The sequence below is a fragment of the Lepus europaeus genome, chromosome 23 (genome assembly GCF_033115175.1).
Source record: "Lepus europaeus isolate LE1 chromosome 23, mLepTim1.pri, whole genome shotgun sequence".
Lineage (NCBI taxonomy): Eukaryota > Metazoa > Chordata > Mammalia > Lagomorpha > Leporidae > Lepus > Lepus europaeus.
The window spans coordinates 29821398-29893486 of NC_084849.1; positions in this window are offsets into that span (position 1 = coordinate 29821398).

Consider the following 72089-nt stretch of genomic DNA (forward strand, 5'->3'; position numbering starts at 1 on the left):
GATATGGTGTAAAGATCAATTTCTGAACAATGAATTGCCAGTATATTGGAGACATTTATTTAGAGGGAATCCATAAAAATAAAATAAACTGATAAATGAATTTAATGTTGCAGGAAAGATCAATGTTTTAAAAATCTATTAGCTTACTTTGGCCTTATTCTGATAGGGTCATAGTAAAAGTGGAAGTTCTCTCCTCCCTTCAGAGAAAGGTACCTCCTTCTTTGATGGCCCCATTCTTTCCACTGGGACCTCACTCACAGAGATCTTTCACTTAGGTCTTCTTCTTTTCTTTCTTTTCCATGGTATCTTGGCTTTCCATGCCTACAATACTCTCATGGGCTCTTCAGCCAGATCCGAATGAATGCCTTAAGGGCTGATTCTGAGGCCAGAGTGTTGTTTAGGACATCTGCCATTCTATGAGTCTGCTGTGTATCCTGCTTCCCATGTTGGATCCTTCTCTCCCTTTTTGATCCTATCAGTTAGTATTAGCAGACACTAGTCTTGTTTGTGTGATCCCTTTGACTCTTAGACCTATCAGAGCCATCAATTGTGAACTGAAATTGATTACTTGGACTAGTGAGATGGCATTGGTACATGCCACCCTGATGGGATTGTATTGGAATCCCCTGGCACATTTCTAACTCCACCATTTGGGGCACGTCCAATTGAGCATGTCCCAAATTGTACATCTCCTCCCTCTCTTTTTCCACTCTTAAGTTTAACAGGGATCACTTTTCAGTTAAAATTTAAACACCTAAGAATAATTGTGTGTTAATTACAGAGTTCAACCACTAGTACTAGAACAACAACTACAACAACAACAGAAAATACTAAAAAGGATAAAGTATTACATTGTACATCTAGAGTCAGGACAAGAGCTGATCAGGTCATTGTTTCTTACAGTGTCCATTTCACTTAACAGATTTCCCCTTTGTATGAATCTATCGGAATAAGACCAAAGTCAGTGAACTCTAAAGGCTTCCATAGCCCTGGCAACTCATGACTAGAGCCTAGGGAGATTACTGACGCCATGAACAGGAGTGTCAAATTGTTAAGTCAGCAACAGGAGTCACTGTGTACTTACATCCCCTGTGGGATCTGTCCTTAATGTGTTGTCTAATGTGCAGTGGTGCTATAACTAGTACTGAAACAGTATTTTTACACTTTGTGTTTCTGTGTGGGTACAAACTGATGAGATCTTTACTAATTATATACTGAATCAATCTTCTGCCTATAAAGATAATTGGAAATGAAAAAAAAACCTGGTGTTAAATTGGAAATGGCATAGAAAATTAATTAATTTAAAAAAATATTATGTAGGATCTCTGTCTTTAATGAGCTGTACACTGTTATTTAATGCTATAACTAGTACTTCAACAGTATTTTTTTTCATTTTGTGTTGCTATATGGGGGCAAACTGTTGAAATCTTTACCTAATATATACTAAACTGATCTTCTGTATATAAAGAGAATTGAAAATGAATCTTGATGTGAATGGAAGGGGAGAGGGAGCAGGGAAGGGGAGGGTTGCGGTTGGGAGGGAAGTTATGGGAGGGGGGAATCCATTGTAACCCTAAGCTGTACTTTGGAAATTTGTATTCATTAAATAAAAGTTTAATAAATGAAAAAAAAGTAAAAAAAAATTATTAGCTTACTAAGTACCAGCAAGAAATAAATATAAATAAATAGAAAGAGGTTAAGAGTCAGAGTGGAAAACAAATATTGACAGAAGAAAAGAAAACATTAAATTATATCTATATATTATTCAAATCAATATTAAATAGTAATACAAATGACCCAACAGTAAAGTGAGCAGAAATACAAGGAAAACGAAAGCGCCAGAAGTGGATAAGCAGAACTGTAACTCACTGAAATAGGTTACCGCCAGCTCCAGGCAGGAACCGCAGGGAGAAGGACGGGGACAGAGGTCAAGGCCAGCGGGTAGCAGGAGTTCGGAGGTGAGAGGCCCTCAGCCTGGGGAGGCAGAGCCCAGGGGCGGCTATTTCAGACCTGAACCCGGATCTGTCTCTCGCTGTTCCCATCCAGGACAACTTGACGTTAGGGGTCCATGCTGTGGGGCATGCTGACTGGCTCCATGCTTTGTGATGTTATGTGCGCTCAAGGCCAGCAAACTGTCCAATCAGGCATGGTGCTGTCCATGCTGTGTCAGCACACGGGGCCTTGACGTCACAATCGTCTCACCGTTTGGCCTGCAGAGTGAAGTTCTGGGAGACAGCTCTGCCGCTGCAAGGCTCCCAAGCGAAGTCGGCCTCTGCAGCCCTCCATCTTACTCACCGGGGACGCTGGGCACCTAGGAAGCTGAAAACCGCGACACGGTGAGTGTGTGGGCCTGGTTGTGCCCAGAGGGGAATACAGAGCCGAGGGCCGGGAGAATGCGGGCCTCCGGCATCTGTGGCTCCATATTGGCGCTGGCATAGGGCTTCCCCTCAGTTCCCTCAGACCCGTGGTTTGGGGCCTTTACTGGCACCCAGGACCCCCGAGGTCCTGCCCCTTCCCTGCTTGGCGGAGACTTTTCGGTCCCAGAGCCATAGCGGGCCAGCTGTGTGGCAGCAGCTCCGTGACTCCCCCATTGTGCAGTGGGGACTGGGTGGTCACTAGGGAGAATGCGGACTCTGTATGTGATTCATGCGGGACTGGCACTGTCGGTTCCTCCTTCCCTCCCCACAGGGACCTGGTTCCCCCGAGTTTTCTCAATATGTGGCCTGCAGGGTATTTTCCAGGGCACTGACCTCCTCACACAGCTGTTTCTAGGATGTCTCACTCCGTTTTATGTTTCCAGTATCACAGTAACATAGACTGAGTACGTTAGAAACGGAAGTTGTATTTGGCTTGGGGTTTTTACCCAGGTTTTAGGCAGAAAGAGCCTCTAATTTGGCACTTGGGCATCATCTTAGCACTTACACTTTCTCCTTACAGGGTGCCATCTCTAATGGCTCTTTCAGAATAGAAATTTTGGCTACTCAAATTTATGTGTGTTTTAAAAATGATTTCTCTTCCATGAAAGCCTTCCATATCCCGGAGATATGTCTAGTTTACTAAGTTATTTTGAATTTATATTTTAATATAGGAGCCTGTTTTGTTTTGCTTGTTTTAACTTTTTCAAGATTGTCAGAGTGTGATTGACACAATTTGTGTGTCTTCAAGGTATGAAAACTGATGTTTTGCTATGTGAGGGACGTCAAAAACTTATGGACAATTCACATTACCTTTTGATTACATTTTTCATAAACTTTCTGGAATCCTCTTGTACATATACATTATGAAATGATTAGAACAATATAACACATCCATCACATTACATCCCTATGTTATTAAATAATGTGTAAGATATTAGCAAGTTGGAGTATATGATGTCATAATCATCTAGTTACCGTGTTGAATATTAAGGTCTTGAGGTGCTCATCTGTCTCATAGCTGCAAATGTGTGTTCAGCTAACATTTTCCCATGTCCTTCACTCTCAACCCCTGACAACCACCATTCTGTTCTGTGATTAAGTGCTACTTTCTTAGATTACACATATGAGTGAGATTGTATGGCATTTATCTTTCTGTGCCTTATTTCAAATAGCCTAATGTTCACATTCATATTTTTGGATCCACATTGTGAAGAAAATGAAAGAATTTCCTTTTTAAGGTTGGCTGTGATTCCTGTGTGTGTGTGTGTGTGTGTTTATCACATTTTCTTTATTCATCTGTTGACAATGGAGTTGTTTTCATATCTTGTTCTTGTAGATAATGCTGCCATTAATGTTGAGATACAAGTGTCTACTTGAGATACTGATTTGATTTCCTTTGGATGTATACACAGTAGTGAGATTGCTTTGTCATTAGTTCTATTAGTTTAATTTTGATTGAAGACCTACATAATGTTTTCTGTTTACTCTCATGAACAATTTTTATATTCCTTTTTTCCACCCTGGTCTAATGTTATCTTTTTACTTTTGGATAATAATGACTTTAACGTGTATGAGATGATAACCATTGTGGTCTCGATTACCATTGTAGTCTTCATTAGTAGTTTTTGAGCCCCTTTTCAGTTACCTGTTGGCTACTTGTATATATTCAATGGAAAACTGATCAATCCTTTGTGCAATTTTTGTTACAGTATTTGCTTTTGAGTTGTCTGTGTTCAAGCTCAGGTTTTCCAATATTTTCTTCATTCCTTACTTTATCTGTTCTGTTTTTCCTATCATATGCAGAGTATTTCTTAGATTTTTTGCAGTCTTTGCTCTTGTCACCTGTGCTTTTAGTGTCATATCTAAACAATCATTGTTGAGACTAATATCAATGCATTTGCTTCTTTATATTCTCAGAACTTTTATGTAAGCCTTCAATTTATTTTGAGTTGACTTTCATGCCTGGTGTAATATAAAGATATCTTTCAGTTTTTGGCATGTGGATGTCCAATTTGCCTCTGCTAAGATGTGGTCACTGAACTGTGAATAGCCACTTGGTAACAATGGTGTCATTTGCTGGACTCAACACCCCTGATGATGTGCCTCTAAGTGGCAGGATCCAGGCAGACACAGTCATAGTCCAGTTTTTCCCTAATCTGCCTTGTCTCCCAGACCCACTTTTCTGTGCTCTGCTGCTCTTCCCTGTCTGCATGAATAGACCTCAGAAGTGAGCATGCACAGAGAGAGACATGTGAAGCAATGTGCAATGTTGTGGAGAAGCAGAAACTATGTAGTAAAGGGGCTGGGCCCAGAACTCTTTCTCTTTTCTCTGAAAGCCTTTGATATATAGAGGCACTTCAAAAATTCACTGAGGGATTGACATTTGGCATGTGTTACAACCCTGCACATCCTATATTGGTGTGCCTAGGTTACAGTCACAACTCTCAATTCCAGCTTTCTGCTAATATGCACTTTTGCAGAGAGTGATGGCTGAAGTATGTGGGTCCCTGCAACCCACATGAGAAACTCATATCATCTGGGAAGTAGAGCTGATGGGGTCCTCCATGCAGACTGGATGGGCATAAGATGTTCCTTTGCTGCAATGTGTGATCTGGATGTGATCTGGAAAATAACACTCTGTCATGAACTTCCTTAGGTCAAACAATGATGCACAATTGAGAAAAGGAGATTCTGAGGTATTTAGGCATTTTTTTTCAATTAGTCTATGCAGCTGCCATCCCCACAGGGAAGGGACCCAACTGGAATGGTCTCAGTCTGACCACATGGATGCAAGAGGGTTATTTAAATTTTGAAAATTAATTTTATTCACTTTAAAGGCATAGAGATCATTCACCCACTGTTCTCTCTCCAGATATTCACAATAACTGGGATTCAGCCAGGTTGTGATGTGAAAATATCAGGTTTTATGAAGTGAAAAATCCCAGACCTCAGTGTGGGTGGCACAGACCCAAGTATTTGAGTTATTATCTGCTGCTTCCTAGGGTGCACTTTAGTAGGAAGCTGGATTGGAAGTGGAGTGGGAACCCACTGTTGGTGGGAATGCAAACTGGTTAAGCCACTATGGAAGTCAGTCTGGAGATTCCTCAGAAACCTGAATATAACCCTACCATACAACCCAGCCATCCCACTCCTTGGAATTTACACAAAGGACATTAAATTGGCAAACAAAAAAGCCATCTGCACATTAATGTTTATTGCAGCTCGGTTTACAATAGCTAAGACCTGGAATCAACCCAAATGCCCATCAACAGTAGACTGGATAAAGAAATTATGGGACAAGTACTCTATAGAATACTATACAGCAGTCAAAAAAAATGAAACCCGTTCATTTGAAACAAGATGGCGGAATCTGGAAAACACATTGCTGAGTAAAATAAGCCAGTCCTAAAGGGACAAATATCATATATTATCCCTGATTGGCGACAACTAACTGAGCACCAAAGGGGAAACCTGTTGAAGTGAAATGGACACTACGAGAAACAGTGACCTGATCAGCTCTTGTGCTGATGTACAATGTAATACTTCATCCATTTTAGTATTTTTTTCTCTGTTTTGTTCTAATACTATTGTTTGAACTCTGTAATTAACACACAATTATTCTTAGGTGTTTAAATTTTAACTGAAAAGTGATCCCTGTTAAATCTAAGAGTGGGAAAAAGAGATGGAAGAGATGTACAATTTGGGACATGCTCAATTAGACATGACCCAAATGGTGGAGTTAGAAATGTGCCAGGGGATTACAATACAATCCCATCAGGGTGGCATGTACCAATGCCATCTCACTAGTCCAAGTGATCAATTTTAGTTCACAATTGATCACACTGATAGGTCTAAGAGTCAAAGGGATCACACAAACAAGACTAGTTTTTGCTAATATTAACTGATAAAATCAAAAAGAGAGAAAGATCCATCATGAGAAGCGAGATACACAGCAGACTCGTTGAATGGCAGATGTCCTAAACAACACTCTGGCCTCAGAATCAGCCCTTAAGGCATTCATTCGGATCTGGCTGAAGAGCCCATGAGAGTATTGTAGGTATGGAAAGCCAAGACACTGGCAAAACAAAAAAGAAAAAAAAGAAGAAGACCTAAGTGAAAGATCTCTGTGAGTGAGGTCCCAGTGGAAAGAATGGGGCCATCAAAGAAGGAGGTACCTTTCTCTGAAGGGAGGAGAGAATTTCCACTTTGACTATGACCCTGTTGGAATAAAATCGAAGTCGGCGAACTGAAAAGGCCTCCATAGCCTTGGCAACTCAAGACTAGAGCCTAGGGAGATTACTGATGCCATAAACAAGAGTGTCAAATTGTTAAGTCAACAACAGGAGTCACTGTGTACTTCTCATGTGGGATCTGTCCTTAAATTATGGTCCAATGTGAAGTAATGCTATAACTAGTACTGAAACAGTATTTTACACTTTGTGTTTCTGTGTGGGTGCAAACTGATGAAATCTTTACTTAATATATACTAAATCAATCTTCTGTATATAAAGATAATTGAAAATGGATCTTGATGTGAATGGAATGGGAGAGGGAGCGGGAGATGGGAGGGGTGTGAGTGGGAGGGAAATTATGGGGGGGAAGCCATTGTAATCCATAAACTGTATGTTGGAAATTTATTTTTACTAAATAAAAAATTTTAAAAAAGGAAGTGGAGTGGGACTGAAACCCACATCCCCTAATGTAGGATATGGGTCTCGAAAGAGCCATCTTACATGCTGTTCCCCAGTGCTCACACCTCTATTATTTTAAGAGGACTCCTACAACAGTCCAAACCTACTCTTCTAGCCCTGATTGTTATAGTCCCTGAAGTTAAGCTGTGCAGACCCTCAACACCCTAGAAAATACCCAGGTACATCCACAGAATGGAGTGTTCACTGAAGCAGCTTCCTGCTGTGCTTGTCACTCAGAACTGTGCAGCTAGAGGTGTGCCCTTACATCTCTTCATCCACTTTCCACAAGCTGGTACCACATCTGGCCATCCACATCAAAGTGATCACTATTAGATGCTGTGTTGAAGGGGGATCCCAAGTTGTCTCATTTCAGATAAACTTCATGTGTTCTTTCAGACACTTCTTGGCACTCCCAGTCAGTCTCCATAGCAGGTCATTTGGCACAGTAGTTTATGCACCCCACAGGCACCTGTGTAGGTGACAGTCATCTGTTTACTGGGCTTATAGCCTAGATAATTGTGGCCTGTTGGGCACTGGATTGGGTATTACTTCATCAGTGCAATGAACCAGCCCTGCTGGGTCATTGACAAAAAGGAGGACAAGTCCTTAGTATACCTGTGTGGTCAACATATTAAGACAGGACTCTTCCTTTTACCATGAACCCTGCTATTATTCCTCCCCACTTCTCACTTACCATTTCTGATCCTTAGTTGGCATGGACAGTCTGGAATATCTCTTCTCCACCAAGCCTAGTGCTTTGTACAGATGGGGTATGCTGACGAGGAACCTGCACATTTCCTCAAGCACCTCTGCAGCATTAACACTCAAGCAGCTATAGTAGAAGTTGCTTCAGTTAATCACCACATATTGGAAGCCTGTGTTCTGAAATTTGTATCTGTAACTTATTACAGGTGGAAGCTTAACATCCTACCTCACAACCATAATTCCAACCAACCTATTTTTACAGGTTAAACAAAGAAATCATTTTCAGACTGCATTAATTTGCAAGAATGTGATAAAATAATTCTAGTGGCATTAGGGTTAGATGTTTAATATGTTGGTAAATTTGCCTAGAGAGAGTGTGTGCCTTCTAATTTTGTATTAGAAAGGAAGGCAAGTTAGGGGTGGAAACCATAGCATTATGTAGTGAGTAGAAGATAACTTTTCTGTTTGGTTCACCCCTTTAAACAGCCTGACATGGAATAGAAACTGTTCAAATGTTTGTTGAATGAATAGAAATATCCAAGGAACCTGGAAGTTATGAGAAAAAACCAAAAACCTATATTTTTTTCCGTGATTTACTGTATACCCAGCTTTGTCTTCATGCTGTGGGTGCCAGTGCTGTGTCTAAGAATACTGATAGCAGCAATTTATTGTGCTTCCTGTGAGCCAAGCAATCTGCACACATTTTTCATTCTCTCTGCTACTCTGGGTGTTGGACATTGTGTTTTTTTTATCTATAAGGAAACTGAGGCCAAAAGAGGCCAAGCAGCTGGACAACAGCAGTAGGGTATACCCTTAATTCCTGTACTATAAGGCTTGCTTGACTCATAAAGCATGCTTTCTTGTGGGAAGTAAACATAACTAGGAAAATCACAAATTAGCATGCTAGGGGCTAATTGTATAGTATGCCTCATTTGCTACATATTTGTGTGCTAGCAGCATTTCATGAAGTGTGGGGTTTTGTCATGGTTAAGTCTGTATGCTCTGGAGTTAGATGCCTGGATTGGAGTCATTCTTGTGTGTGTAAACCTGGACATGTAGACAATAGACATATATTTAAACATTTATTAAAACTTCTTATAAAGTGTGGATGATAAAGGTACCTGCTCCTTGTTGTGAGGGTTATATAACTTATGTAAAATAATTCAGTGTGTGATAGGCATTGCATCTCAGCAGGTTTAACTGCAGCTTGGAATGCTCACATCCCATATTGGAGTGCTGGTTTGAGTGCTAACAACCACCATTCAGCTAGCTATTGATGTACTTGGGAAAGCAGTAGAGGATGCTCCAAGGGCTTGAGTCCTGCCACACATGTGGGAGGCTTGGATGGAGTTCGTAGTGCTTGATTTTGGCCTGATTCAGTCTTAAAAAGTGGGCATTTGATAGTTTATCCAGTGGATGGATGGTCTCTCCCTCGATTCTCCATCCTCACACTCTCCCCCATCTCTCTTTACCTCCTTCTTTATCTTTTACTTGGCCTTTTAAATAAATAAAAATAAAATGATTCAGTGTCTGACAAACTGTGGTTCTCATACAATGTAAGGGTTACAGAGCCACTGATTTGTATCAGTTTTATTCATCTATCCACATCTCAAATAGTGCTTTAAAAATAAACAGTAAATGTTTAATGATATATTTTAATATGTAAATATCTAGGTCCAGTCGCATTAGAAAGATCCTCATTCTATTTTCACATGTAATGCAAGATTGGGATGGACTGAATATGGGGCAGCATAAACCCAGAGGCAGAAGGGAACCAGAAGGAATGGAGAAACTTTTGCAAAATGAATCATTAAAGTATTCTGGCTAAATAGCTCATTTACATGTTTTCTCACTAGTTTTAGGATGAGTATACTCTGTATGTTTGTCTTGGTGATCACAATATAAAGTGACACAAGTGTTGTGGCAATAGGACTCCATTTTAATGTTGATCTTACAAATCTATTTTACAGTTTCTTTTTTTATCATTTATTTAATGAATATAAATTTCCAAAGACAAGCTTATAGATTACAATGCCTCCCCCCCATAAATTCCCTCCCACCTGCAACCCTCCCCTTTCTCACTCCCTCTCCCCTTCCATTCACATCAAGATTCATTTTCAATGTTCTTTATATACAGAAGATCAGTTTAGTATATATTAAGTAAAGATTTCAACAGTTTGCCCCCACATAGCAACACAAAGTGAAAAATACTGTTGGAGTACTAATTATAGCATTAAATCACAATGTATAGCACATTAAGGACAGAGATCCTACATGATATTTTTGTAAAAAAATTGATTAATTTTTTATGTAATTTCCAATTTAACACCAAGTTTTTTTTTTCATTTTCAATTATCTTTATATACAGAAGATCGATTCAGTATACTAAGTAAAGATTTCAAGAGTTTGCACCCATACAGAAACACAAAGTGTAAAAATACTGTTTCAGTATTAGCTATATCATTACTTCACATTGGACAACCCATTAAGGACAGATCCCACATGGAACGTAAGTACACAGTGACTCTTGATGTTGATTTAACAATTTAACACTCTTGTTTATGGCGTCCGTAATCTCCCTAGGCTCTAGTCATGAATTGCCAAGGCTACAGAAGCCTTTAGGGTTTGCCGATTTCGATCTTATTCCGACAGGGTCATAGTCAAAGTGGAAGTTCTCTCCTCCCTTCAGAGAAAGGTACCTCCTACCTTGATGGCCCCTTTCTTTCCACTGGGATCACACTCGCTGGGATCTTTCATTTAGGTCTTCGTTTTTTTTCCATGGTATCTTGGCTTTCCATGCCTAAAATAATCTCATGGGCTCTTCAGCCAGATCCAAATGCTTAAGGGCTGATTCTGAGGCCAGAGTGCTATTTAGGACATCTGCCATTCTATGAGTCTGCTGTGTCTCCCACTTCCCATGTTGGATCCTTCTCTCCATTTTTGATTTTATCAGTTAATATTAGCAGACATTAGTCTTGTTTGTGTGATCCCTTTCATTCTTAGACCTATCAGTGTGATCAATTGTGAACTGAAATTGATAACATGGACTAGTGAGATGGCATTGGTACATGCCACCTTGATGGGATTGTATTGGAATCCCCTGGCAAGTTTCTAAGTCCATCATTTGGGGCAAGTCCGATTCAGCATATCCCCAATTGTACATCTCCTCCCTGTCTTTTTCTCATTCTTATATTTAACAGGAATCACTTTTCGGTTAAAATTTAAAACCTAAGAATAATTGTGTGTTAATTACAGAGTTCAACCACTAGTACTAGAACAAAAAAATACTAAATTGGATAAAGTATTACATTGTAAAACAACAGTCAGCCCAAGAGCTGATCAAGTCACTGTTTCTCGTAGTGTCCATTTCACTTCAACAGGTTTCCCCTTTTGTGCTCAGTTAGTTGTCGCCAATCAGGGAGAACATATGATATTTGTCTCTTTGGGACTGGCTTAATTCACTCAGCAATGTGTTTTCCAGATTCTTCCATCTTGTTGCAAATGACTGGGTTTCATTGTTTTTGACTACTGTATAGTATTTTATAGAGTATATGTCCCATAGTTTCTTTATCCAGTCTACTGTTGATGGGCATTTGGGTTGATTCCAGGTCTTAGTTATTGTGAATTGAGCTGCAATAAACATTGATGTGCAGACCGCTTTTTTGTTTGCCAGTTTAATGTCCTTTGTGTAAATTCCAAGGAGTGGGATGGTAGGGTTATATTCAAGTTTCTGAGGAATCTCCAGACTGACTTCCATAGTGGCTTAACCAGTTTGCATTCCCACCAACAGTGGGCTAGTGTCCCTTTTTCCCCACATCATCAACAGCATCTATTGTTGGTAGATTTCTGAATGTTAGCCATTCTAACCGGGGTGAGGTGAAACCTCATTGTGGTTTTGATTTTCATTTCCCTGATGGCTAGTGATCCTGAACATTTTTTCCTGTGTCTGTAGGCCATTTGGATTTCCTCTTTGTAAAGATGTCTGTTGAGGTCCTTGTCCCATCTCATAAGTGGGTTGTTTGTTTTGATGTTGTGGAGTTTCTTGATTTCTTTGTAGATTCTGGTTATCAACCCTTTATCTGTTGTGTAGTTTGCAAATATTTTTTCCCATTCTGTCGGTTTCCTATTCACTTTCTTGACTGTTTCTTTTGCAGTACAGAAACTTCTCAATTTGATAAAATTCCAATAGTTAATTTTGGCTTTTACTTCCTGTGCTTCTGGGGTATTTTCCAAGAAGTCTTTACCTGTACCTATATCTTGCAGGGTTTCTCCAATGCCCTCTAGTAATTTGATGGTGTTGAGTCATATATTTAAGTATTTAATCCATGTTGAGTGAATTTTTGTGTAAGGTGAAAGGTAGGGGTCTTGCTTCATGCTTCTGCACATGGAAATCCAGTTTTCCCAGCACCATTTATTGAATAGACTGTCCTTACTCCAGGGATTAGATTTGGATCATTGATCAAATATGAGTTGGCTGTAGATGTTTGGATTGATTTCTGGTGTTTCTATTCTGTTCTATTGGTCTATCCATTTGTTTCTGTACCAGTACCATGCTATTTTAATAACTACTGCCCTGTAGTATGTCCTGAAATCTGGTATCGTGATGCCTCCGGCTTTATTTTTGTTGTACAAGATTGCTTTAGCTACTCAAGGTCTCCTGTGTCTCCATATGAATTTCAGCATCTTTTTCCAGATCTGAGAATTCCTTTGGTATTTTGATTGGTATTGCATTGAACCTGTAAATTGCTTTTGGGAAAATGGACATTTTGTTGTTGTTGATTCTTCCAATGTATGAGCATGGAAGATTTTTCCATTTTTTTGGTATCCTCTTCTATTTCTTTCTTTAAGGTTTTGTAATTTCCATCATATAGAACTTTAATGTCCATGGTTAAGTTTGTTGCAATGTATTTGATTGTTTTTGTAGCTATTGTGAATGGGATTGAACTTAGAAGTTGTTCCTCAGCTGTGGCATTGCCTGTGTATACAAAGGCTGTTGAATTTTGTGCATTGATTTTATATCCTGCTACTTTGCCAAACTCTTCTATGAGTTCCAGTAGTCTCCTAGTAGAGTTCTTTGGGTCCCCTAAATAAAGCATCATATCATCTGCAAAGAGGGATAGTTTGAGTTCTTCCTTCCCAATTTGTATCCCTTTAATTTCTTTGTCTTGCCTAACAGCTCTGGCTAAGACTTCCAGAACTATATTGAAGAGCAGTGGTGAGAGTGGGCATCCCTGTCTGGTACCAGATCTCAGTGGAAATGCTTCCAACTTTTCCCCATTCAATAGGATGCTGGCTGTGGGTTTTTCATAAATTGCTTTGATTGTATTGAGGAATGTTCCTTCTATACCCAGTTAGCTTAGGGTTTTCATCAGGAGAAGGTGTTGTATTTTATCAAATGCTTTCTCTGCGTCTATTGAGAGAATCATATGGTTTTTCTTCTGCAGTCTGTTAATGTGGTATATCACGTTGATTGTTTTGCGAACGTTGAACCATCCCTGCATACCAGGGATAAATCCCATTTGGTCTGGGTGGATGATCTTTCTGATGTGTTGTTGCATTCTATTGGCCAGAATTTTATTGAGCATTTTTGTATGTATGTTCATGAAGGATATTGGTCTGTAATTCTCTTTCAATGCTGCATCTTTTTCTGGCTTAGGAATTAAGGTGATGGTGGCTTCATAGAAAGAATTTGGGAGGATTCCCTCTTTTTAGATTGCTCTGAATAGTTTGAGGAGAATTGGAGTTAATTCTTCTTTAAATGTCTGGTAGAATTCAGCAGTGAATCCATATGGTCCTGGGCTTTTCTTTGTGGGGAGGGCCTTTATTACTGTTTCAATTTCTGTTTATGTCAATTTCTGTTATGGGTCTGTTTAGGTTTTCTATGTCTTCCTGGTTCAATTTAGGTAGGTTGTATGTGTCCAGGAATCTATCCATTTCTGATAGATTTCGCTGTTTGCTGGCATACAAGTCCTTGTAGTAATTTCTGATGATTCTTTTTATTTCTGTGTTTTCTGCTGTTACGTTTCCTTTTTCATCTCTGATTGTATTGATTTGGGTCTCTTCTCTTCTTTTTTTAGTTAGTTGGGCCAATGGGGTGTCAATTTTGTTTATGTTTTCAAAAAAACAACTCCTTGTTTGGCTGATTTTTTGTAATTTTTTGTTTCAATCCTGTTGATTTCTTCTCTGATTTTAATTATTTCTCTTTTCCTACTAGCTTTGGGTCTGGTTTGCTGCTGATTTTCTAGGTCCTTGAGATGACTTGAAAGCTCATCTCTTTGGTGTCTTTCCAATTTCTTGATGTAGGCACCTATTGATATAAACTTTCCTCTTAACACTGCTTTTGCTGTATCCCATAGGTTTTGGTATGATGTGCTGTTATTCTCATTTACTTCCAGAAAATTTTTGATTTCTCTTTTAGTTACTTCTTTGACCCATTGTTCATTCAGGAGCATGTTATTCAGTCTCCATGTGTTTCCACATGCTCTATGGATTCCAACTTCATTCCCCTATGGTCTGAGAAGCTGCATGGTATGATTCTAATTCTTTTGAATTTGTTGAGACTTGCTTTATGGCCTAGTATGTGGTCAATCCTAGAGAAGGTTCCATGTACTGCTGAGAAGAATGTCAATGCTTTCTGTGTAGGATGAAAAGTTCTGTAGATATCTGTTAGATCCATTTGGGCTATAGTGTCATTTAAATCTACTGTCTCCTTGTTGATCTTCTGTCCTGTTGATCTGTCTATCTGATTGTGGAGTATTGAAGTCCCCCAGAACTATTGTATTAGGGTCTAAGTCTCCCTTTAATTCCCTCAACAAGTCTTTTAAATAAACCGGTGCCCTGTATTTGGTGCATATACATTGATAATCGTTATATCTTCCTGTTAAATGGATCCCTTAATCATTAAATAGTGCCCCTCTTTGTCTCTCCTAATAGTTTTTGTGGTAAAATTTATGTTATCTGATATTAAGATGGCTACGCCCGCTCTTTTTTTCATTTCTGTTGGCTTGGTATCTTTTTCCAGTTTTTCACTTTCAGTCTTTGTGCATCTTTGTAAGAAAGATGTGTTTCTTGTAAGTAGCAAATAGATGGGTTTTGTTCCTTAACCCAATCAGCCAATTGGTGTCTTTTAACTGGATTGTTCAGGCCTTTAATGTTTAATGTGACTATCGATAAGTAGTAACGTTGCCCTACCATTTTTGGGCTTCCTGTGATCTTTTGCTATGAGGTTTCCTTCCTTTACCTTCTTTCATATTGGTGACCACGTTTCTGTGTTTCTGCGTGTATCACATCTTTAAGCATCTTTTGCACGGCTGGACAAGTGGCGACGAATTCTTTCAATTTCTGTTTGCTGTGAAAGGGCTTTCTTTCAACTTCATTCACAAATGAGAGCTTTGCAGGATATAATATTCTGGGCTGGCAGTTTTTCTCTCTTAGTACCTGGGCTATATCTCACCATGCCGTCCTCGCTTGTAGGGTTTCTGAAGAGAAGTCAGCTGTGAGTCTAATTGGGGATCCTCTGAGAGCAATCTGACGTTTCTCTCTTGCACATTTTAAGATCTTTTCTTTATGTTTCACTGTGGTGAATTTAATTACAATGTGTCGTGGTGAGGATCTCTTTTGTTCATGTTTATTAGGGGTTCTTTGAGCTTCCTGTACTAAGAAGTCTCTGTCCTTCTCCAAACCTGGGAAATTTTCTGCTAGCATCTCACTAAAAAGGCCTTCTTTTTTTTAAATTTATTTTTGACAGGCAGAGTGGACAGTGAGAGAGACAGAGAGAAAGGTCATCCTTTGCTGTTGGTTCACCCTCCAATGTCTGCCGCAGCCGGCACGCTGCGGCCAGTGCACCGCAGCCAGCGCACCACACTGATCCGAAGGCAGGAGCTAGGTGCTTCTCCTGGTCTCCCATGAGGTGCAGGGCCTAAGCACTTGGGCCATCTTCCACTGCACTCCCGGGCTACAGCAGAGAGCTGGCCTGGAAGAGGAGCAACCTGGACAGAATCCGGTGCCCCAACAGGGATTAGAACCTGGTGTGCCGGCGCCACAAGGCGGAGGATTAGCCTTATGAGCCATGGCGCCGGCCTTCTAATCATTTCTCCCTCTCCATGTCTTCAGGAAGTCCTAGAACCCGAATGTTGTTTTTTTTAATAGTATCCTGTAGATTCCCAACAATATTTTTTAGATTTCTAATTTCCTCTTCTTTTCTTTGGTTTGACTGTTTCCTTTCCTGTTCTCTGTCTTCTAAGTCCGATATTCTCTCTTCTGCTTCACCCATTCTGTTTTTAAGGCTCTCTAATGTGTTTGTCATTTGATCTATTGAATTCTTCATTTCATTATGGTTTCTTGTCACTATCACAGTTTCTTGTTCTACTAGTTTTTTCATTTCATTTTGATTCCTCCTTAATATTTCATTTTCATGAGAGAGATTTTCTATCTTGTCCATTAAGGATTTCTGTAGTTCAAGAATTTGTTTTTGAGAACTTCTTAATGATCTTACAGATTTCTTGAGATCTGTTTCTTGCATTTCTTCTATCTCATCATCTTCATAATCTTGAATTGGGGTGTCTTTTTCATTTGGGGGCATCATAGTGTCTTTCTTGCTCTTGTTACCTTGGTTTCTATGTTTGGCATCTTGGAGGTGTTCTTTGTTTCCTTCGCTGTGGTGTTTTTTCTCGTTATATTATGACTCTAGATTATGTGGACTGTCTGCTTTTGATGGTTCCTTAGAGGCTATGATGGGTGTGACCAGAGAGCTCTGTTTGGTTCTTCATGGTTAAGGGTGTGCCCAACATGACTCACCCAGATAGTTTCTGGCTTTCTCTCTTGCTCTTTCTTTTTTTTTAGACTCAATTGGGAGGAAATTCCACACAGCTCACTGGGTTGCCTAGGTTATGGAGTTTGTTTTACATATGTAAAATGGTGCCTGCTCTTTGTCTTACTCAGCTTTGTAAGGTAAGTGGAGAGAGAGGCTAGTGACCCTGCCAGTTCCCCCTATTTATTTGCTTTTCTTTTCTCTCCTCCAGTCAGCCTGGTGCACTTTCCCCGTGGGATCTCAGACCTTCCCCGCCAATGTCTCGGGTTACCTCTCCTTCCAGTGCTGGGGCTCAAATTCTGCGGCTGGGCTTCTGTGCCTGGGCTTGCTCGGTTCCCCACTCTCGTGGCTCCCATCTCGCAGCTCAGCGCAGTAGTGGTGACCTTGCTCTCCCCGTAGGTCTTCTGTGTCACATCCACTAGATCCATAAGTGTTTCCTCTGCATTTTTTTCTGAGTCTCTCCCTGAGGGTACATTAACTCCACTTTTGTTAAACTATCTTTTCCCGGACTGTTGGTGCGCACCCTCACTCTTCCACCACCTTGGCTCCCATCTTCTATACTTTCTGTTTTACAGTTTCTTAGACTTAACACTGAATTCCACCTCACTTTCAATTTTCATTAGGCAGCTGCTATGGAATATTTCTATACTTCTCAAGAAAGAGTAACACTGACATGTAAGGCCAGGTGCATCATTCAAATCATCCCAGTCAGATTTCCCAATGCTTTATATAATTAGAAAACTGTGTTTGCTTAGCTTCTTGGTAAAGTTCATTCATAAATTCAGAAAGAATTTATTGAAAATATGTGTGTCTGCTCATTGCTCTAGTGTAACAAGTTTAATCTACGCATTCAGTCCTGTACTTTACGAGTTTGTAGGATTATTAAATGAAATAAGGGGCATAATAGATTTCTATTTAAAATGTATGATGGCTTTTGTATTTAAAAGATGTTCTAGGTCTTTCATGTCAGTTAATTGACATTAACCATTACTTTGTATCCTTGGGACTGTATTATGGAATATTTTCCTTTCATATGTCAAAGTAAATACTATAATTCTCAAAGATGGTTTTGTGATTCTAGTCATTGCTTACAACATGTTGCTGTAAAATAATAGAATGGTTGCAATTTCATGGTTTTATTGATGTGGGCTTGGAAGATTCCAAAAGGGAGGAAAGAATAAGTCGAAACTCTACTGATGTTTCTTTTCATGGGAGCATTGCACAGCATAAAACCACTGCCCCTCCAAGCCTTCTTCAACCACACACCTCATTCTACCAAAGTCTTTTTTTACATATTCTATAATTCCATTTATATAGAAAAGGCAAATATATATGGAGAGAAAGCAGTTTCTGACTTACATGGGTCTGCTGGGTAAAATTGGTAAAATTGGAGAAAGACTTCAAAAGTGCTTGTAGGAACTTCTGGAGTGATGGGAATTTCCTAAAGCTGGATTGTGGTGCTGGTTTCCCACCTGTCTACATTTACTAAAGTCACTGGACAGTACTGTTAGAGTGCATGATTATTTTATGTATATGATATACAGAAACTTTATTTTCAGTCTAAACATTTAAAAAATGTATGCATGGTCTTTTTACCTTTAACAGAAGAAAGAATAATCAATGTTTGAATTCTATCTAGACAAGTAGTATAAAATATCAAATCATATTATATAATATATATATAAATAATATCTGACAATAATAAGAACTAACAATACTAAATATGTGCTGTCTATATGTTAATTTGCTTGATCCAACCTGCTTATGAAGTACAATAACTGTCTTCATTTTACAGATGAAGGATACTTATCATGGTTTTATGTTTTGCCTAAGGTAATACAAATTGTAGTTGGTAGAGGTAGAATTTGAATCCTAACAACCTCTAGAGTCTGGATGGCAATATCTGATAGGATGATACCATGGATTTGCCATGCATTCTTCCACCTAAGAGCTTTTGACCATCTTGTTTCCTTTAGAAAAACACACTTACACCCCTCTCTTCTTGTTATAACTCTTACTCATTTTGAAGTGGAGTATAACTGCCTGGTTTCTGGAGTCTTCTTTTACCCTCTTGATACAGGACAGCTTCTCTCATTATTCAGTGCCCTTGCACATGAACTCTACCTTTCAAACCAGCCATCACTTGTGCTCACATCCTCATGTGCTTATTGACTGCCCATCTGGAAGGCATAACAGCAGCAGTCTTACTCCTTACTCATGACCAGCACCATGCCTATTATCAATACTTACTGCTTATCTGGCACCATCTGATCTGCACGTGTGTCAAGCAGGAGTTAGTGAACAAGTAATTTTAATGCTGGTTGTTAAATGCCATCTGTGGATCCCTTATTTGTACCAAACACTTAAATGTCATTTTCTACAATCAAAATCAATTCAAATAGAAAAATAATGTATAGCACTTTTCGTTGAGATGTGAGGTATAACTATATTAACTTTTTTAATTTGGAACAGGTCTATGCATTCATGAATTATTAGAAAGGGTACATCTTGCATACTTAAAAGAATGAAAACTATAATTGGAAATGCCTCCATTTCCAAGTATTTTATTTTTTTAATTATGAAGTAAATTTTAATGCAATAACTATTTGTGGGTATGTAGTAAACATACACACAAACACACATGCATAAACATGCACAGACACATAAACAAACATATACAAAGACACATGTACACATACAGAACCAAACATACACACATTACAGCTTCACCCTTAGAGAATTCCTGGGCTTTGGCTTGAGAATTTGCACTTCTTAATTTTTTTAAGATTTATTTATTTGAAAGAGATGGAGACACAGAGATATACTGCATCCACTGCTCACTTCCTGAATGGCTGCAACAGTTGGAACTGGATCAATCTAAAGCCAGGAGCCAGGGGTCTTCTTTCTGGTCCCCCACACAGGTGCAGGAGACCAAGAACCTGAACCATCCTCAGCTGCCTTTCCAGGCCATAGCAAAGAGCTGAATTGGAAGAGTGGCCAGACCAAAAACCAGTGCCCATATGGGATGCAGGTATTGCAGGCTGAGGCCCAGCCTACTATACCAGAGTGTCAGCCCCTGACACATAGATTTTTAAACATATTTATATCCATCACATGCACAAATGAGACTATACAGATTCATTTCTGTGATTTTAAATGAAGAGCCAACATGTGTATTTACTAAGTAAGCTTATATTTAATATTCTTTGCTGAGTACTTACCTTTCTAGCAACTTAATAAATTAGATAATCTGAAAAAGTTTCAATTACAGTTCATTTAGCACATTGGAGTTAAGTATATTAAATATCCTTTTAAAGGCATTGCTGAGTTTAAAGGGTTTCTCTGGAGTCAGAGAAGAGGAATGAGGGCATTTGGAGCAGCAGGTAAGCTGCTACTTGGGGCACCTGCATCCCATACCCAAGTGCCTGACTTTAAGCACTAGCTCTCTTCTGATTCCAGCTTCCTGCTAATGTGCACCCAGGGAGGCAACAGCTAATGCCTCAAGAACCTGGGTCCCTGTCATCCATTTTGAGATCTGAGCTCCTGGCTTTTGCCTGGTCCAGTCCCAGCTGTTGCACGCACCTGGGAAGTGAACCAGCATTTGGATGATCTCCTTCCCACATCTCTCAGTCAACCTGCTTTTCAAATACAATGAAAATAAATAAAAAATTTAAAAAAGAACAGGAAGCTGCAGGGAGAAAAAGTCTTCTTTTTCTTTGTTCTCTTTCGTTGCTCAGAGGGCTGGATTTTACCAGCCATATGGAGGTAAAATACATCTCTGTAGCTTCCAGGCTTTAATGGGAAATGAGACAGCTGCTAAAGCCAGGACCATCAAATGGCTACATCCTCAGTGAAACTGTGTATGAGGAAATTTCACCTGCCACTGAAAGGAGATAATAAGAAAAATTGTCCATTTTGGCTTCTCCTGTAACTGTTGAAAACCTCTCTAAATAAGTTGAAACCTCAGTTCTATACTCAAGTTTTTTAGGCCCACTATTCTACATAAATATTTGTTTCCTATTCTATTTCCTATTTATGAGAGGTCTGTAAAAAGTTTATGGAACTGCATATTATAAAAAAAAACTATGTAGGTATTTAAAAATATTTTTACCAAAATGAACTTATTTTTGAATTCCATTTTCAACAAAATTTTGAGGGTAACTTCATATGATTTTTTATGAGTCTATTTGCCAGTTACAAACTGGAAACCACATGGTGCATTCTTGCTTATTTCCCCCAATTAATGTACATCTCCTCCCTCTCTTATTCTCACTCTTATATTTAACAGGAATCACTTTTCAGTTAAATTTAAACACCGAAGAATAATTGTGTGTTAATTAAAGAGTTCAATCAATAGTATTAAGTAAAAAAAATAATAAAAGGGATAAAGTATTAAGTTGTTCCTCGACAGGACAAGAGCTGATCAAGTCACTGTTTCTCATAGTGTCCATTTCACTTCAATAGGTTTCCCCTTTGGTGCTTGGTTAGTTGTCACCGATCAGGGAGAAAATATGATATTTGTCCCTTTAGGACTGGCTTATTTTACTCAGCATGATGTTTTCCAGATTCCTCCATTTTGTTGCAAATGACCGTATTTCATTGTTTTTACTGCTGTATTGTAATCTACAGAGTACATATCCAATAATTTCTTTATCCAGTCTACTGTTGATGGGCATTTGGGTTGATTCCAGGTTTTAGCTATTGTGAATTGAGCTGCAGTAAATATTTAGGTGCAGACAGCTTTTTTTGTTTGCCAATTTAATTTCCTTTGGGTAAATTCCAAGGAGTGGGATGGCTGGGTTGTATGGTAGGATTATATTCAGGTTACTGAGGAATCTCCAAACTGAATTCCATAGTGGCTTTACCAGTTTGCATTCCTACCAACAGTAGGTTAGTGTCCCTTTTTCCCCACATCCTCACCAGCATCTGTTGTTGGTAGATTTCTGAATGTGAGCCATTCTAACAGGGGTGAGGTGAAACCTCATTATGGTTTTGACTTGCATTTCTCTGATTGCTAGTGATCCTGAACATTTTTTCATGTGTCTGTTGGCCATTTGGATTTCCTCTTTTGAAAAATGGCTATTGAGGTCCTTGGCCCATCTATTCAGTGGGTTGTTTGTTTTGTTGTTGTGGAGTTTCTTGATCTCATTGTAGACTCGGGTTATTAATCCTTTAACTGTTGCATAATTTGCAAATATTTTTCCCATTCTGTCAGTTGCCTCTTCACTTTCCTGACTGTTTTTTTGCAGTACAGAAACTTCTCAATTTGATGTAACCCCAATTGTTAATTTTGGCTTTGACTGCCTGTGCCTTTGGGGTCTTTTCCAAGAAGTCTGCCAGTGCCTATATCTTGCAGGGCTTCTCCAATGTTCTCTAATAATTTGATGGTGTCAGGTCATAGATTTAGATCTTTAATCCATGTTGAGTGGATTTTTGTGTAAGGTGGAAGGTAGGGGTCTTGCTTCATGTTTCTGCACGTGGAAATCTAGTTTTCCCAGCACCATTTGTTGAATAGACTAATTTCCAGCTTTATTCCATTGTAGTCAGAAAAGACACATGGTATGATTTCAATTTTTTGGAATTTGTTGAGACTTGCTTTATTATGGCCTAGCACATGGCTTATCCTAGGGAAAATTCCATGCACTCATGCTCCAGGAATTGGTTTTAGATCCTTGATCAAATATAAGTTGGCTATAGATGTTTGCATTGATTTCTGGTGTTTCTATTCTGTTCTATTTGTGTACCTGTCTGTTTCTGTACCAGTACCATGCTGTTTTAATTATAACTGCCCTGTAGTATGTCCTGAAATCTGGTATTGTGATGCCTCCAGCTTTGTTTTTGTTGTACAAGATTGCTTTAGCTATTTGAGGTCTCCTGTGCCTTCATATGAATTTCAGCATCATATTTTCCAGCTCTGAGAAGAATGTCTTTGGTATTTTGATTGGTATTTCATTGAATATATAAATTGCTTTTGGGAGAATGGACATTTTGATGATGTTGATTCTTCCAATCCATGAGCATGGAAGATTTTTCCATTTTTTGGTACCCTCTTCTATTTCTTTAAGACTTTGTAATTCTCATCATAGAGAACATTAACGTGCATTTGACTTCTGTATTACTTCATGACTCAATTTTTATAGGTTCTATGTATCCAGAAATTTATTAATTTCTTCCACATTTTCCAATTTGTTTGCATATAAGTGTTTGTAGCAATTTCTGATGACTCTCAATTTCTATTCTAGGCATTGTAACATCACTTTTCATCTCTGATTTTACCAATATGAGACTTTTCCTCCTTTTTTGATTATTTTGGCCATTGGTGTATCAACATTTTTTTTCCAAAAAAAAAGCTTTTCATTGATCTTTTGTATCATTTTTTATATCTTTAATTTTTATTATTAATTTCCTTCTACCTATTTTGTGTTTGGTTTGTTCTTGTGTTTGCTGATCCTTAATATGCATTGTTAGATCGTGTATTTCATTTCTTGATGAAGGCACTAACTGCTATAAACTTTTCTTCTTAACACTGCTTTTGCTGTAACCTGTAAGTTTTCAAATGCCATGTTGTCATCCCCATTTGTTTCTAGGATTTTTTTAATATCCCTTTTAATTTCAGTCTCCATTTCTGTACTCTTGAAACTAATTTCCAGCTTTATTCCATTGTGGTCAGAAAAGACACATGGTATGATTTCAATTTTTTGGAATTTGTTGAGACTTGCTTTATTATACCCTAGCACATGGCTTATCCTAGGAAAAATTCCATGCACTCATGCAAAAAAAATAGTATTCTGCAGCTGTGGGATGAAATGTTCTGTAAATATGAATTATTTCCATTTGGTCATTATGTGGATTAGCTCTGTTGTTTCTTTGTTGATTTTTTTGTCTATTTTATCTGTCCATTGATGAAAGTACAGTGTTGAAGGAGCCACTGTGCACTTGCTCCTCATGTGGGATCTCTGTCCTTAATGTGCTGTACATTGTGATTTAATGCTATAACTAGTACTCAAACAGTATGTTTCACTTTGTGTTTCTATGTGGGTGCAAACTGTTGAAATCTTTATACTAAATTGATCTTCTGTATATAAAGAGAATTGAAAATGAATCTTGATGCAAATGGAAGGGGAGAGGGAGCAGGAGAGGGGAGGGTTGCAGGTGGGAGGGAAGTTATGGGAGGGGGAAGCCATTGTAATCCATAAGCTGTACACTGGAAATTTATATTCATTAAATAAAAGTTAAAAAAAAGAAAGTACAGTGTTAAAGTCCCTAATAATTGTATGTCTCCCTTTATTTACATTAACATTTATTTAAATACCCAAGCACCCTAACATTGGTTACATATATCTTGAATATATTTGCATCTTCCTGTTGAATTGATTCCTTAGTCGTTGCATAATGCCATCCTTTGCCTCTTATGACAGTTTTTGTGTTAAGGGAAATTTTTCTCATATTAGAATGGCTACTCCAGTTCTTCTCTGACTTTTTTGCATGGGATAACTTTTGCAATCTTTCATTCTGTCTGTGTGAATCTTTGGTAGTGAGGTATGGTTTTGTAGAGTGCCTACAGATGGTTAATTTTTTAAAATTGATTCAACCAGTCTATATATTAAATTTTAGAATTTAGGCCATTTACATTCAAGATTATTATTGATAAGTAACAGCTTGTTCTTGCCATTTTCCATCAATATTCCTATTGTTTGTTTTGGAGTTCCATTGTACTTTTACTAGATTTTCTGCCTTCATATTTTTCTTGACATGACTGCCTTTCTCTCTTTCTGTGTGTAGTACATTCATAAATATCATTTGTGGGGCTGTTTTAGTGCTTAAAAATTCTTTCAATTTCTTTTTGCTTTGAAATTCCTTTATTTTACCTTCATTCATAAATGAAAGCTTTGCAGGGGACAATATTCTGGATTGGAAGTTTTTTTTTTTTAAGTACTTGGGCTATATCTCTCCTTTATCTTCTAGCTGTTCATTTTCTGAGAAGAAATTAGCTGACAGTCTAATTGCAGATTCTTTCAAGGTAACCTGGTGTTTTTCTTGTGCACATTTTAGGATCTTTTCCTTATGTTTTTCTTTTGAAAATCTGATTATAATGTGCTGCGTTAAAATATTTTCTGATAATTGTTTTCAGGAGTTCTGTTTGCTTCCTGTATTTTATGTCCCTGTCTTTTTCCAAATGAGGGAATTTTTCTGCTATTATTTTATTGAATAAGCCCTCTAATCAAGGGCACACCTTCAAGAACTCTTCAGACATATATGTATATTTGATTGATAGTATCCTATAAGTCTAAAACAGTATCTTCAGTTTTTCTAAAATTTTCTGTGTGTTTTTTCTGAGCTAATTCTAAGGATTAGTCTTCCAGCTCAGCTTTTCATTATTCTGCCCCAACAAGTTTGTTGTTAATGATTTCCATTAATTTTTTGGTTAACATATTGAATTTTTCATTTCTAATATTTCAGATTATTTTCTCTTCAGTTTCTCTATATGCTACCCTAATTTCTAACTGATGTCAGGTGTGGATTTCTTTAACTAATATATTTGCTTCTCTGTGTTCTAACTAATCTTGTGACCATTGTTTTGAATTCCTTTTCAGGCATTTCATTAGCCTTCTCCACTTCACATTCTAATAGTGAAATGCTATGTGAGTCATGTTTTCTTCCTTGTTCATCTTTCTTATATTTCTACATTCATTTTAGGCACTAGTGGAAACACTTGGTTTTCTTTTCTGAGGGCTTTTATCTTTGACATATGCCTCTATGATTTAGTTGAATATCTGCTCCTTCACACATCCAGCAGTGTTTGCTGGGTGGGGCCAGGGAATTTCAGCCAGCACTTGAGGTTGAGGTGAGAGCCCAGTGTGTCTCCCAAATTTGGATTGCTGGTTCTCCTGTACTGTCAGGAGGAGTAAGGTTATGATGACGTTGGTTGGTGTGCACACAGCCTCACCCCTGTTTGTCAATATTAACAAACTCTCCAGGATGAGTACTCAGTGCCTATGTACCCACCCAAGCAGGTGCTTGAACTATACAAAGTATCTGTGGTCTCCCCAGTGTGAGTGCAGGACCTCTGTGATGACCCACTCCAGGCACTCAGAGAACTCTGAGCCTCTGAAGCCAGATACAGTGATTGAGATAAGATCTTGCCACACTCCAAACTCTATTGCACAATCACAGAATTCTCACAGTCAAAGGGAGCATGGATCCTATAGTAACAGAGAGCAGGGGGTCCATCTCAGGCCAAGATTGTCTCCCATCCATGGAGAAAGCCACAGTATTCCTAGAGCCATCTGCATGCCTAATAGGAGGTGGTTGGTGCTGTGCCTTGGCATGTTGAGTCCAGATACCTCGATAGAGCGAGGACAGGGGAGTATTTTGCATTCCTAAGTGGGTGCTCCACCAACAGCATCCCTTCAGAACACACTTGCATTCAGTGGGGGCCACAAATTTATCCTTCCTATAAAATCCTGCAAGTGCACATGGGCTGCAACAGTCTACTCACCTTGTGAAGATGGTGCCATATCATTGCTAGTTACTGAGCCCCCTTGTGGGGCAATGTGAGGAAAGCAATGTGCTCTCCCTTTATTGGGTTTTGCAGGCACATTCCCTTCCCCCTATTCGTGCTCCAGTCCAAATTCAAAGTTAGTGGGGGCTGTGAAACTCTTCCTAAGGCAGTATCACCAGTGGCATGTGTTGCCACAGTACCTCTCACTTTGCTTCTGGAAAATGATGTCTGACCCCCACTGGCTGCAGGAGTCACAGGCAGTGTCCTGCTCCTTATTATGTGATTGTACCATCTCTGCTGCTCAATGGTGTGTTTCTTCTTTCTGTAGAATTTCCATAGCAAACACTCTGTAACTGTCCCCTGGGAATACAGTTCCTCCCTTTTTATTCTGTTACTTTCCTGTGGTCTAAATCGGCACAGCTTTTTCCTATTCAGCCAGCTTGTATCTCCCCTCTTCTCTTCTTACAATCACAATGGTCTGGGAAGGTTCCTGGATAGAGGAAAGACACAGTCACCAGATATTTAGGCATTTTTGAGCCTAAAATTTTGTGTGTATGTACTGTTTAATACTTTTTTGGTAGAAAATCAAAGGTGCAAGTTGTAGATTCCAAATCCACAGAGATCTAGCTCTCTTTTGATAAAACTGTGGCTCAGAGATACCATACAAATCTCTTCAACCTCTGGTGAAAATGATAAACTTCCTTCAACTTAGATGGAATATGAGGTTAAGGATCACATGGAAGAATATTAAATTGTTTTCTGGGACTGGTTTTGTGGTATAGCAGATTAAGCCACCACCCATTATGCCAGTATCCCCTGTGGACACTGGTTCAAGTTTTATCTGCTCCATTTACTACCCAGCTCCTTGCAAATGGCCTGGGAAAAGCAACAGAAAATTGCCCAAGTATTTGGCTCCTGCCACCAATGTGGGAGGTCTGGAAAAAATGTTTGGCTTCAGCCTAGCTGAGTGCTAGCTGTTGCAGTAATTTGGGAAGTGAACCAGTGGATGGAAAATCAGTCTCTTTCTCCCTTGTCTCCTCTTTCTCTATCTCTCTCCACTTTGACTTTGAAATAAATAAATAGATAAATATTTTTTAAAAACTGCTCTTTCCCTACTTCCCAGGTATATGGAATACACTTTGGGGGTGCGGTAAAAATTGACATTCTTTTTTTTTATTTGACAGGTATAGTTAGACAGAGAGAGACAGAGATAAAGGTCTTCCTTCCATTGGTTCACCCCCCAAATGGCCGCTACAGTTGGCACACTGTACCAATCCAAAGCCAGGAGCCATGTGCTTCCTCCTGGTCTCCCATTCGGGTGCAGGGGCCCAAGCACCTGGGCCATCCTCCACTGGCTTCCCAGGCCACAGCAGAGAGCTGGACTGGAAGAGGAGCAACTAGGACTAGAACCCAGCACCCACATGGGATGCCGGCACTGCAAGGTGGAGGATTAACCAAGTGAGCCACTGTGCCGGCCCATAAAGATAATTGATATTCTTAATAACTTGCCTTGAAGAAAATGAGGAAAGGGAATATTTTTATCAGCTTGTATTCATAAAGGCCTCCATACTTGTAAAGAGTCTTTTGAGGATTACATACAGCAAGTACATTGCCTGTTGCCCAGCAGGAACTTTTGAAAATAGGCTAGAGAGCAAACATGTTATGATCTCATCCAGCTACTGAAGACTTATCCACTATTTCTGGGACTTACTGTGTAGAAGTCTGAGAGACAAAACCAGGGAAAAGAAGAGGGCTGGGAACCTGCTGAATTCTTGGCTAATTGGTAATTACTAATGTTCACAGACTATTTATTTCAGTTGATGCTATTCCATCTGTCCCTTAGTTTGGGGGGTGAGGGACTACTGTTTATCTTGCTCAGATTTGTGAATTCCATTTCTGGATGGTGTTTGCAGAGGCCAATTAACAGAACTGAGGGCATTTGCTTTTTAATAAATGTTTAATGAAGGTATCAGATTCTACTTTTACAGTTCTCTTCCATGGGCAAGTGCCTTTTTCTTTAGTGGCTCACTTGTGATAAGATTCTTCATAGATCTCCTTATCACTACATTCCTTTATCTGGTTCACTGTTGACGATTTTGCTCCTCTATATGGTGAGGTAGGTAAAAGAGTCTGAGAATATGAGCCTCCTAAGAAATATGATATGCCTGCAGGTCCAGTACCAGATATGGTGAATTATTAATGCAGTGTTCATTTCATGAAACAATGCAGAGACCCAATTGGAAGTTAAATTAATGATAAAATCTCTAATGTTTTCTTGAGAGCTCTCCTTTGGTAGGCATTGGTAAGTTATTGCTCTATCACCTGGTCAAACACATTTGCTCCCAATCAAAGTTTTAAGACTTTATAATCAGAAGAAATACCTTGGGAGCTGTGTAAGTGCAGACTCCTGTGCCTATTTGGAGCATAACAAGATCCACCTGATTCTGATCCAGGTACTTCTTAGACCACACTGAGGTATTACTACTACATAGGGAAAGTCTCCCATCCAGGGAGCTAGAAATAACCCTCACAACATCACTCATAGTTAATTCATAATTAATTAATAATTTACTTTTAATGAGCTGCCCAGAAATTGAAATTCTGTTATACTCAATAATATTCCACATCTCCAAAGGTGATTCCAGCATTCGTCCTTTTTATTGCTGATCATTTTCTCACTATGATGCTCTGTCTCTCCCTTTCCTTTGCTCAATGATGATCATATTTGCTTTGTTGAAGCACCTCCTTTTAATTCTTATCTATGCTTATGAGGTCAGGCTTGACTATCAGCCTCTCCTGATACATCCCTTCCTTTCTGATTAGAATTCTGCCAGGTCTCACCTTACAAACTTAAGATTTGACAACTGTGTGTGGGTTTTTTTTTTCAGACACAGGCATTGGTCTTTTCACAGATGTAATTTCTTGACAGGTGCAGATCAATCTCCCTATTTAGAATCCCAAGCTAATGTAGTCAGTACTCTGCAAGTGTAAATGATTTTTTTTCAAATATTATAGCCTTGATTAAACACAATTGATAGACCTATTCTTCTTCAATGCCAGATCATCTTGAAGCAATGAATAGCATCATCCAGGACTGAACAGGTTTCACAGAGAATTGTTAGAGCAGATGAAGACCAATGGGGTGACAATATAACCCAGTGGCTACAGAACTGCTATGATAAGAGAAGGTGATGACTGCATTCTTCTATTGATATTGGGCTAACTTTTCCTCTTGTTTTCTTTGGGATCTTGTAGTATCATTTTTTTCATCTCTTTAGAAATGTGCCAGGGGATTCCAACACAATCCCATCAAGGTGGCATGTACCAATGCCATCTCACTAGTCCAAGTGATCAATTTCAGTTCACATTCGATGGCTCCGATAGGTCTAAGAATCAAAGGGATCACAAAAACAAGACAAGTGTCTGCTAATACTAACTGATAGAATCAAAAAGGGAGAGAAGGATCCAACATGGGAAGTGGGATACACAGCAGACACATAGAATGGCAGACGTCCTAAACAACACTCTGGCCTCAGAATCAGCCCTTAAGGCATTCGGATCTGGCTGAAGAACCCATGAGAGTATTGTAGGCATGGAAAGCCAAGATACCATGGAAAAGAATAAAAGAAGAAGACCTAAATGAAATATCTCTGTGAATGAGATCCCAGTGGAAAGAACAGGGCCATCAAAGAAGGAGGTACCTTTCTCTGAAGGGAGGAGAGAACTTCCACTTTGACTATGACCCTATCGGAATAAGATCAAAGTCAGCGAACTCTAAAGGCTTCCATAGCCCTGGCAACTCATGACTAGAGCCTAGGGAGATTACTGACCCCATGAACAGGAGTGTCAAATTGTTAAGTCAGCAACAGAAGTCACTGTGTACTTACATCCCATGTGAGATCTGTCCTTAATGTGTTGTCTAATGTGCAATGATGCTATAACTAGTACTGAAACAGTATTTTTACACTTTGTGTTTCTGTGTGGGTACAAACTGATGAGATCTTTACTAATTATATACTGAATCGATCTTCTGTATATAAAGATAATTGGAAATGAAAAAAAAAAACCTGGTGTTAAATTGGAAATGGCATAGAAAATTAATTTTTAAAAAAAATATTATGTAGGATCTCTGTCTTTAATGTGCTGTGCACTCTTATTTATGCGATAACTAGTACTCCAACAGTATTTTTTTTCACTTTGTGTTGTTATATGGGGGCAAACTGTTGAAATCTTTACCTAATATATATACTAAACTGATCTTCTGTATATAAAGAGAATTGAAAATGAATCATGATGTGATTGGAATGGGAGAGTGAGCGGGAAAGGGGAGGGTTGTGGGTGGGAGGGAAATTTTGGGAGGGGGAAGCCATTGTAACCCATAAGCTGTACTTTGGAAATTTATATTCATTAAATAAAAGTTTAATTAAAAAAAAGATCTTAATCCTATGTCTCTGTTCACAAAATAACAGAGACCCTTGATGGGTTCAGATTTTTATTGTTTACACATGATATTTGTGTGCCCTACAGTTTACTGTAACTACTGTTGTATTTATCCTAAAGACATACTCAAATTTTTCCGGTTTCTAATTTGAATAAGTATTTAATATAAAGGGCCTTGGTAGGGGCCGCACCATGGCTCACTTGGCTAATCCTCTGCCTGCAGTGCTGGCATCCCATATGGGTGCCGAGTTCTAGGCCCAGGTGCTCCTTTTCCAGTCCAGCTCTCTACTGTGGCCTGGGAGGGCAATGGAGGATGGCCCAGGTGACTGGGCCCCTGCACCCGAATGGGAGACCTGGAGGAAGCACATGGCTCCTGGCTTCAGATCGGCACAGCACTGGCAGTAGCAGCCATTTGGGGGGTGAACCAATGGAAGGAAGACCTTTATCTCTGTCTCTCTCACTGTCTAACTCTACCTGTCAAATAAGTAAAAAAAAAAAAGACAAAAAAGGGCCTTGGTTGTCTTTTTTATTAAATGAACACAAAGAATGCTAAGAATAATTTATATTGTTTGGTGTTTTTAAAATACTAAATATATTGTATCATAATTTTAATGCAGTTAAATTACAGAGTTGGTGAACTCAGGAAGCTTCCATGGCCTTGGCAACTCATGACAAGAGCTTCAGGTTATTACTGATGTCATAAAAAGAGTGTCAATTGCTAAATCAACAGTGGGAGTCACTATCCACCTGTTCTCCATGTAGGACCTCTGCCTTTAGTGTGTTGTACTATGAGAATTAATGGTGAAACTACTACTGAAACAGTGCTCTATACTTTGTGTGCCTTTGTGGGTGCAGTCTATTGAAAACTTTACTTAGTATATACTAAGTTGATCTTCTGTGTATAAAGATAATTTATATATATATATTAATGTCTGATCTGTACAGTGATCTGCCTCAAAGAGACCCAACAGGCCAGTCCACTGCAGTGGCTTTCAATGTGGTAAGCCTGGGCTTCAGCAGAAGTCAGCTTGTGAAGAGCCCTGGCAGCTCTGCCAAGAGTTGGATCACTGGAAATGGACCTGCCCTGGAGTCGAAGGATGCCCAGGTCAGAGCCACAGATCGTATTGGCTCTAAGCTGAAAAGCCCTTCACTCAGTCCAACTTCCAAAGTGACCACTGCAGCTGAGGGTTTGGTCAAGTAGGGTCAGCAACATTGCAGGCAGAACTGTAAATTTCTTGTTAGAGATGCCCCTGCATTTACCTGGCCAGCACTCCTCCCAGGCCAGCCAAGTAATGAAAGTCAACAGAGTGCCTTCCCCTAGGAGGTTCACACCTCCCTTAGGATATACCCCATGTGAAGAGATAGATAGGTCTGGGCCTCTAAATTTACAAGGCCTAAAGCCCAACAGATTATTATCAAGCCCCTTCTATCAGGTTCTATTTGCCTCTCAATCAGAAAAATTACTTGTAGCTTAGACAGCACCTTTCTTAGCTCCTCTAATAATGACTCTGTCCTTTGTTCTAGGCCCTGTCTAGTGCACTTGGGCCTCATTCCTTTGTAATCATAACCTCTACTCTACCACCAATGGCTCTACTCCCAACCTGTGTGTACTGATGGTCCTCTTCCCCACTTAATGCTGTATAATTATTCAAACCTGGTAAATGCCACTCTTAGGATCATTGGTTACTATCCTCACTCTGTCTTTTATGACCTTGTCTAAATATGATCAGAGTCTGTAAACTTGGAAGGCTTCCATAGCCTTGACAACTCATGACGACAGCCTAGGGTGGTTACTGGCACCATAAACTAGAGTGTCAATTTGTTGGGTCAACAACAGGAGCCACTGTGCAGTTGCTCCTCATGTGGAATCTCTGTCCTTAATGTGCTGTACATTGTGATTTAATGCTATAACTAGTACTCAAACAGTATGTTTCACTTTGTGTTTATATGTGGGTGCAAACTGTCGAAATCTTTATACTAAATTGATCTTCTGTATATAAAGAGAATTGAAAATGAATCTTGATGCAAATGGAAGGCGAGAGGGAGCGGGAGAGGGGAGGGTTGTGGGTGGGAGGGAAGTTATGGGAGGGGGAAGCCATTGTAATCCATAAGCTGTACACTGGAAATTTATATTCATTAAATAAAAGTTAAAAAAAATAAAATAAAATAAATAAAAAAAGTAATAATGAGAAGAAAAAATAGTTTGCAAAAAAAAAAAGATAATTGAAAATGAATCATGATGAAGAATGGGATGGGAGAGAGAGTAGGAGATGGGAGGTTATGGGGGGAAGCTGCTATAATTCAAAAGTTGTACTTTGGATATTTATATTTATTAAATAAAAGTTGAAAAGAAAATAAAGTGTGAAAAATAGTTGATCATTATCTGATTGGCACTAACTCACAGAAGTACAAGTGTTCTTTGCTACTCTCAAGTCTACAGATCTGTTTTCTTAAGCCCATTGCAGTCACTAGCTAGATTACTTAAGTAGATGTCCTTCCTAACCTTATTGCTCTAGTGTAAAGACAGATTCTAAATTCAAAATAGCTTTATTAACTTAGAATGCATCAGTGTAAATGTAATTTTGAATGATTGTGAATCCATTTGTGACCCACTTTCCTTCTTATTTATTCTATGTTCTACTGTTTAGGATTATGTTCAATGTTAATGTATGCATATTTTATATACTTTGTTAAATTGTTAATTTCAGTTTCATACCATTGTGGTAAGGAAAGACAGAGGACATGACTGTATTTTTTTTACTTTATTGAGACTTGCTATATGGCTTATTATATGGGCTATACTACAGAAAGTTCTATGCACTGAGGCAAAGAATGCATATTCTGCATATGTGGAATGAAATGTCCTGTGGATGTCGATTGCTCAAAAGTCTAGATTAGGTCTATCACTTAAAGTCAAGTTGATCAGCCCATTGATGAAAGTGGGCTGCTATAGTCCCCCATGATTATTGTATTGGAGTCCATATTTCCCTTTAGATCTATAAACATTTGTTTTAAAGAGCTGCACACCTTAGTATTGTGTGCATATAAACATATTACGTATCACATCTTATTCCTATCATTTCAAATGCCCTTGCCTCTCGTAAAATTTTTTGTGTTCACTGCTTCTCAGCCTTTTAGCTCAGATAAATTATACATTTTTTGTGTGTTAAAGTAGACTCCAATACAATAGCACTGGGGGACTTCAATACTCCACTCTCAGAAATAGACAGATCAACAGGACAGAAGGTCAACAAGGAGACAGTAGATTTAAACGACACTATAACCCAAATGGATCTAACAGATATCTACAGAACATTTCATCCTACACATAAAGAATTTACATTCTTCTCAGCAGTACATGGAACCTTCTCTAGGATTGACCACATACTAGGCCATAAAGCAAGTCTCAGCAAATTCAAAAGACTTAGAATCATACCATGCAGCTTCTCAGACCACAAAGGAATGAAATTGGAAATTAGCAACTCGGGAATCCCTAGAGCACGTACAAACACATGGAGACTGAACAACATGCTCCTGAATGAACAATGGGTCATAGAAGAAATGAAAAGAGAAATCAAAAACTTTCTGGAAGTAAATGAGGATAACCACACAACATATAAAAACCTATGGGATACAGCAAAAGCAGTGTTAAGAGGAAAGTTTATAGCAATAGGTGCCTACATCAAGAAATTGGAAAGGCACCAAATAGGTGAGCTTTCAGCTCATCTCAAGCACCTAGAAAATCAGCAGCAAACCAGACCCAAAGCTAGTAGGAGAAGAGAAATAATCAGAGAAGAAATTAACAGAATTGAATCCAAAAAAAATTACAAAAAATCAGCTAAACGAGGAGCTGGTTTTTTGAAAAATAAAAAAAATTAACACCAAAAAAAGAATCATCAGAAATTACTACAAGGACTTGTATGCCAGCAAACAGGGAAATCTATCAGAAATGGATAGATTCCTGGACACATACAACCTACCTAAATTGAGCCAGGAAGACATAGAAAACCTGAACATACCCGTAACTGAGACAGAAATTGAAACAGCAATAAAGGCCCTCCCAAACAAAAAAAGCTCAGGACCATATGGATTCCCTGCTTAATTCTACCAGACATTTAAAGAAGAAATAAGTCCAATTCTTCACTAACTATTCAGAAAAATTGTAGAAGATAGAATCCTCCCAAATTCTTTCTATGAAGCCAGCATCACCTTAATCCCTAAGCCAGAGAAAGATGCAGCATTGAAAGAGAATTACAGACCAATATCCCTGATGAACATAGATGCAAAAATCCTCAATAAAGTTCTTGCCAATAGAATAAAACAACTCATTAGAAAGATCATCCACCCAGACCAAGTGGGATTTATCCCTGGTATGCATGGATGGTTCAATGTTCGCAAAACAATCAACGTGATAGACCACATTAACAGACTGAAGAAGAAAAACCATATGATTCTCTCAATAGACACAGAGAAAGCAATAAATAAAATTCAACACCCTTTCATGATGAAAACTGAGCAAATTGGGTATAGAAGGAACATTCCTCAATACAATCAAAGCAATTTATGAAAAACCCACAGCCAGCATCCTATTGAATGGGGAAAAATTGGAAGCATTTCCACTGAGATCTGGTACCAGACAGGGATGCCCACTCTCACCACTGCTCTTCAATATAGTTCTGGAAGTTTTAGCAAGAGCTATTAGGCAAGAAAAAGAAATTAAAGGGATACAAATTGGGAAGGAGGAACTCAAACTATCCCTCTTTGCAGATGATAGGATTCTTTATTTAGGGGACCCAAAGAACTCTACTAAGAGACTACTGGAACTCATAGAAGAGTTTGGCAAAGTAGAAGGACATAAAATCAATACACAAAAATCAACAGCCTTTGTATACACAGGCAATGCCATGGCTGAGGAACAACTGCTAAGATCAATCCCATTCACAATAGCAACAAAAACAATCAAATACCTTGCAATGAACTTAACCAAGGAGGTTAAAGATGTCTACGATTACAATTACAAAATCTTAAAGAAAGAAATGGAAGAGGATACCAAAAAATGGAGAAATCTTCCATGCTCATGGATTGGAAGAATCAACATCATCAAAATGTCCATTCTCCCAAAAGCAATTTACAGATTCAATGCGATTCCAATCAAGATACCAAAGACATTCTTCTCAGATCTAGAAAAAATGATGCTGAAATTCATATGGAGATGCAAGAGACCTCAAATAGCTAAAGCAATATTGTACAACAAAAACAAAGCTAGAGGCATCACAATACCAGATGTCAGGACATACTACAGGGCAGTTGTAATCAAAACAGCATGGTATTGGTACAAAAACAGAAGGGTACACCAATGGGAGAGCATAAAAAACACCAGAAATCAACCCAAACATCTCCAGCCAAGTTATACTTGATCAAGGATCTAAAACCAATTCCAGGAGCAAGGACAGTCTATTCAACAAATGATGCTGGGAAAACTGGATTTCCACATGCAGAAACATGAAGCAAGACCCCTACCTTTCACCTTACACAAAAATTCACTCAACATGGATTAAAGACCTAAATCTGTGACCACACACTATCAAATTATTAGAGAACATTGGAGAAGCCCTGCAAGATATAGGCACTGGCAAAGACTTCTTGGAGAAGACCACGGAGGCACAGGTAGTCAAAACCAAAATTAACAATTGAGATTACATCAAATTGAGAAGTTTCTGTACTGCAAAAGAGACAGGAAAGTGAAGAGGCAACCGACAGAATGGGAAAAATATTTACAAACTATGCAACAGATAAAGAATTAATAACCAGAATCTACAAAGAAATCAAGAAAATCCACAACAACAAAACAAACAACCCACTGAATAGATGGGCCAAGGACCTCAATAGACATTTTTCGAAACAAGAAATCCAAATGGCCAACAGACACATGAAAAAATGTTCAAGATCACTAGCACTCAGGGGAATGCAAATCAAAACCACAATGAGGTTTCACCTCACCCCTGTTAGAATGGCTCACATTCAGAAATCTACCAACAACAGATGCTGGTGAGGATGTGGGGAAAAAGGGACACTATCCTACTGTTGGTAGGAATGCAAACTGGTAAAGCCACTATGGAAGTCAGTCTGGAGATTCCTCAGAAACCTGAATATAACCCTACCATACAACCCAGCCATCCCACTCCTTGGAATTTGCCCAAAGGAAATTAATTTGGCAAACAAAAAAGCCATCTGCACATTAATGTTTATTGCAGCTCAATTCACAATAGCTAAAACCTGGAACCAACCCAAATGCCCATCAACATTAGACTGGATAAAGAAATTATGGGATATGTACTCCATAGAATACTATACAGCAGTCAAAAACAATGAAATACGGTCATTTGCAACAAGATGGAGCAATCTGGAAAACATCATGCTGAGTAAAATAAGCCAGTGCTAAAGGGACAAATATCATTTGTTCTCCCTGATCGGTGACAACTAACTGAGCACCAAAGGGGAAACCTATTGAAGTGAAATGGACACTATCAGAAACAGTGACTTGATCAGCTCTTGTCCTGACTGTTGATATACAATGCAATACTTTATACATTATAGTATTTTTTTATTCTAGTACTATTGGTTGAACTCTGTAATTAACACACAATTATTCTTAGGTGTTTAAATTTTAACTGAAAAGTGATCCGTGTTAATCATAAGTGTGGGAAAAAAGAGGGAGGAGATGTACAATTTGGGACATGCACAATCAGACTTGCCCCAAATGAGGGAGTTAGAAATGTGCCAGGGGATTCCAATACAATCCCATCAAGGTGGCATGTACCAATGCCATCTCACTAGTCCAAGTGATCAATTTCAGTTCACAATTGATGGCTCTGATAGGTCTAAGAGTCAAAGGGATCACACAAACAAGACAAGTGTCTGCTAATACTAACTGATAGAATCAAAAAGGGGGAGAAGGATCCAACATGGGAAGTGGGAGACACAGCAGACTCATAGTATGGCATATGTCCTAAACAGCACTCTGGCCTTAGAATCAGCCCTTAAGGCATTCAGATCTGGCTGAAGAGCCCATGAGAGTATTGTAGGCATGGAAAGCCAAGACACCATGGAAAAGAAAAAAAAAGAAGAAGACCTAAATGAAAGATCTCTCCAAGTGAGATCCCAGTGGAAAGAACGGGGCCATCAAAGAAGGAGGTATCTTTCTCTGAAGGGAGGAGAGAACTTCCACTTTGACTAAGACCCTGTTGGAATAAGATAGAAGTTGGTGAACCCTAAAGGCTTCGATAGCTTTTGCAACTCATGACTACAGCCTAAGGAGATTACTGATGACATAAACAAGAGTGTCAAATTATTAAGTCAACAACAGGAGTCACTGTTTTGTGGGATCTGTCCTTAATGTGTTGTCCAATGTGAAGTGAAGCTATAACTAGTACTAAAACAGTATTTTTATAATTCGTATTTCTGTGTGGGTGCAAACTGATGAAGTCTTTACTTAGTATATACTGAATTGATCTTCGGTATATAAAGATAATTGAAAATGAAAAAAAAAACTTGGTTTTAAATTGGACATTGCATAGAAAATTAATCAATTTTTAAAAAATATCATGTAGGATCTCTGTCCTTAATGTGCTGTACATTGTGATTTAATGCTATAACTAGTACTCCAACAGTATTTTTCACTTTGTGTTGCTATTTGGGTGCAAACTGTTGAAATCTTTACTTAATATATACTAAACTGATCTTCTGTATATAAAGAGAATTGAAAATGAATCTTAATGTGAATGGAATGGGAGAGTGAGCGGGAAAGGGGAGGGTTGTGGGTGTGAGGGAAGTTATGGGGGGAAGCCATTGTAATCCATAAGTTGTACTTTGGAAATTTATATTCATTAAATAAAAGTTTTCTTAAAAATGAACTGATAAACCAATTCAGTAAATTCAGATTACAAAATCAAAATACAAAAAGGTAGCATTTTATACACTAATAATAAACTCACCAAAAGAGAAATGAAGAAAGAAATCAGATTCAGAATCACCACAAAATTCATATATTTTGGCAAACACCTAACCAAAGCAGTGGAAAATTTCTACAGTAAAATTAAAAAACATTGATGAAAAATATCAAGTGCACAAAGTGGAAAGATACTGCTTCTTCATGGTTTGAGAAATTAATGCCATTAAAATATCAATATTACACAAAACAAACTGCAATCTCAATGTAATCACTGTCAAAATATCAATAAGATTCTTCACAGAATTAGAAAACTATCACAAACCTCATATGAAACGTCAAAAGAGCCAGAAGATCCAAAGTGATCCTGATTTTCAAAAAAAAAACATAATGTAGGCATCACAATACCTCAATATCTAATTTCAAAGCATACCAAAAGGCTACCTTAATTAATACAGCATGGTACTGGAATAAAATCTGTCGTATAGATCAAAGGAATAAAATCTAGAGTTTAAAATGAATTTTCATACATACAACAGACTGAGTTATGATAGAAATGCCCAGAATATACGCTGGAGAAAGAATAGCCTCTTCAATGAATTATGCTAGCAAAACTGAATGTATGTGTGTGAAATAATGAAGATAGCAGAATATAGCACAATTAGGACATAAACTAGTGAAATGTGGTGAAGAATAATGTTGTCTAGGAGCCCAGAGATGACAGAATATCCTAATTGGAAGCAATGGAGCAGGAGGTGGAAACTGATGTTAGTCTTGAAGGTGGAGATCATAGAAAGGCAAAAGTGAGGACATTTCAAAGGTCCATAAAAAAGAGAGGTACTGGGGTAACCACTTTGGCTTGCAGTTCAAACATCCATGTACCATTCTGGAGTACCTGGGTTTGATGACTGCCTTCTCACTCCAGATTCCCAGTAATGCATGTTTGAGGAGGCAGTGGCGATGGCTCAAATAATTGGGTTCCTGAAACCCAATGTGTGGTAATTGAATCAAGTCTTCAGATCCCAACCTGCAGCATCTTTTTTTAAAATGATTTTTTAATTTTTTTTATTTTTTATTTCATAAATGTGAATTTACAAAGTGCAACTTTTGTATTATTGTGGCTTCCCCCCCCAACCTCCCTCCCTCCCGTGGCCATCCCTCTCCCTCTCCCATCCCACCCTTTATCTAGTTTCATATTTAATTACCTTCATATACTGAAGATCAACTTAGTATATACTAAGCAAGGATTTCAACAGGCTGCATTCACACAACCGCACAAGGTATAGGGCATTGTTCAACTAGTAGTGTTTTGAAGTTTCATAGTAAAACACATTAAGGACAGAGATCCTACGTGGGGAGCATGTACCCAGTGACTCCCATTGTTGATTTAACAATTGGCACTCGTATTTATGACGTCAGCAATCAACCGAGACTCTTGCTATGAGCTGTCTAGGCTATGGAAGTCCCTTGAGTTCACCGACTCTGAACTTGTTTAGTCAAGGCCATGTCACAGTGGAGGTTCCTTCCTCCCTTCAGAGAAAGGCGCCTCTCTCCTTGATGGCCTGTTCCTTCTGCTGGGGTCTTGTTCACCAGGGTCTTTCATTTAGATTGTTTTTTGCCACCGTGTCATGGCTTTCCATGCCTGTGAGACTCTCATGGACCTTTTAGCCAGATCCGAATGTCCCAAGGGTTGATTCTGAGGCAGGAGTGCTGTTTTGGGCATTTGCCATTCTATGAGTCTGCTGTGTGTCCTGCTTCCCCCACAGGATCATTCTCTCCCTTTTAATTCTATCCTTCATTATTTGCTTACACTGGTCTTACTTGTGAAATCTCTTCAACACATACCCTATCTTTTTGATCGGTTGTGTAATCATACTTATCACCTTACCAAGTGCGCTGGCATTGGTACCTGCCTCCTTGGTAAGATTGATTTGAAATCCCCTGGCACATTTCTAGTTCCACCATTGGAGGTTAAGTCCGAGTGAACATGTGCCAACCTATATATCTCCTCTCTCTCTTATTCCCACTCCTATGTTTAACAGAGATCACTTTTCTGTTAATTTTAAATGCCTAAGAATGATTGTGCATTGATTACAACGTGGTCTTATGTAGAACAAACAGAGCAACAACAATAACCACAACAACAAATATCAAAAGGAATAAAATAGTAAGTTGTTCCTCAACAGTCTAGACAAGGGCTGATCCTTTCATTGTCTCTCATAGTGTCCATTTCACTTAGTAACAACAACAACAACAGCAGCAACAAAAGTACTAAAAGGAATAAAATAGTAAGTTGTTCCTCAACAGTCAAGACAAGGGCTGATCATGTCATTGTCTCTCATAGTTTCCATTTCACTTCAGTGGGTATCATTTTAGATGCTCATTTAGTTGCCACCGATCAGGGAGAACATATGATATTTTCCCTTTTGGACTGGCTTATTTCACTCAGGATGATATTTTCCAGCTTCCTCCATTTTGTTGTAAATGCCCGGATTTCATTGTTTTTTACTGCTGTATAGTGTTCCACAGAGTACATAACCCATAGTTTCTTTATCCAGTCATCCATTGGTGGACATTTAGGTTGATTCCATGTCTTAGCTATTGTGAATTGAGTTGCAACAAATATCGAGTGCAAATGGCTCTTATTTCTCCGCTTTAATTCCATTTGGGTAAATTCCAAGGAGTGGGATGGCTGGGTCCTGTGGTAGTGCTATATTCAGGTTTCTGAGGACTCTCCAAAGTGTCCTCCATAGTGGCTTTACCACTTTTAATTCCCACCAACAGTGGATTAGTGTCCCTTTTTCCCCACATCCTCACCAGCATCTGTTGTTGGTTGATTTCTGTATGTAAGCCAATCTAACCGCAGTGAGGTGAAACCTCATTGTGGTTTTGATCTGCATTTCCCTGATGGCTAGGGATCCTGAGCATTTTTTCATGTGTCTGTTGGCCATTTGGATTTCCTCTTTTGAAAAATGTTAAGGTCCTTGGCCCATTTTTTAATTCGGTTGTTTGTTTTGATTCGGTGGTGTTTGTTGATCATTTTGTAGATTCTAGTTGTTAATCCTTTATCTGTTGTGTAATTTGTGAATAACATCTCCCATTCTGTTGGTTGTGTCTTCACTTTCTTGACTGTTTCCTTCACTGTAAAGAAATTCTTCAATTTGAGGTAACCCCATATGTTTATTTTATCTCTGATTACCCGTGCCTCTGGGGTCTTCTCCAGGAATTCTTCACCTGTTCCAATATATTGAAGGGTTTCCCCTATGCTCTCAATTAGTTTCATGGTGTTGTGACGCATCTCTAGTGCTTTGATCCATGTTGAGTGGATTTTTGTATAAGGTGTAAGATAGGAGTCTTGCTTCATACTTCTACATGTGGACATCCAGTTTTCCCAGTACCATTTGTTGAAGAGGCTGTCCTTATTCCAGGGGTTGGTTTTAGGTCCTTTGTCGAATATGAGTTGGTTATAGATGTTTGGATTGATCTCTGGTGTTTCTATTCTGTTCCATTGGTCTATCCCTCTGTTTTTGTACCAGTACCAGGCTGTTTTGATTATAACTGCCCTGTAGTATGTCTTGACGTCTGGAATTGTGATGCCTCTGGCCTTATTTTTATTGTAAAGGATTGCTTTAGCTATTCTCAGTCCCCTGTTTCTCCATATGAATTTCAGCATCGGTTTTTCTAGGTCTTTGAAGAATGACTTTGGTATTTTGATTGGTATTGCATTGAACTTGTAAATTGCTTTTGGGAGAATGAACATTTTGATGATATTGATTCTTCAAATCCATGAGCATGGCAGGTTTTTCCATTTTTTTTTTGTCATCTATTTCTTTCTTTAGTGTTTTGTTATTTTCATTATAGAGGTCTTTGACATCCTTGGTTAAATTTATTCCAAGGTACTTTATTGTTTTTGTGGCTATTGTGAATGGGATTGATCTTAGAAGTTCTTCCTCAGCTGTGGCATTGCCTGTGTATACAAAGACTGTTGATTTTTGTGCATTGATTTTATATCCTGCGACTTTACCAAACTCTTCTATGAGTTCCAATAGTCTCTTTTAGGAGTTTATCGGGTCCCCTATATATAGTATCATGTCATCTGCAAATAAGGATATTTTAACTTCCTCCTTTCCCATTTGTATCCCTTTAATTTCTTTTTCTTGTCTGATGGCCCTGGCTAACAATTCTAGGACTATCTTGAATAGCAGTGGTGAGAGTGGGCATCCCTGTCTGGTGCCAGTTTTCAATGGAAATGCCTCCAACTTTTCCCCATTCAATGATACTGGCCATTGGTTTATCATATACTGCCTTAATTGTGTTGAGGAATGTTCCTTCTAACCCCAAGTTGCTTAGGGTTTTCATCATGAAAGTGTGTTGTATTTTGTCGAATGCTTTCTCTGCATCTATTGAAATAATCATATGATTTTTGTTTCTCAATTTATTAATGTGATGTATTACATTGATTGACTTTTGAATATTGAACCATCCTTGCATACCAGAGATAAATCCCACTTGGTCCAGGTGAATGATCTTTCTGATGTGCAGTTGGATTCGGTTTGCCAGAATTTTGTTGAGTATTTTTGCATCTATTTTCATCAGGGAGATAGGTCTGTAGTTTTCTTTCTCTGTTGTGTCTTTTCTGGGCTTAGGAATTAAGGTGATATTGGCTTTGTAGAAAGAATTTGGGAGGGTTCCCTCCCTTTCAATCGTTTTGAATAATTTGAGAAGAACTGGGGTTAGTTGTTCTCTAAATGTTTGGTAAAATTCGGCAGTGAAGCCATCCGGTCCTGGGCTCTTTTTTTGGTAGTGCATTTATTACTGATTCAATTTCTTCCATGGTTATGGGTCTGTTTAGATTTTCTATATCTTCCTGGCTCAGTTTAGGAAGGTTGTATGTGTCCAGGAATCTATCCATTTCTTCCAGGTTCCCCAATTTTTTAGCATACATCTCTTTGTAGTGGTTTCTAATGATTCTTTTTATTTATGTTGTGTCTGTTGTTACATTTCCATTACTATCTTTGATTTTACAGATTTGGGTCTTCTCTCTCCTTTTTTTTTGATTAGTTGGGCCAATGGTGTGTCAATTTTGTTTATTTTTTCAAAGAACCAGCTCCTGGTTTTGTTGATTTTTTTGTATTGTTTTTTTGGTTTCAATTCTGTTTATTTCTTCTCTGATCTTTAGTATTTCTTTCCTCCTGCTGGATTTGGGCTTGACTTGCTGCTGTTTTTCTAAATCCTTGAGGTGCATGGAGAGTTCATTTGTTTGGTTCCTTTCCAGCTTCTTGATGTAGGCACCAATTGCTATAAACTTTCCCCTTAGCACTGCTTTTGCTTTTTCCCACAGGTTTTGATAGGTTGTCTTATCATTTTCATTTGTTTCTAGAAATCTTTTGATTTCTCTTTTAATTTCTTCAATGACCTACTGTTCGTTTAGGGTCACGTTGTCCATTCTCCATATATTTGCATATGGTGTAGAGATTCTTGGGTTGTTGATTTCGAGTTTCACCGTGCTATGGTCTGAGAAGCTGCATGGTATAGTTTCAATTTTTTTGAATTTGTTGAGGCTCCCTTTATGGCCTAGCATATGGTCAATCCTAGAGAACGTTCCATGTACTGGGGAGAAATACGTGAACTCTGTGGCTGTGGGGTGGAAGGTTCTGAGGATATCTACTAGGTCTATTTGGTCTATAGCGTCAATTAACTCTGTTGTTTCCTTGTTGAATTTCTGTATGGTTGATATGTCTATTGGTGAGAGTGGGGTGTTGAAGTCCCCTGTTACTATTGTATTTGAATCTATATCTCCCTTTAAATCCTTTAGTAATTCGTTCAGGTAGTGAGGCACCCTGTAATTAGGTGTGTATACATTTATAATAATAATGTCTTCCTGTTGGATAGATTCTTTAATCATTATATAGTGCCCTTCTCTGTCTCTTTTAAAAGTTTTTATGTTAAAGTCTATTTTGTCTGATATCAGGATGGCCACACCAGCTCTTTTTTCATTTCTGTTAGCTTGGAGTATCTTTTTCCATCCTTTCACTTTCAGTCTGCATGCATCTTTGCTGATAAGGTGTGTCTCCTGAAGGCAGCATATAGATGGATTCTATTTCTTGATCCAATCAGCTAGTCTGTGTCTTTTGGTAGTAGAATTAAGACCATTCACATTCAGTGTGATTACTGTTAAGTACTGTCTTTTCCCATTCATGATTCCTGAAACGAGCTGTTTATGTATTTTGAACTTTGTTTGTAGGTTACTCTACATTCACTTTTTTTTGTAATGAAGTTCTTGTTTTTGCATTTCTGTGTGCAGCACATCTTTGAGCAAGTGTTGTAGGGTTGGACGCATGGATACAAATTCTTTCAGTTTCTGTTTGTCTTGGAAGATCTTTATTTGCCCTTCATTCATAAATGATAGCTTTGCAGGGTATAGTATTCTAGGTTGACATTGTTTGTCTTTTAAGACTTGAAATATATCATGCCATTGTCTCCTTGCCTGTAGTGTTTGCGATGAGAAGTCTGGGGTGAGTCGGATTAACTTACCCCTGAATGTGATTTGTCATTTTTCTCTGGCACATTTTAGGATTTGTTCTTTGTGTGTCACTGAGCTGAGTGTTGCCACAATGTGTCGCGGTGAATTTCTCTTCTGGTCTACCCTATACGGAGCCCTGGCTATCTGTTGAATTTTGCTGTTGTTATCCAGCTGCCTTTGTTTGAAGTTTTCTGATATTATTTCATTGAAAACACCTTCCAATCCATTCTCTCTTTCCACCCCTTCAGGGACTCCTATTACCCAAACATTACACCGTTTGATTGAACCTTGTAGGTCTCCGACCATATTTTTTAATTTTTTAATTTCTTCTTCCTGCATTTGAACTGACTGTATTATTTCTGGAAGTTTGTCTTCAAATTATGATATTCGGTCTTCTATTTCATCTGTTTGATTTCTGAGAGATTCCACGGTGTATTTTATATGGTCAATTGAGTTTTTCATTTCCAGTATTTCATTCTGGCTTCTCTTTAGGATCTCTAATCCTTGGGCTTGTTTTTCATTCAGCTCTCGACACTGTTTCTCATTATTTCTAAGTAATCTGATTATTAATTTTCTGAATTCTTTTTCTGGCATGGTTTCAAATTCTTCTTCTTCAGCCTCTGTTATGGTTGGTTTATTCTGCTCCATTGGCGAGTTTATATGTTCTTCTGTATGTCGGAGGCCACCCGACAAACCACATGGAGACACGCAGCACTCAGTCAATTCATCACCACGTTTATTGCCTCATCGCGTTCCAAGCCAAAGTAGGGGGCCCGGCGATGAGGGACTGGAGGCAGTCTCCCTAAGGAAACCCTTCAGTCTCCAGCAGCGAGCACCAAGAAACACAAGGATATATACCCCAGGCCCCATACAGATAACATTCATTGTGTGTAATCATGCATAGCACAGGAACAGAGCAAGTTTACAAAGTAGCAATGATCAGGGTACAAGCTCCGCAGATAGTGCAAAGAACATCATAAACCTTCATGCAGGAATATGGGACGAAAAGTCTTGGAAACAGGATTAGATAAAGGACAGCCTCAGCCTGCTGCATCTCATGTCGGGCCAGGGCCACTGGCCCCGACATCTCCCCCTTCTTGTTTGTACAAGAATGGCCTGGTGTTTATGGTAACCGGTGTCTACACTGTCCAGAGGGCCGCGGGGGAGGATCCATCCCCCACAAGTCCCTCGCGTTAAACGCTGAATGATGTGGACTCATGCCTGTCTTAGGTGCCCCACAGCGCTTACTCTGCTTACCCGTCATCAAGGGTATAGGAAGCATGTCCTGCCCTCTGTCTTAGGTTGCTAGAGAAGCCTGCGAGTGCTTACCCGTCGTTGACTACCGGTCCACCCTAAGAACAGTGTAGGAGCAAGCGGTCAATGAGGCAGTTAGGAAGAGAGAGACCGAGGCTTCCACGGCATATCACATACTGCAGCCCCCTGTTTTAGAGTGTCCTAGAGGGTATGTACTGTCCTTTTGATAGCCTCTCTGTTTGCGCACATTGGAACGGTGGGAACGTTTGGTTGTATTACTTCACATCAGTCTACAGGCAGGCAGAAGACAGAGGTTGTGGGGGCCGGCTCCCCACAGCTCCCCCTTTTGTTACTTTAGGACCAGCGCCTGTCCTAGGTGCCCCTGAGCGGAGTGGCAGCTTACCCGTCTTTGCCAGAGGGTCGACTTGCATGAGCAGTCTCAGCCCTCCACTGTCTTAGGTTGCATGCCATCCCTCAAGGCACTTACCCGTCTCTGGCTACTGGTCCAAGAAACCAAGCAACACCTGCTGTATTGTAGGGGGGGTCGTTTGCAGCGATGACTTCGAATGGGGACCAAATATCTGTGTCCAGTTGTGTTAAGAACCCAAATCTCTTGTCGTAGTTCACACAGTAAACCAGTGAAATTACTATCCCAGGTATGGTTTAAGGTGGCGCCTAAAGAGCAAGACAAACTAGCAAGGAAATGGAGTAGCGCAAAGCACGACAGATTGAACCAAGCAGGGGGTTTCCCACATCCCCGTCTAAGATTCAGTTCTTCCTGGAGAACGTTGACCCGTTGGTTTAGTAATAAGATTTCTGAATGGATATGCTGATCCACTGCCACTCGGAGCATTCTTGTTTGATCATTCTTCTGGAGCATGGGAATAGGTGACCTTTTTTCCTTTTAGGAATTTCACAAGCCAAGACAGACCTTGACTTGTCTATGACTTGTTTATGGGCTGCCTACATCTCCCCCTTTTTTATTTAATTGAGAATGGCCTCTGTCTTAGGTTGCCCTCAGTCATCTCTGTCCTTACCCGTCATTGGTAACTCTGGCAGCTTGGCCTAGAGCCCTGTCTTAGGTTGGTACAGGATGCTGAGCGTCTTACCCGTCTCTGAGTACCATTCCAGCCCAACATTAGGTGAGAGATGAAACATACAGCCAAATATTAATTATTTGTGATTACAAATAATGATGAATGTCAGTTCATACAGACTGTAGCGAAGTCAGCATAAAATGCAGAACACACAGAAAACATCCCATACCAAGTAGGAAAAGCAGTAGTGGTCCAGTCAACATTAATAACCAATGAATCCATTGAAACCCTCCAAATGTTAGGGGGTTAGTAATAAACATGTTTTGCATTTTACTCTTAAGTTTATCAATAACAGACCCTATATATGGCACATTGTTAGTAATGTTAAAACAACATTTTCCTGTTACAGATTTACAACTTATATGATCTTTTAACATCAAGTAATTGTTAGCTGCATGGTTTAAAAGTACTCCTGAGTGAACTTGATCCAATGTTTCGGCTATATTGGGCAATCCAGTAGCAGTAAGATTAATTGTTTTGGTCACTGAATATGCAAGTCTTCGCAGTCCACGGTTATTTCCAAAGGCCAGTCCAGGAACACTTACTACTGGTACAGCCAGGGCCAGGGCAGTGTCCTCTCCTATTAGGATGACGTTGCCATTACAGTCTTTAGGTGAAGCATGTTGTCGACGCGTTCTATCCGCCACTGTAAATACAGATGTCAGCATCGGGGCCACACAGTCCAGGGAGCAATTGTAGAAGTTATCAGAGGCTAACGATGTGAAGGCATATTTGCTACATAAAAAAAACCCACCCCTTAGGAGTCCATGTCCCATACCAGTATTGGATTAGGTGTATATCATTGATTGGCGATAGGATCCCTTTATTTTACCGATTGTAAAACCTTAATAACTTGTTGAGGCTGTGCACTCCGTAACTTGTCATTTTAATTTTCACTCAATCCTGAGCAGAGAGCCCATTCCTTTGCCAAAGAGGTGAACTGAGGGTCTTTCCAGCCAGGAACATTACAGGTTACACATGCGACTTTAGTTTTCCTTTTAAAGAAAGGCATTGCTTTGTATACTTGCAGATCCTGTCGACTACACCAATTTGTGACAGTAAATTATTTTTTAGCTGTCTGCTGTGCACAGACTTAATTACTTTTAGTTTAATCTGCAAGAAATACGCTGCAAGCCTTATAGTGCACACTAAAATTATTTAGAGGAAAGATGGTAAAGGAGTATAGATTAACAGAATGTTGCAATAAACATGGCTCCATTGCTTTAATGATACTATAGCCAGACGGTCCACTGATTCCTGTTGGAAGGGCCTGAGGCTGGCCCCGCTTCCAGTTTTCTGAACTCTGTTTTTTAATGAATTACCTTCTTTATCAGTTTTGGAGTGACAATATTGGCCCAATGCCTTTCCCTTTAGCACTGGGGGAAAATACCAGGAGGAGCCTTATTTTGATTTTTGACTTTTGGACAATTTTTGTACATATCCCTGCTGTCCACATTTATAGCACCCTTATTTATTGGGCATAGCCCTCCTTGATAATTTTTGTAATGACAAACCATGTAGAGTGGCCGATCCTGAATGTCCTGTTTTTAAGTGAATTTATTTTGTTAATTTTTCATCAAAGGAACTGTCACAGAACACCTCAGTCATAGTAGCCAATTGATTCATGTTTACATTGTACTTACGTTTAGTAGAATTTATAGTGTTGTGGGCATCACTAGGCAATCTTTACAAAGCACCGGAAAAGAATCCATACTGAGAATCAGACATTATTAGTAATCATTACAGGCATGTTTAAAATTTGGCTTGACTGTGTGTTCCCCTGGGATGAAGCAGCAGTAGAGGCTTGTTCTGGCTCCCTCTCAAAGCCCCCAAGGACAAGGGTGGCTCATTGCCAAGATTTTAGGCAAGCAGTGCGTCCTGTCCCTGATCTTGGCCAGAGAGCCAAGACACGAAGCATGCCCACCTGTTTATCAGAAACATTCCTTTACCCTCCTCCTCGGGAACTGGCCAGGCTCCCAAGGAGCAGGAGAAGGTCATTTGGCAACAAAGTTACTTGTCCACCAGAGCTGAACCTAGATACAAGCCTCTTTATTCCAAAAATTTGTCCTTACATTTGGCCCTAGGGCTGCATTGAGAGGTAGACATAATTAACACATTATAAGAATACAATACAAATTTTTCATACAAGCATACATTTAGTAATCAAACACAATAATACTCAATGTGTTTTAAGGTTAAATTGAAACATAACTGAGGGAGAATTAGCTTCTTGGGCACCCATGTCAGGGACATAAAAAACAGTACCATTCTAATACAACAACTCAAGCTGCGGCAGACAGCCTGAGAACTGGCTAGACAATCCCATGGCATGGAGATCTGAGGCATTGATACTTGTTAAACAGACATGTTGAGGCGCACACAGTCCAATTAACAAATGTGCTAACATTTTGCATTACTCTGAAATTAGTGATTCGGGTTTTATGAAATATTTGTAACATCTCCTTTTGATAAAACAACAAATTTTTCAGCGGATGGAACACAGTGGGTAACCATTTAGCCATAATGATAGTAGCCTCTTACTATCTGTAATTGTTACATTTTTGTAGGTTTGTGCAATCTTAACTATTTGTGGCATATTTTGATTTACATTTTTTTAAAGCCAACCACGCATAATCTGCCCAAGCATTCCTATCAATAATAAGGGTAGAGTTAGTACATAATACAAAAATAGAATGGGTAGTCTGGACACTTTGACACGTTTAAATGCGCATATTCCATAGTTATGGCTGAGAGGGGCTCCTGAGAAATTTTTTGTCTTTTAAGTCGTACACGTGCCAATTGCTCCCTCCTTTCACCTGCAACCGGCGTCCCGGCGCTTTTTAACAAGGCCTTTATATCCTTGTCACATTTAGATGTGACTATATTCCCCATGGGCAATAGGAGAGGCTCCCCGGGCAAGCCCTAGTCTGCCACGCCCTACTCGTGCTTATGTGCCTCCCTTGTAATCCCTACGGCCTGCTACCGCCGCAGCCTTCCCTCTTACAGAGGCTTACCTGTGGATGAGATGAATCCGAGTCACGGCACCAGTTGTTGGAGGCCACCCGACAAACCACATGGAGACACGCAGCACTCAGTCAATTCATCACCACGTTTATTGCCTCATCGCGTTCCAAGCCAAAGTAGGGGGCCCGGCGATGAGGGACTGGAGGCAGTCTCCCTAAGGAAACCCTTCAGTCTCCAGCCCCGAGCACACAGAAAGACAAGGATATATACCCAAGACCCCATATAGATAACATTCATTGTGTGCAATCATGCATAGCACAGGAACAGAGCAAGTTTACAAAGTAGCAATGATCAGGGTACAAGCTCTGCAGATAGTGCAAAGAACATCATAAACCTTCATCAGAAGTCACATCCTGCCTGCAGGAATATGGGACGAAAAGTCTTGGAAACAGGATTAGATAAAGGACAGCCTCAGCCTGCTGCATCTCATGTCGGGCCAGGGCCACTGGCCCCGACACTGTATTCTTATTGTGGGTTTTTGTTTTGTTTTTTGGCATTCTGTCTGCTATAGACTGCTGTGAGTCTGTACCAATATGCAGTGTAAGCAGGCTGCTCTGCCTTCTAGAGTTTGTTTATTTATTTTTTACTTATTTTTTTTCTATTTATTTATTTATTTTTGTAGTTTGTGTGGGTTGGTGTCAGGGCTTTGAGGTGCCAATCTCTGCCCCTTAGGGGACGATTTCCTTGTTCCTATGTTTGCCCTTATGTGTCTGTGCCTGGGGTTCGTTGGTCAGCCACTCTCTCTCACTGCACCTCCTGCGTGAGGAGTGTCAAGTAGCTCCAGACCACCTTTGGACTCCGCCCCTGCTGCTTCCCCCTTTGGAGCAGAGGCCAGCCTCCTTTAAGCCCGAATGTAAACAAACAGGATGGCTGCATTCTGCCTGCTGCAGCTCTGATTGTGGGTTGGGCGGTTCCTAAGGATCCTGGCGTTTTTGATCCCTCAGTTCGTCCCCTGGATCCTGCTCTCTTCCCGCAGGCACTATTCAGATTTTTTTTTTCTAGTAACTTGAGTAGACTGGCCTCAGGGCTTTGAGCTGCCCTCCCTCGCTGCCCGCCCCTGCACAAGGTGTCCTGTTGCTCCACTCCACCTTTGGGCTCTGGCCCCCAAGGTTAGTGTGGCTGGGAAGCAGTTCTCCTTTAAGCTCGAATGTAAACAAACAAGATGGCTGCTTCCCGCCCGCTGAAGCTCTGATTTGGGGGAGGGATCCTGGATTGTTTAGTCCCTCAATTAGTCCCCCTGAATCGCGCACTCTTTCCGCAGGTGCTACTCACTCTGTTCCATTTTCTATTTCCTCCGTCACTTGGTCGTGCGTGTCTCAATGTCCATCCCAGGGTGGGTTGGGGGAAGGGCAGTGGCGGCTGGTGCAGTGGTGCCCAACGAGTGCCCTGTCTCACCTCAGTTTCAGGAGCTCCCCTTTTAGTGCTGGCACGTGGATTCTGCGGCTGGGCTCCCGACTCTGTGGCTGGGTTCCCGTGGCTGGGCTCCCCATGGTGGCTGGGTTCCCCGCAGCGTCTGGGCTCCGGCGGTGGCTCAGCGGGGCTGGGCTTCCACGCCCAGCCTGCAACATCTTAAGCAGTAAACCAGGGGATGAGATACCCTCCCTTTAAAATAACTGGCTATTTTTTATTAAAATAAAATACTCAATTACATGTTATAATTAGGCTTAGACATTGAGAGACACATCTCTAACTAGAGTACCTGGCTCTGCTCCAAATTACAGCGTCCTACTAATGCAGACCCAGGGAGGCAGTAGTCATCACCCAGACAATTGAGTACCTGATGCTCAAATGGAATATTTGGATTGAGTTCTGGATTCCCATCTTTAGCCCAGGGTTTAAAACGATGGTAGGCATTTTCAGAACAAGCAGACAGGAGTTTTCTTTTTCTCTCTCACTCAATCTCCTTCCATTCTTCTCAAATAAGTGCATTTTAAAATCTCAATTAGGGTAGCTGGCACTGTGGTGCAATGGGTGAAAGAATCAGTCTGCAGTGTCAGCATCCCATATGGGATGCCACTTTGAGTCTTGGATTCTCCATATCTGATCCAGCTCTCTGCTATGGCCTGGGAAAGCAGTAGCAGATGGCCCAAGTTCTTAGGCCCAAGTTTTTAGAACCCACATTGGAGATCCAGAAGAAGATCCTATCCCCTGGCTTTGAATTGGTACAGCTCTGACCATTACAGACATCTGAGGAGTGAACCAGTGTATAGAAGACCTCTCTCTCTCTCTCTCTCTTTCTCTCTCTCTCTGCCTCTGGCTCTATGTAACTCTGCCTTTCAAATAAATAAATAAATAAATCTTTTAAAAAACTCAATTAGAAGCTGAGATAAGTAAACATTGATACTTAGTAAATATAATGTTATTGCATTAAATATTGATATTTATGTATATATGTAATAGCTTGATTGGAAATGAAAAAAAACAACAACCTGGTGTTAAAATGGAAATGGCATAGAAAATTAATTAATTTGAAAAAAAAATTATGTAGGATCTCTGTCTTTAATGTGCTGTACATTGCTATTTAATGCTATAATTAGTAATCCAATGGTAGTTTTTTCACTTTATGTTGCTATATGGGCAAAATGTTGAAATCTTTACCTAATATATACTAAACTGATCTTCTGTATACAAAGAGAATTGAAAATGAATCTTTACATGAATGGAAGGGGAAAGGGAGCGGGAAAGGGGAGGGTTGCTGGCGGGAGGGAAGTTATGGGAGGGGGGAAGCCATTGTAACCCATAAGCTATACTTTGGAAATTTATATTCATTAAATAAAAGTTTAATAAAAAAATAAAATAAAATAATTATAATCATTTTTAACTATGAATATAGCATGGAAACTTTTCCACCTTTAATATGCTATATTAACTACTTCAGAACATACGAGGTACCATGTTTTCACAATACAAATAATATCTCAGTTCTCCTTTTGCATATATGTTTTTGCTCAAAAATTCATCCATTAATGATGGATAAATAGATAAGGCCTAAATTGCAAGAATTTTGTCTTTATTGTGTTTAAAACTTTGGTTGAACACTCAAAAATACATCTTTGTTAATTTTTTTAAAGAAACTAATGATAACATTATATAAGAAACTTTGACCTAATACACAGTCCAGTAAAATTGCTGATGGGAGTAAAGTATATCTCCCTGTTCTTAATATGGATTGAGATTAAATTCTATCAATTTAAGTACTATAATATTTAGTCTTAGAATAAGAATTTTTGTCTGATTACACAAGAATTAGTTGCAGATTTCTTGTAGCAAATTTTATGTCACTGAATGATGGCAGGAATTTTGATCATATATTTTCAACAAAAGAGTCATAACAAAATGTATGTGTACTTATTTGTAATGTGATTTTTGTGGCATCCCTTTTAGAATTTGTATAACTATATATGATTTTCATAATACCTGAAAATCACTTGTCTTTTAATGATTTATTTACTTAAAAGGCACAGTGATGGAGACAGAAGAAAAGACATATATATGCTGAAATGCCTGCAACAGCCAGCGCTGTGCCAGGCTGAAGCCAGGAGCCAAAGGCTCCATTCAGGTCTCCTGAATTGGCAGGCGAAACCCAAGAATTTGAGTATTGTCTTCTGCCTTTCATGTTCATCTGCAGGAAACTGTATCAGAGAAATGGCTTGTCTGGGTATCCAAATAGGCACTCTGATGTAAGATGCTGGTGCCCCAAGCACTAGTTTAACCCACTGCATCATCATGCCAGTTCTATGAGGATCTCTTCTTCTTAATGCATAACCCAATTTATTCAGGGCTATTAACTTATTTCTTCATATATATTGCTTTACTTGAATTCCTTTTTGTCCCCTATATTTCATTTGATGACATAGATTTCTCTCCTGTTTTCTCTTTGTATTTTTGGCTTGTTTATCTAGTCTTTTTCCAAATTATAATTCTGTTTTTAAATATTATATTCATTTACTTGGTTATTAGAAACAAAATATGGTAGTGGCATATTTTGCACACTTACCCAATTCTAAGCTCAAGAACGACATACTTTAATACAAATGTTATACTTTTTACTTTACATTGGTAATTATTTCTTTTTTTAAAAGATTTTATTTATTTATTTGAGAGGTAGAGTTACAGACAGTGAGAGGGAAAGACAGAGAGAGAGGTCCTCCATCTGCTGGTTTACTCCCCAAATGGCCACAACGGCTGGAGCTATGCCAATCTGAAGCCAGGAGCCAGGTGCTTCTTCCTGGTCTCCCACACTGGTGCAGGGGCCCAAGGAATCGGATCATCTTCTGCTGCGTTCCCAGGCCATAGCAGAGAGCTGGATTGGAAGAGGAGCAGCCAGGACTAGAACCGGTGCCAATATGGGATGCTGGCACTGCAGATGGATGAGTAACCTACTGTGCCATGGTGCCAGCCCCAGTAATTATTTCTTACAACTCATTTATATTTTTTAACATTTAAATTTCTTGTCATTAAGGCATCTTTCTCTTCATCAAATGTTTCCTGTATTTCCTTTGCTCTACCATAAAAAACATTTATTGACATTCATTGAATCTAAAATGAAGCCCTCTCAAATTAATTCTTTTTTCATGTTTCTAATAAGTTTCTTTACCTCTTGACATATATTTTGCTTCTTTTAAGTCAAAGACTATTTTCAGAAGCATCATAAGAGGATTAACCATAGTTCTATGTAATCATTATATTAAAAATTTTTTATTGGTGTGGATGATTATTGCTATCAACTTCCATCTTGGACTGCCTTTACTGTATTTCATAGTTTGGCATTCTATATTTCCAATTTTATATCTTAATAAAATTTTAAATATCTTTCAATATGACTGGCCTAGTCATTGGGAATAGTAGTGGCATTGGTGCCATTGGGGTGATTAGGCTACCTGGCATCTTTTCTGATCTCTGATTGACTTCAAAATAACTATGATAGTCTTCCATTGGTCTTTATAGTTACTGTGGTCATTTGGAGGTCCTCTATTAAAAAATATTCAATTCTGAAAAGTTTGGGTTATTTTATCAGGAAAAGAGCCATAATCAGTACAGAGCTTTCTGAATACAAAGACAATACAGACTCTACAGAATAAAAAAATTATGAATACTCGGCATTTTTCCAGAGACATGTGCTGAAATTATACAAATATTTCCTCATTTCTGATATTAAGTTGAAACATATACTTACATATATATGTATATATGCATTTTCTATAGATACATATGTTTATATACACATATATTTACAAGAATGTAAATATATACATATTTATTTTAATTTGTACTATTAAATTATTACAGAAATCACAATGAACTTTATTTTAAAATGGTTAAATGAAACATAAAACTGTATATATTTATGTAATACCATGTGGATTATACATTGAATAATATACAAATGAAGGTAAACATCACTGTCCTCAAATATCTATCATTTTCTTTTTATTAGATTGTTAGTTTTTACTGACACACAATAAGAGCAAATCTTTCTGAAGTTTAATTTTCAACTTTTTAATTTTTAAATTTTTTTTGTTTTTAAGCATTTTTTGAGAAACTTAATTAACTTTGAAGAACCGAGAATGATACATCCTTCGCAAGCCCATAGACTTAACTATAGCTTATGAGACATAAGAATATTCTCCACTTAATACATGAAAATAAAGTAAATATTTGTTTCTTACTGCTGTATAGTATTCTATGGAGTACATGTCCCATAATTTCTTTATCCAGTCTAATGTTGATGGGCATTTGGGTTGGTTCCAGGTCTTAGCTATTTTGAATTGAGCTGCAGTAAACATTAATGTGCACATGGCTTTTTTATTTGCCAAATTAATTTCCTTTGGGCAAATTCCAAGGAGTGGGATGGCTGGGTTGTATGGTAGAGTTATGTTCAGGTTTCTGAGGAATCTCCAGACCGACTTCCATAGTGGCTTAACCAGTTTGCATTCCCACCAACAGTGGGCTAGTGTCCCTTTTTCCCCACATCCTATCCAGGATGTTGGTAGATTTCTGAATGTGAGCCATTCTCAATGGGGTGAGGTGAAACCTCATTGTGGTTTTGATTTGCATTTCCCTGAGTGCTAGTGATCTTGAACATTTTTTCATGTGTCTGTTGGCCATTTGGATTTCTTGTTTCAAAAAATGTCTATTGAGGTCCTTGGCCCATCTCTTAAGTGGGTTGTTTGTTTTGTTGTTGAAACCCGGTCATTTGCAACAAGATGGAGGAATCTGGAAAACATCATGCTGAGTGAATTAAGCCAGTCCTAAAGAGACAAATATCATTTGTTTTCCCTGATTGGTGACAACCGAGCACCAAAGGGGAAACCTGTTGAAGTGAAATGGACACTATAAGAAACAATGACCTGATCAGCTCTTGTCCTGACTCTAGATGTACAATGTAATACTTTATCCTTTTTAGTATTTTTTCTTGTTGTTGTTGTTGTTCTAGTACTAGTGGTTGAACTCTGTAATTAACACACAATTATTCTTAGGTGTTTAAATTTTAACTGAAAAGTGATCCCTGTTCAACTTAAGAGTGGAAAAAGAGAGGGAGGAGATGTACAATTTGGGACATGCTCAATAAGACTTGCCCCAAATGGTGGAGTTAGAAATGTGCCAGGGGATTCCAATACAATCCCATCAAGGTGGCATGTACCAATGCCATCTCACTAGTCCAAGTGATCAATTTCAGTTCACAATTGATGGCTCTGATAGGTCTAAGAGTCAAAGGGATCACACAAACAAGACAAGTGTCTGCTAATACTAACTGATAGAATCAAAAAGGGAGAGAAGGATCCAACATGGGAAGTGGGAGACACAGCAGACTCATAGAATGGCAGATGTCCTAAACAACACTCTGGCCTCAGAATCAGCCCTTAAGGCATTCGGATCTGGCTGAAGAGCCCATGAGAGTATTGTAGGCATGGAAAGCCAAGATACCATGGAAAAGAAAAAAAAGAAGAAGACCTAAATGAAAGATCTCTGCAAGTGAGATCCCAGTGGAAAGAACGGGGCCATCAAAGAAGGACGTACCGTTCTCTGAAGGGAGGAGAGAACTTCCACTTTGACTATGACCCTATCAGAATAAGATCAAAGTCAGCGAACTCTAAAGGCTTCCATAGCCCTGGCAACTCATGACTAGAGCCTAGGGAGATTACTGACGCCATGAACAGGAGTGTCAAATTGTTAAGTCAGCAACAGGAGTCACTGTGTACTTACATCCCATGTGGGATCTGTCCTTAATGTGTTGTCTAATGTGCAGTGATGCTATAACTGGTACTGAAACAGTATTTTTACACTTTGTGTTTCTGTGTGGGTACAAACTGATGAGATCTTTACTAATTATATACTGAATCGATCTTCTGTATATAAAGATAATTGGAAATGAGAAAAACCCTGGTGTTAAATTGGAAATGGCATAGAAAATTAATTAATTTTTAGAAAAATATTATGTAGGATCTCTGTCTTTAATGTGCTGTACACTGTTATTTAATGCTATAACTAGTACTCCAAAAGTATTTTTTTCACTTTGTGTTGCTATGTGGGGGCAAACTGTTGAAATCTTTACCTAATATATATACTAAACTGATCTTCTGTATATAAAGAGAATTGAAAATCTTGATGTGATTGGAAGGGGAGAGGGAGCGGGAAATGGGAGAGTTGCAGGTGGGAGGGAAGTTATGGGAGGGGGGAAGCCATTGTAACCCATAAGCTGTACTTTGGAAATTTATATTCATTAAATAAAAGTTTAATAAATGAAAAAAAAATAAAATAAATATTTGAGTGCTACGCCCACAGCTGTGATACCCGCGTAGCAAGATGTTGCTGCGTTGGGGGTCTAAGGCTGCAGGGTTGAGGTTAGAGCTCTGTGGAGTGGGGCCTCAGGCGGTTCCTGTGCAGTCCGCGGTTGTAATGACCCCCGACTCACATAATGGAAGCCAAGACTGCCCTTGCTGACTCTGGGGACACTGTGTCCCTGCTCTGTTGATGATCTCATTATGCATTATCTACCTGCTGTGTTTACACTTTACTGCTTACTCTCACAATTATCAGAAACAAGAAAATCAAGAAAAAAAAGTTAACGTTTCCCATAAGATTATGGAGAAATTCAAACAATCTTTGCCTCTCTGTTTACTAAAGCTGTTTACGAGGGAGCTAGGAATGCAAGTCAAAACATATCATTAGGTTCCCATTATAGTGACAGAGAAATGTTAAGATTACTCAGGGATTATCTCCAAGTATATAAAAGGCAAGCAAAACTTTGGGCAGTAATTCCCCTAAACAATTCATAAAACAAAATTACCCATTAACCCAAAGGTCAATTCTCATTCTCAAAAAATTATCTAAAAACAATGCCCCCACTATGTTCCTCATAAAACCACTCATATGACATCATTGTTTTAACTCATTTTGTCAACCTTTGTGATAAAAGTTTAACATTTGCCTATAGCATTGTCCTTTACTATATAAACCCAAGCCTTACTATAATAAATCGCAGCAGCATACTCATAAAGTGTGTGTCTGTCTGTCATTTCCCCGCTGATTCCTGATTCTCCTAGAGCCTTCGCCCTTGTTCTCCCTCGGTCTGTGTCTCCGCGAGAGCCGGTCCACGGCATTTGAGAACAAGTTTCTTTTTCTAACTCTCATAATCCAACTTGTTGAGAACAGAGGTCCTGATGGGAAGTTAATGCACAGTGACTCCTGTTGTTAATTTAACAATTAACTCTTTGTATGATGGCAATGATCACCCAAGGCTCGAGACATGAGCTGCCTACATTATGGAAGCCTTTTGAACCCACAAACTCCTTCAGCATTCAGACAAGGCCATAATCCCAGTGGAAGTTCTCTCCTCCCTTCAGAGAAAAGTACATCCTTCTTTGATGACCATTTCTTTCCACTGTGGTCTCACCCACAGAGGTCCTTTATGTAGGATACTTTTTGCCACAGTGTCTTGGCTTTCCATGTCTAAAATGCTCTCATGGGATTTTCAGCCAGATGAGAAAAGCTGATTCTGAGTCAGAATGATAATTAAAGTGATTGTCATTCTATGAGTCATCTATATGGATGGTTCTCTTGTTGGAGCATTCACTCCTTTTTAATCCTATTATTATTTCAAACAGTCCTATTTATATGATCACTTTGACACTTAATCCTATCTGTATGATCACCTAAACACTTAATTCCATCTAGATGCATACTTTAACACTTCAAATGCTATTATTACTAGCCAGCTTAAGAGGATTTGGGGCCACATGGCAAGTTTCTAAATTTGTACCCTTAGAAGTAAGTCTGTAGGAATGTATGCAGAACTATAGTTTTATGGTTACAAACTTTACACATTTCACAATTACAAATTGAGGAGAATTCAGGATCAGCACTATGGAATAGCAGGTAAAGCCACCACCTAGCAATGCTGGCATCCCATATGGGTGCCAGTTTGAGTCCTGGCTGCTCCACTTCTGATCCAGCTCTCTGCTATGGCCTTGGAAAGCAGTAGAAACTGTACAAAGTCCTTGGGCCCCTGCACCCACATGGGAGCTCCTGGGTCCTGGCGTTTGATTGTTGCCTCTCCAGCCATTGCAGACAATTGTGGAGTGAACAAGTGCATGAAATTTCTCTCTCTCTCTCTCTCTCTCTCTCTCTGCCTCTCTTTCTCTCTTTGTGTAACTCTGAATTTCAATTGAAAAAATAAATCTTAAAAAAAAAGTTTAGTAACATGGTGATTCCTCTCACCATGCCCATCCTCCTTCCCACACTCCCAACCCCTTTCCTCCTCCCTCTCCTATTCTCATTCTTAACTAAGATCTATTTTCAATTAACTTTATACACATATAATTATCTCTATGTTGGGAAAACAGTTCAAAAAATAGTATGGAGGAAAAAAAATGATTCCTAAGCAGACAAGGCAAGGGCTGTTTAATCATTGCTTCTGAAAGTGCCAAATTCACTTCTACAGATTACATTTTTAGTGTTCTATTAGTTATCACAGGTCAAGGAGAACATATGGTATTTGATCATTTGGGAATGGCTTATTTCACTAAGTACATTGGTTTCAGTTTCATCCATTTGGTTGCAAATGAAAAGATTTCATTTTTTAACTGTTGTGTAGTATTCTGTGGTGTGCTTGTCCCATAATTTCTCCATTCATTTTTCATTTGATGAACATTTGGGTTGGTTCCATGTCTTAGTTATTGTCAACTGATCTGTAATAATTATGGGAGTACAGATAAGATTTTATTTGCTGTTTTTATTTCCTTTGGGTAAATTCCCAGTAGTGTGATGGCTGGGTCATATGGTAGGGCTTTATTCAGATTTCTGAGATATTTCCACACTGTCTTCCATCGTGGCTTTACAAGTATACATTCCCACCAACAGTGGATTAGTGTGTGTTTTTCCCCACATCCTCACCAGCATCTGTTGCTAGTTGATTTCTGTATGTAAGCCATTCTAACTGGGGTGAAGTGAAACCTCATTGTGGTTTTGATTTGCATTTCCCTGATGTCTATTGAACCTGAGAATTTTTTCATTTGTCTGTTGGCCATTCAGATTTGCTCTTTTGAAAAATGCCTGTTTAAGTACTTTGCCCATTTAATAACTGGGTAGTTTGTTTTGTTGTTTAGTTTCTTGATCTCTTTATATATTCTGGTTATTAATCTTTCATCAGTTGTATAGTATTGTATTGTGATGCCCCCAGCTTTGTTTTTGTTGTATAAATTGCTTAAGCTATTTGGGGTCTACTCTGTTTCCATATGAATTCCAGCATACATTTTTCTATATGAAAAGGATATTCTTGGTAATTTTAATGGTATCACATTGAATCTGTAAATTGCTTTCAGTAGTATGGACATTTTGATGATATTGATTCTTCCAATCTATGAACATGAAAGATTTTTTCTATTTTTTTGTATCATCTCTTTTTTAAATACTTATTTTATTTATTTGAAAGGCAGAGTTACAGAGAGATAGGTAGAGACAGAGAGAGAGGTCTTCCATCCACTGGTTCACTCCCCAGATGGCCACAATGGCCGGAGCTGTGCCGATCTGAAGCCAGGAGCCAGGATCTTCTTTTGGGTCTCCCAAGTGGGTGCAGGGGCCCAAGGACTTGGGCCATCCTCCACTGTTATCCCAGGCCATACCAGAGAGCTGGATGAGAAGAGGACCAGCCAGGACTAGAACTGGTGCCCACGTGGGATGCCGGCACTTCAGGCCAGGGCCTTAACCCACTGTGCCACAGCACCGGCCCCTGTATTTTCTTCTTTCATTAATGTTTTGTAATTTTCATTGAAGAGATCTTTGACATCCTTGGTTAGATATATCTCAAGGAATTTGATTTTTTTGTAGATATTCTGATTGATCGTAGAAGGTCTTTCTCAGCCGTGGTATTGTCTGTGTATACAAAGGCTATTGATTTTTTGTGTGTTGATTTTATATCCTGATATTTTATCAAACTCTTCTATGAGTTCCAATAGTCTCTTGATGGAATCTTTTGGATCCCCTATATATAGAATCATGTCACCTGCAAATAGGAGGGATAGTTTAGCTTCCTACTTACAAATTTATAAAACTTCCAGAAATATATTGAATAACAGTGGTGAGAGTGGGCATCTTTATTTGGTTCTGGATCTTTTTGAGAATGCTTCCATAATTTCCTCATTCAATAAGATTCTGACCATGGGATTGTCATAATTGCGCTTATTGTCTTGATTTTCTCACCATGCATGGGTGAGAAGAATGTGTATTCTGCAACTGTAGGATGAAAACTTCTGTAGATACCAGTTAGGTCCATTTGGTCTTATATACCAGTTAGGTCCATTTGGTCTTTAGTGTCAATTAACTTGGCTGACTTTTTCTGCTATTCTGTCTAGTTTATCTGTCCATTGATGAATATGCAGTGGTGAAGTTTTCCATTACTGTTGTATTGGGAATTATGCCTCCTTTTAGATCCATTAACATTTCTTTGAAAAACCCAGGTGCCTTGTAATTGGGAGTATATATGTTTATTATAGTCACATTTTCCTGTTGATCACTTAATCATTACACAGTGCACTTCTTTGTCTCTTTTAACAATTTTGGTGTTAAAGTCTATGCTGTCTGATATTAGACTGGCTACTTTATTTTATTTGTTTGTTTCCATTAGCATGGGATAAATTTTTCCAACGTTTCAATTTCAGTCTGTGGGTCTCTTTGTTGTTGAGATGTGTTTCATGTAGACAGAAAGTAGATTAGTCTCATTTTTTAATCAATTCAGCCAGTCTGTGTCATGTTAAATGGAGAGTTGAGGCTATTTACATTAAAGGTTACTATTGATAAGTAATGATTTGGTCCTGCCATTTTTTGCATAAATATGACTGTTGTTTACTTTGGATTTCCTTTTTAGTTTTACAGGGAGATTTTCTGCCTCCACATTCTTTCATAGTGATGACTATGGCATTGCAGGCAGCAGCCTTACCTGCTAAGCCACACCACTGGCCCTTCTAAATACTTTCTAATGATTAGAAACATTTTTATTTTTTTGGTTTGAATTGTCTTATTCTGAGTGAGAAAGGAGATTAACCCCAATTATCAATCATGCATTTTCATCATGAATATTTCCTTTAGTGTATATATATATATATATATATATATATATATATATTTCCTTTAGTATATATATATGTGTGTGTGTGTGTATATGTGTGTATATATATGTGTGTATATATATATATTTGTCATTAATAAATATACTTTACTAAATATGTTAGTATTAAAATTTTATGTTTAGATATATGTATTTTGAAGGTGAACAATGATGCATAAAAAGAAATTGTGAAGTTTTATTGACTGTACTTGTCACACAATAATTGCTTAATGAAAGGCCTTTAAATGTGATGTTACACACTGATATGTTATTAAAACTTTACATGGACTAATAAAAAAATGAAAAGACAAAAGAATATTTACATGTATTAAGTTCCCTTTTCAGACACTATCCTGGTTGTAAGACTCTTACTATTTTCCCTGTGCTGGATGAAGATGAAGTACTTTATTTGTATGTATTCCACAGCTTTAACTAAGAAAATCTAGAACCTGAGAGGAAATCTAGTTAAGCCACACAATGTAAGAAATTTTCTTATTTGCTAGTTATGTAAAAAACAAAACTGCTTTTGCTTTTTCTGAAAATTTTCTGGCAGTTCATTTCTGTGTGATGTGACCATGAAATCAGTGGATGAAAAGAATTTTCCTTTTAATAAATGTGTTCTTTGTGCTAGACTTGGTATTTACATTTTATGTTAGCTGCTTATTTATTGGTTTTATTATTCTTCCACTATTCTTATTGCACTTTATTTTTTGTTTCAGAATATCTTCACAGTATGCTCATGAATTAAGTTAAGGTTGAAATAGAAAGTGCTTGGGCTAAGGTTCAAATCCTGGCTGCTCCACTTAGTTCCCTGCTAATGCTAATGTGCCTGGGAACGCAATGGAGGATAGCCCAAGTCCTTGGGCTACTGCACACACATGGGGGGCTTGGAAGAAATTCCAGGTTTCAGATCAGCTCAGCTCTGTCCATTGCAGTCATTTGAGGAGTAAACCAGCAGGTGGAAAACTCTCTCTCTATCATTTCTCTAGCTCTCTCCATGTGTGTGTGTATGTGTGTATGTGTTGTGTTTCTTGCTTTCTCTGTAACTCTGTCTTTCAAATAAATAAAATTTTTAAAAAAGGAAAGCACTTTGGCTGGTAACTACAATTTATATTTTTGGAAACTGGAAGCTGATATTTTATCTCAATTTTTCATTTGGATTGGACTTTCTGATTAAGCCTGCTAGAATATGTCAACCTTTAAGCATTAAAGTTGTTGCTAAAAAGCTAAATGCATTAGGAATGGCAATATTTCTCTTTGTTCCTCTTTCATGTTATATTTTGGAAGTAAATGTATATCATTTTAGCTTATGTTTTATAATTTTTTCTTTTGTATTTGATGTGATTTTCTGTTCAACGTTTTTCATATCAGTAATCTAAATTAGAACACAACAGCATTTTGTTGTTTAATCAATTTACTTTATCTTACTTAGGAGTACATTTATTTAATTTCCATTGAAAATTTCAGTTCATTCTGACATAATGAAAGTTATTTTATACCAACTCTGTACTGATGAAGGTGATTAAATGTATTAACAATAGAGCATTTTGGCTATTTCATAAGGAATATTTTAATCATAAAATCAACATGATTATTAATTTTGCTGTATTGAGAATAAGCTGTAAACAGAGGCTTGATTTAGAATAGATTATAGGGATGATTACAAACAGTGAAGGAGCAGAAAAGTAGTTTTATCACTCATGAAAATTAACTCTCCGAGAGCTACATATAGCGATTCAGATTTGATTTAGTATTTTCCATTTTCTACTACTTCTATGATTGAGATGAGTGAATTGAAAAGAAATTTCTGGCAAATACTCTTCAGTAGTTCTTCCCTAAAGGGACCCTAATCTACTTTTAGTGAAAATGTAAACTGGTACAGCCACTGTGGAAAACAGTATGGATATACCTCAGAAATATGAATATAGACCTACCACATAAATTTAATTGAAAATAGATCTTAATAACAAATAAGGATGGGAATAGTGGAGGGAGGAGGAAGAGGGGTGGGGCTGTATGTCAGAGGGTGGGTATGGTGAGAAGAATCATTATGTTCCTAAAGTTGTACTTATGAAATGCATGAAGTTTGTATTCCTTAAATAAAAGGTTTCTGTGGGAAAAAGTTCTTTCTCGCCTATTTTCCCTCTTTGTGACAACATACCAGAAGTGAAAGAAATATAGTAAGAATTATACCAAACTTTATGACAAATGCATTTGTATACTTTATCAGGCAAAAATGTCATGTTTAGTTACTGCCTACCTTGAGTCATTGGTATGCTACTGCATTTTTTGCCATATTCACTTATCATTTGTTATTTTAGATCCAACTGTAAATTAGGGATGAAAAAAAAATAAGAACCTTAATCTGCTTTCAAGAAACTTACAATCTAGTGGAGAAACAAATATATAAACACATGTAGTTCAAAGAGTATTCCTCTAAAAAGTAGACACTGTTACTACTGTGTACCAGATTGAGGAAGATCCTTAACCTAGTTTTAAGTGCTCTTATCATGAAGGAGTGTAGGATTTTCGTCACACAGTTTTTTATATCTTCTGTGATGATTACATCTTTTTTGTTCATTTTTCTATTTTGCATATTGCTGATCCTATGTATAATCATCCTTTAATTCCAAAGATATTCCACTTGGTTACATATAAAACAGCATTTTGTGTGTTACTGAATTCACTTTTTTAGCATTTTTGTTGAGGATTTTTCATCTATAAGTATAAGGGGCGTTGTCTTAGTTTTTCTTGATGCATCTGTTGATTTTAGAATGATGATAATTTATTGAATGAGTGAAAGTGTTCACCTACTTTCTGAAAAAATTTGCAAAAAATTGATGTTACATTTTAAAGTTTTCAACTCAGACTTGATATCCGTTATGGAAGTGAAAAAAAAATGAGCTACAATGAAAAAATACACTAGTATGGTTTAATTCTTTATGTAATGCTGTTTCTAGTGCTCTGTATGTGTTTGTGTGAATTTTAGTTATTGTCAAATTTAGTTACTGTCACTTTATTCTGAAATACTTTTTTATCTTTTTTTTTTTTTTTTGGACAGGCAGAGTGGATAGTGAGAGAGAGAGACAGAGAGAAAGGTTTTCCTTTTTTTGCCATTGGTTCACCCTCCAATGGCCACTGGGGCCAGTGCATCGTGCTGATCTGAAGCCAGGAGCCAGGTGCTTCTTCCTGGTCTCCCATGTGGGTGCAGGGCCCAAGCACTTGGGCCATCCTCCACTGCCTTCCCGGGCCATAGCAGAGAGCTGGCCTGGAAGAGGGGCAACCGGGATAGACTCTGGCACCCCAACCAGGACTAGAACCTGGTGTGCTGGCGCCGCAAGGCAGAGGATTAGCCTGTTAAGCCACGGCACTGGCCCTGAAATACTTTTTTAGAATATCCTGCAGGACAGGTTACTAATGACAAATTCCTTCAATTTTCTTAAATCTATGAATGTCTTAGTATCTCCAATTAGTAGAATAATTTTGCTGAATGTAGAATTTTTGGTTAGCTTTTTTATGATTGTTATGTTTATGCCATCCCACTACCTTCTGATCTCCATGGTTTGGGATGAAAAAAACCGCTATTAAGCTTGCTTGGGATCATGTTTATTTTTTAATAGAAATTTTTATTTAATAAATATAAATTTCATAGGTACAACTTTTGGATTATAGCGGTTCTTCCCCAATAACCACCCTCCCACCAACAAACCATTCCATCTCCTACTCCCTCTCCCATCCCATTCTTCATTAAGATTCATTTTTAATTAGCTTTATATACAGAAGATCAACTCTATACTGAGTAAAGATTTCAACAGTTTGTACCCACACACACACACAAAGTATAAAGTTCTGTTTGAAGAATAATTTTACTATTAATTTTCAAAGTAAAACACATTAAGGGCAGAGGTTCTACATGGGGAGCAAGTGCACAGTGACTACTGTCATTGATTTAACAATTGACACTCTTATTTATGAGGTTCTTGTCATGAGCTGCCAAGGCTATGGAAGCCTCTTGTGTTCACAAACTCCGATGTTATTTAGACAAGACCATAGTCAAAGTAGAAGTTCTCTCCTCCCTTCAGAGAAAAGTACCTCCTTCTTTGATGGCCCCTTCTTTCCACTGGGATCTCAATCACAGAAATCTTTCATTTAGGTCATTTTTTGCCATAGTGTCTTGGCTTTCCATGCCTGAAATACTCTCATGGGCTTTTTAGCCAGACAGGATCATTTATATTTGACTAGTAATTATTTGTGCTTTTAATAGTCTACTTTTCTATAACCTTTAGCAGTTTGATTATAATGTGCATAGATGTGGATCTCTTTGCCTTTATCTCACTTGAGTTTCTGTTTCTTGAGCATTTACATTTTTTTCTTCAAATTTTGGAAGTTTTTGGCCATTATTCCTTCAGATACTTTATTTCTTTCTCCCTTTTCCTTTCTGGGGGCATGAATATCTTGGTGTGCTTGATCACGTTTCACAGGTCCTTTATGCTTTCTATATTTTTCTTTACCCTTTTTCCTGTTCCTTATGTTGGGTAATTTGGAATTCCCTTTAGTTCCTATCTTTTCATTGATATTCTGGGTAGCATGGAGACATTAACATTATATTTCATTATTATTTTAAGGCTTCATATTCTTTAGTTCTTTGTAAATATTTAAAATAAGTGATTTAATCTATTTGTGTAGTGAGTCTTGACCTCCTCAGGGACAGATTATATTGTCTGTCTTTCCCATGTGCAGGGGACATACTTGCTTCTTTCTTTTATTTCTGTACATCTTTTTAATGTTTCTGTTCAAAACTGGACATTGGTTGATTCAATGAAAAAATGAGAAGTCAGATTCTTTCCCACCCTAGTTTTATGTTTTGGGTTGTTGTTGTTGTTGTTGTTGTTGTTCATTAGTTTTGCTTTGCTTTTTTATGTTTTCTTTTTTTTTTGGTTGCTCTTTGGTTAATGATTTTCCCAAACTAATTCTGTAGTCTTTGTTAATTGTGACCATTAAAGTTTCTGCTTGCTTAGCTTTGTGGTCAGCTAATAATTAGACAAAAATTCCATTAAGAATTTGGAAACAGTGAATTGAATAGCCTTTGCCTAAAGGGTTATGGCCTCACTCTCATGTATCATTTAACCTTAATCACTTCATTAGAGGTTCCAACTCTAAACACATCCAGATTTGGAATTAAGACTTCAACATTTGAGTTTTGAGGTGGACACAAAAGTACAGTGCCTAAAAACATCACATTCCCTAGATTTTCTTTTTAATTTTGTTTCCTGGCTATTGCATGTTTTCACCAAATGTTATCATTTCATATATCCTCACTATTTACATATTGCTACTTCATATTTTCAATAAATTCTCAAAGGAAAAATAAAAACTATTCTCATCAAGCTAGATTTGAGTTAGGTCAAATAAAGCCAGATCATCCTACTGGGATTGAAGCTATTTGTTGAGGTTTTTGTGCAACTGTTCCATTTCCTCTGGTTGGTGGTCAGCTGCTAATGTCATTGTAAATATGTACATCCTGGTTTTCAGTAGCTGTTAAATATTACTTATGTGAAAGTCTTGGAAATGAGTCATTTTGGATTTTGAAATTTTTGAATATTTGGATTTTATGGTATTTATAGATTTCATAATGACAAATATTGAGACAGAACTCAGCTAAACATGAAACTCATTTATACATAAACTGAAGAAAATTTCAAACAATATTTTAATGTGACTCAATTTTGACCATAGCAACTCAAAAGAGATCAGGTATGGTATTTTCCTTTTTTGATGAACATTAAGCAAATTTTGCACTTTTTAGTTTAGGCTTTTGTGTGTTTTATTTATGGAAGGTCAGTTTTATATTACCAAGTAAGAGAGGAGAGGAAGATATGAGCAGAAAAGTATATGATGTCCCAATCTCACTAGTTTAAAAAAAACTTTAGCCAGTTTTCTTGAGTAAACAGTCTCCTGGGTATTACAATAATTTAAGTAATTTCCAGATTCCTGGAGAGTGGATATCCATGATTTTTGAGAGTTTTCTTATTAATTTTATTGGAAAGAATTTTTCTGAACCTGGCTGGCTTGTCATTCCTAGTGATTCGATCTCTTCCTACATTTTTTAAAAAATCCTTTTCTATTTTATTTTTTTTATTTCATCTAAAAAAACCACTCCCTTTCTTTGTCATTTTTCAAACTTTTTTTTCTTTTCCTTTTTATTTATGTTGTGTTTGGTTTGACTAAGGGACATCCTTTAAAGACATTAGTAACATGTGGAACAAGAAGGTTAATTTTAAATTAACAAACTTATAAAGCCTTTTAAAATGTACTCTTAGTTAATAAATTCTATTTTAACAAAAATGCCAGATAGAGAGAGAGAGAGAGACTGTGATTTGACTTTTCCCTCTACTTCTGAGTTTAAGACATGTTTCTCAATAGGAAATGTAAATAATAATAATAATAAGGCATTCTAGTAGGCCAGTGACTAACATGATCACCTTATGTTGGGCATTTGATCATTTCAGTGAGCCAAGGCATTTCAGTGAATTCTTTTTTTAGTTTTTTACCTAAAAGTTAGATGTATATTGATGTATTTACTACTTATAGATTCAATGCCATTGCAACATTTAGAAAGCAATCATCTCTTCAGAATATCATCATTACTTTGAGATTTTTCCTTGGAATACTGTTAAAAAGTAATATAATAATGTTTGTTTAAGTCATTGGGATAGGCAAAGACTTCTTGGGAAAGACCCTAGAAGCATAGGTAATCAAAAGAAAAATAGACAAATTGGATTACACAAATGTAAAGGAAATACTCAGCAAAGTGAAGAGGCAACTGAGAGAATGGGTAAAAATATTTGAAAATGATGCATCTGATAAAGAATTAATATCCAGAACCTTGAAAGTGCTCAAGAAATTCAACAACAGGGGCCAGTGTTGTCTATAGCAGATAAAGCCATTGCCTGAGTACCAGGATCCATTATGGGCACTAGTTCAAGTCCTGGCTGCTACAATTCCAATCCAGCTCTCTGATAGCAGTCTGGGAAAGCAGTGGAAGATGGCCCAAGTGCTTGGGCCCTGCCCATGTGGGAGATTCAGAAGAAGCTCCTGGCTCCTGACTTTACATTGGCCTAGGTCTGGCCATTGAAGCCATTTGGAGAGTGAAACAGTGGATGGAAGACCCCCAGCCTTTGCCTCTCTGTAATTCTGCATTTCAAATAAATTAATAAATCTTAAAAAAATACAATAACAAAATAAATATAGTGCAGTTCAGAAATGGGCAAAAGACTTAAACAGGCATTTTTCTATAGGAAATACAAATGGCCAACAGGCACATGAAGAAATATTATTAAATGCAAATTTACATTGAGATATTGGACAATACCACTTTAAAAATTATTTGATATCTTCATGTCAAACTCTGCTAAAATAGACTTTATTATTAATATTACTTTAGTAATTCTAATCTACTGAAATATTAAACTCATTTAACTTGCCAAAGAGGAATAAACCACAAATTAAAAGCAGCATCAACTCTAACTAAATGATAATATTGGAAAATGTCACAGTACCATTGTTTAACTATTAGATTTTTGCATTATTTTGTTTAAGGAATGCAACTTCATGCATTTAATATATATAGATTTGGAAACATGAGGATTCTTCCCTACCCCCTTCCATATATACTCCCTCCTTTTTTTCTCCATCCTCTTCTTTTCCCAATCTTATTTTTTACAGAGATTAGGTTTTCAGATATTTTTATATACTCATAAAATTAAACCTACACTAAGTAGAGTTCATCCATTAGTATGAAAATTAAACCTACACTAAGAGAGTTCATCCATTAGTATAAAAAAAGGAAGAAAAATATTGTTCCTCAACTATCAAGGCAAATCTGTTCAAAATCAATGCATCTTAATTGTCAGTTTCACTCTATATCTATAGATTACATTTTAGGTACTCTATCAGTTACCACAGATCAGAGAGACCATATGGTAATTGTCCTTCTGTGAATGGCTTATTTCACTAACTATAACAGTATCCAGCTCCATCCATTTTCTTGCAAATGAAAGGATTTCAGTTTTTACCACTGTGTAGCATTCCATGGTGTATATATACCATAATCCCTTTACCTAGTCCTCAGTTGATGGATATCCAGGTTGATTCCCTATTTTAGCTATTGTAAATTGAGTTGAGATGAACATGGGAGAAAAGAGCACCCTTTTTTAACGATTTTATTTATTTATTTCACAGGTAGAGTTACAGACAGCGAGAGAGACAGACAGATAAAAAGGTCTTCCTTCCATTGGTTCACCCCCCCAAATAGCCATCACGGCTGGCGCTGTGCTGATCCGAAGCCAGGAGCCAGGTGCCTTCTCCCAGTCTCCCATGTGGGTGCAGGGACCCAAGTACTTGGGCTATCCTCCACTGCCCTCCCGGGCCACCACAGAGAGCTGAACTGGAAGAGAAGCAACCGGGACCAGAACCCGGCACCCATATGGGATGCCGGTGCCGCAGGCAGAGGATTGACCAAGTGAGCCACGGTGCCAGGCCCCCAAAGAGCACTCTTTCATATGGTGATTTCATTTCCTTTGGATAAATTCTCAGAAGTGAGATGGCTGGGTCATATGGTAGGTCTATATTCAACTTTCTGAAATATCTCCATATTGTCTTCCACAGTGGCTGTACCAGTTTACATTCCCACCAACAGTGATTTAAGGTACCCACCTCCCCACATCCTAGCCAGAATGTGTTGATTTCTGGTCTGTCTTCTGGATTTGGATCGGTGCAGCTCCAGGAAACTGTTGTGGCCATTTAGAGAGTGAACCAGTGAATGGAAGACTTTTCTCTCTCTCACTGTCTATAACTCTACCTCTCAAATAAATAAATAAAATCTTTAAAAAAAGACATAGTGTTATATTTTAGGTCTCTTACTGTTTTGAGTAATAATTTTAAAGACTATTTTATCAAAAATTATAAGGATGTTTTGGTAACCATTTATTTTCAATTAAAGCAGTATATTAATTAAGAATTCTTAAGGGAATAATTTAATAATGAATTCTAATACATTAAGATTTTTTTTTGACA